The 61,378-nt window shown below is 42.4% G+C and overlaps 1 protein-coding gene across 2 annotated transcripts; it reads right to left on the reverse strand.

Annotated features, from left to right (window-relative positions):
* Positions 1 to 15,562: 15,562 nt before the first annotated feature.
* YTHDC2 (YTH N6-methyladenosine RNA binding protein C2) lies at positions 15,563 to 51,307 on the reverse strand. Of its 2 annotated transcripts, XM_081213538.1 has the most exons (31): positions 50,992 to 51,307; positions 48,383 to 48,473; positions 47,315 to 47,511; positions 45,774 to 45,973; positions 44,959 to 45,125; positions 43,332 to 43,434; positions 42,178 to 42,334; positions 41,388 to 41,495; positions 41,080 to 41,225; positions 40,189 to 40,324; positions 39,347 to 39,473; positions 37,587 to 37,652; positions 36,991 to 37,169; positions 36,286 to 36,382; positions 36,109 to 36,196; positions 35,941 to 36,021; positions 32,866 to 32,948; positions 32,275 to 32,380; positions 29,877 to 29,996; positions 29,220 to 29,492; positions 27,950 to 28,076; positions 27,085 to 27,290; positions 26,324 to 26,519; positions 25,364 to 25,473; positions 23,797 to 24,089; positions 22,521 to 22,583; positions 21,069 to 21,246; positions 19,306 to 19,509; positions 18,085 to 18,267; positions 17,677 to 17,780; positions 15,563 to 17,270 (listed from the first exon to the last, which is right to left on the reverse strand). In XM_081213538.1, the coding sequence occupies exons 1-30, from the start codon at positions 51,194 to 51,196 to the stop codon at positions 17,700 to 17,702; spliced, it is 4,371 nt and encodes a 1,456-aa protein (XP_081069664.1). In that variant the 5' UTR covers positions 51,197 to 51,307; the 3' UTR covers positions 15,563 to 17,270; positions 17,677 to 17,699. The 2 variants fall into 2 exon arrangements, with proteins under 2 accessions (XP_081069664.1, XP_081069665.1); XM_081213539.1 differs by lacking the exon at positions 22,521 to 22,583.
* Between the last annotated feature and the right edge of the window lie 10,071 nt (positions 51,308 to 61,378).

Consider the following 61,378-nt stretch of genomic DNA (forward strand, 5'->3'; position numbering starts at 1 on the left):
CACTAGATTCTAGCTACAGAAATGCCATACATAATTTTTTATAGATAAATATAGATAAAATATATCAAATATATTGTACCTTCTGAAGATGTTTGACAAAAAGACTATTGGGTTTTGATGTGGAAAACCTAGATTCAATTCCACCATCTACAGTTACGGACTTAGGGAAGATTTGGCTTTAGTTCATAGAATCATAGAGTTGGAAGAGACCACAAGGGCCATCGAGTCCAACCCCCTGCCAAGCAGGAAACAGTTGATGTACTTTATTGGGTTGATGTTCTTTATTGGGTTGTTCTTCAGGAAATACAAGAGAAAGGTTAGGAAAACGTCAGAAAAGGGCATGAGAAAAGGGCATGTAAAAGCCAAATGTTGGAAAATTCAGGGAAGACAAAAGGAAGTACTTATTCACACAGCAACAAATTAAAATATGGGATTTGCTCCCATAAGAGGTAGTGACAGAGACCAACTTGGATGAGGATTAGACAAATTCATAGGGAATAAGGCTATCCAGTCATGATGGCTATGTTTTACTCAACTGCCAGAATCTTAGAACTAAAGAGTTGGAAGGGATCATAAGGGTTATCTGGTCCAACCCCCTGCAAGGCAGGAATCTTTTCCCCTATTGTAGTAGATAGGTAGCCGTGTTGGTCTGCCATAGTCAAAATAAAAAAATTCCTTCCAGTAGCACCTTAAAGACCAACTAAGTTAGTTCTTGGTATGAGCTTTCGTGTGCATGCACACTTCTTCAGATACACTGAAACAGAAGTTGCCAGATCATTCTACATAGTGAGAAGGTGGGGAGGGGTATTACTCAGAAGGTTGGTGGGAATGGGAGATTGGCAGATAGCTGAGATGAGCCTGTTGACGACTCTTAACGACTGTAATAGGTCTTACAGGAAAAGGCAAGGGGTGAGAAGGTGAGAAATGGTTTAGTCATGTATAGTGAGATAAGAATCCAATGTCTTTGTTCAGCCCAGGTCTTTTCCCCTATGTGAGTCTCAAACACATGACCTTGAGATTAAGAACCTTATTCTCTACCAGCTGAGCTACCTGAATACCAGATGTTGGAAACCACAGGAGCTGTTGAGCTCAGGTCCTGCTTTTGCACTTTGCATAGGTATCTGGTCAGCCACTGTGAGAACAGGATGCTGGGCTAGGTGGGCCACTGGCCTGATCCAGCAGGCTCTTCTTATGTTCCTAAGATGCAAGCTACCTTGCACCTTAAAAGTTCTATAGAAATAGTTTTAAAAAGATTTCCATCATAGAAATAGTCACTACTAGAATCTGCTTTCTATCAATAGCACCATTGGTCAATGGATTATTTAATTGGCGGGTTGCTGGTTTATGTGGGAGAGCAGGCATTGATTATAACAAGATATAACAATAACCTGAATTCTGAAGCGACGTAGGCGGAAAATAATTACAAATATCATTCCTGGGCTTTAGAACACTTACTCACATTGTGGGATTTTTACAGAGGAGGAAATTGCCCAAGTTTTTGTTTGGTTCTTTTTAAAGCTATCATTTGTTAAAGTTTAAATTTGCAACACCTGGAATGTAACAGATGTGGTAGCATATAATTTCCTGCATGAGAGCAGATCAAATTCTTAATGCCCCAGCAGGAAGCCTTTTTAGTTATGCTTTTGGCCTCGGCTCCCACTGCAAAACGTCAAGCTGATGCAGCAAGATTAGCCAGATTGGAAAATACCAGGTCAAAGGAAACCAACACTGAAGAGTGAGAGGAAATAAATTGAAAAGGTGTCAGCAGAAGGCTATTGTGCAATGTTACTAAGCCAGGTCTTGAATAAATGGCAATGATATGGGCCAGCACTGAGCTCACATATATTCTCCATCACAAACAGTAACATTTCAGTTGCATTCAACAAGGAAAAATACATTGGATTCCTGTCACTTTAACTCATTTTGGTGAACCCTTTTTGGATGGTGGGAATTGTTATTAGTTATCTACTGATCTGAGTGATGATTAATCCCTAAGAATCCAATCCTGACCCCACTCAGCAGTGAGAGACCCAATGAATTCAGTAGGACTTATTTCTGAATAGAGATGGTTAGGATTGAACTGTGCATCTCCTTCAATTCCAGGGGCTGATAATTTTTTATGCTGCTCTAAGTTTTTAATTTTTTATGTTAACTTTTATTGTGGTTTTATTTTGGGGTGTGCCTAAAAATGTAAGCAATTGAAAAACTCTTTTTTAGATGTAAAATCATTTTAGAGAACTGCTATAATATTAATAAAATAAAATCTCTCTCTCTCTCTCTCTCCCACACACACACACACACACACACACACACACACACACACGGTTATTAATTCAGAGGCGCTAGACCTCTCTAAAATTTCTGGAACCAGTAAGGGTTATAATTTAATTAAACCTTGAGGTGCTAAACTGTGCACCAGATGCTTCTAATCCTTGGACCTAGCAAGTGTTAAAATATAAGCAAAGACTTCTAATTCCAAGAAGTAGCCAGGCTAGTCTCCTGATGGGCCATTAAGAGAACAAAGGATCAAAGAACTCTGTGCAAGACAACAAATGGGTAGGGGGGGCCCTCACTCAAGTCCCAGCACATTGGCTCCCAGTACATTTCCGAGCACAATTCAAAGTGCTATTGCTGACCTTTAAAGCCCTTAAACGGCCTCAGCCCAGAATACCTGAAGGAGCGTCTCCACCCCCATCATCCAGCCCGGACACTGAGGTCCAGCACCAAGGGCCTTCTGGCAGTTCCCTCACTGCGAAAAGTGAGGTTATAGGGAACCAGGCAGAGGGCCTTCTTGGTAGTGGCACCTGCCCTGTGGAACGCCTTCCCATCAGATGTCAAGGAAATAAACAACTATCTGACTTTTAGAAGACATCTGAAGGCAGCCCTCTTTAGGGAAGTTTTTAATGTTTGATGTGGTCACTTTTTTATTAATATTCTGTTGGGAGCTGCCCAGAGTGGGTGGGAAGACCCAGCCAGATGGGTGGGGTAAAAAGTTGTTGTTCTTGTTGTTGTTGATGATGATGATCAAGTCACAGTTTTGAGTCAATAGTTAGAAGCAATGTGAGCTAGAAGCTTAGAGTAGCGAGCAAGAGGTAAATCAAATAAACTGGAAATGAATATATGTGCCCCCACCCTCAATCAAATTTTTAGGTATATTTTATTTCTCAAGGATACTAAATAAAAGCATCTGGAATCACTTAACTGTAATAGGCTCAGTACTAGCTAATGGCTCAGTGAATACATTTCTGTCGTGACTTACACATCTGCTGCTCTGGTATCTGTCTACTTATATTGTTATTTTGCCACATTATTGTTCAAAAAGGCTGATTGGGTGCCTGAAGGGCATACTTTGGGCTTATGAAATCCCGTATTTGCCCAGGGATTGGACGTGAACCTGTTGGAATGCTATTAACTAAACTGAGCACACAATATGGTAATTCCCTGAAATCATCCATCGTTTATCATCCATCACAGGCTTCCAGAAGCCACATAATCCACATAATACTGAAGAAATTGAATTTGTTTTTATAGAAGCAATTGTAATTGCCACAGAATGCAAACTCCACTAATTTCCTAGCATATGTGTTTATTCTCATTTTCCATATTAAGGGCATTTAAAGCACATTTCTCCCTCCCCAAAGATTTCTGGGAGCTGTCATGTACCCCTCACGGAGCTACAATTCTCAGTGCCTTTAACAAACTACACTTTCCAGGATTGTTATTGAGGTTTGCTTTAAATGTATGGCATGAACACACTTGAAAAGTGATGCACAGTCCTTTGTTTTGAAACATCTTCCTCTTCAGGAGGGGGAAAAAGTGAACAGCAATGACAAAAAATCCTGTCATTAATTGAAGCAATGAAATCACCTATTCTTGTTTGCACCCCACACAAATCAAAGCACTTACAGTTACTGCTGCTTCAAAATGGAGATGGTAGGCAAGGGTACCTGAATCTGGACCTTTGCCACAGCATTTTGAGTTTCATGAAATATAAATCAGCTAGGAGAAAAGATGTTGACAAATTGGAAAGCATTCAGGAGGAACTATGTGAGAATAATAAGAAGTTTAGAAGACAAGTTACGCAAGGCAAAGCTGCAGGAACAGGGTTTATATTTGCTACAGAGAGAAGAAGGTGAAGGGGGCATATTGACAGTTTTCAAATATTTAAAAGGACATCAGATAAAGCGGAAGGGCAGTAAGGAGCAAGGAGTTGAGTCTGCAGAAAAGTAGATGTAGGTTAAATGCCAGGGAAAATATTCCTAACTACGTGAGCAATTCAGCATAAAACCAGCAGCCAGAGAGAGAGAGAGAGGTGTTTCTTTTGTTATTGGTAAAATTCATGGATTTTAGCAGCACCTAGTAAAGCAAATTTTCAATTTACTGCAATTGTAAAAATGCATGCTTTAAGAATTTCCAAAAGGGTAGCTGAAGTGTAGGTGGGTTCCCATGAGGCAAGATGCAGTGATAACAGCAAGAACCTTTATTGAACTACATAACTGGGAAACAGGGGCAAAGCAACTACTTATATACATTCCTGAGAGCCTGGGCCACTCCTACTCCCAAGTTGATTGGCTGTCTGAACTTCCAAGCTGAGAATCACGAGTTCAAGGGCCAATGGCAGAGGCCCAAATCCTGAAATGTTCTGTGATTGGACATCATTTATCTAATCAGAACACAGGAGCTCAGAATCCTTAGTCCAGACTCAAACTCAGGCAAACTCAGACCACTGAATACATAACAGCAGCCATGTTAGTCTTTAAGGTGCTACCAGACTCTTTGTCATTTTTTGTTGTAAAAGTCTATCAACTTTATTGTGGCATAAGCTTTCCTGGACTACAGTCCACTTCGTCAAATGCATGAAGTGTTGTCCTGACTTGCAGGTGTGTTTATAAATGTTCGGGGAACAGCTTATAGATGTTACAGTGATAGTTACTGACTTAACAGCTGTAGTTCACAAAACAGTTCATGAGAACACAGACATCCTGATGTTCTGATGAATCAGATTGTAATCCATGAAAATGTTTGCCATAACCAGCTTGTTAGTTTTTAAGGTGACACAAGGTTCTTTGATCTTTTGGCAGGATGAGTATGAAATATGTATCCCAGTTTTTAGCATTGCTTAGGAGTGGAACAATAATGTGTGCAAATAAGAGGTGTTCCTATTTGGAAACATTTAACATATTGCTGCTTCGGAATTTCCTTTACTTCTCTCCCCGCCCCCCGCCGCCCACCTGAAAATAAGTTCACAACATGGCAGGGCATTGCTAGTGGAATGGCATTTTGCCATTTTCAAACAGGCTTAGAGGAACATGGGAAGCACCCGACCTCTATGCCTTTCAAAAAGAACAGCCACAAGTATTGGTGACTATTGTGTTCCTAAACATATTTAACATGGCAATTACAGCAGTAACTGCTGTGCTGTGTGGGGGAAAGAACAATTTTCCAAAACACAGCTGTGCTTTGAATGTTCTGAATTGTAAATGGGAACAGAAAACTGCTCTGGGGGAGGATTTCTGGATCCAGCCCAACAAATAAGTCAGAACTTCGTGCATGTTCACGTTTTAAAACAGTATGCAAAGGTACTAGGAGTCCCTGACCCTTCAAAAGCGCTGGGTGAACTTCCTTGAATAATTATCTGCCAATTTCATTGGTGCAAAGTCTGCGCATTCTATTTGGAGCCTCTTTGTACTGCTGACAAAATTCAAGAAATGCACCCAGTTTCAAGCAACTAGGCAAGACGTTTACGGCCATATTAGATGTTGCACAACTCATGTGTCACCACATAGGTCGGATGTTTCATTATAAAGTGGGGAGGGGAGACACAAAGTTCTCCACTGCCTGCACTTGAACAGCTTCCTCTCAGCTGCTTTTCTCCCAGTGGGGCTCTAGAGGTAACGGCTGTTTGACAGAAAAACAGACCACCTCAGAAACTGGTGGACTCTCCTTCACTGGAGATTTTTAAACTCAGGTTGGATGGCCAACTGCCAGGGATTCTAGCTGTGATTCCTGCATTGCTGTGGCTGAACTATTTGATCCTTGGGGTCCTTTCCAATTATACAATTATATTATTCTAAGTAACCCCCTCCAGGAGAAGAAACTGCTTGAGTGTAGTGCTTTAGGAGATATAAGGGTTCATCAGCCCCATCTTACCCATCCAGGCAGCTTTGTGGTTCACAACACAAAGTTACAACACAAAAGCACAGCATACATAATTAAAATAATTAAAACAAAGAACTATACTAATATATACAAACTAATAAAAAGCACACTCCCCAACAAAAGCCCCTAAATAGTCCCCCAGCCAAGAAATACAAATTTAAAAATCCAAATTAACATATAACATTTAAACAATTTTTTTAAAGGAAGAACTGCCCCCCAGTTTTTGCAAAATCCTCCATCCTCATCTGTAGGGAATGTCTGCCTGCCAAAATAAGGAGGCTGCATTAGAGAGGCTACTTGGCTGATTTTGTAGAAGATAAATTGCATCAACACACAATGTTTTTCTAATGCAAGTATTCCTGCTACTATTTGGGCACAGTATTCTCAAGTCCCGTCGCTCCTTTCTATTTCTCCGTATGATTCCCATGGTTTTCACCTTGCCCATACTTACATCTGTCATTGATGTTGAGTGACCTGTACATTTGTCTGTCCTAACATACCTTCTGCCTAACTGAAAAGCCCACTGTGAGTCCCAGCTTAAGGCAATCTTGCAAAAAGAACAGACTATCAGCTGTACACTGGAGAGTTGATTTGCTAATAGCTGCTCTGCTGTGCTTGTCTAGGTCATTTGTAGATGGAGGAGAGCCACTCAAGTGTCAGTTACCGACCGTCCCCAAGGCTTTGTCCAACAGTCCTTTTCTCACACATGACTAGCAGATGTGAATGAGAAGGGAGACTTAAATGCTCAGCTGTACCAAAGAGTCTGCTATAAAGTGGAATGAAACATGATAGGCAATACAAGGGCAGGAATACTACTGAAAGCAGCAATGTGTCATTCACACACACACACACACACACACACACACACACTTAGGGATGTGGATACCTATAGGTAACTATAGGAAACATTTATCCATCCGGCATAGACTTATACATAGCTAATTCACAGAGGGCTGGGTGAAAACTGCAGGAGAGAATTTGCCAATTAAAAAAAAGACATTTACTCTTAATATTCTTCATCTCAACCATATCTTTGTTTCAACAGGTTTTCTGTCTCTTACAGGCTTATTTTTCCCCTTGAATTTGCCTATTCAAAACCACATTCTGGAACCACCTAGAATCTTGTGCACTGCTCAGCAAGGATTGGAGGTTGGCATGCCAACCTTTGTAATAATATTGTTTGACTGAGGACTACCTACAGCAGCTTGGTTTTATCCTGGGCGTCTGAACTGGGTAGGACATTGGACCTTCCATATTCTCTGCTAGATCTAACCTATTGCACTAGATATATGACAGCGGCATAACCCTCATCCAGAACAACAGAACAAAGAGAGGTGGAGGCGGCAGCATCATTTTCATCTACAACAGTCTGAGCTCATTTGGGCTGATTTTGCAACTCCATGCATTTCCTTAAAAGGATTGCGTAGCATAGTTCTCATAATAAGAAAAGTAAGAAAATGCTGCCTACTCCTTAAAGTTCCTTAAGGACAAGTGTCTATGAATCTCAGCAAAAAAAAAAGTTTACACCTGTCCTAATTGTTACAGGGGGTGTGGGAGAACACGATATTCTCCAGAACAACTAAACATGAGCAATGTACACAGAGAGGCTCGTTTAGCAGTATAATGATCCTGTTTTCCTACTTCGGAACTAGATTGCTGGTATTATTCAAATAATGAGTGTGATGTGGAAAAGCACTTCCTGATAACATGCTCTCAGCACTTAGTTGACCGGATGTGTATATATTTCTTTATTGTGACATTTACATGTGTGCAAGACACATTAAAGGCAAACTACAAGAGGGCAGTGAGGGTAAGTAGCAGTCACAGATGAGCTGCAGCCTTGGAGAAGAGAACTGTGGATTTCAGCATGAGACATCCCTTTTGCAAACAGAGATCTGAAGATCAAAATCTGTGCCCGTTGCATGAGGAGACTGGAATAATAAGAGCCAATCTGTGCATGACATTGAGGTAGAATTCTGGACTGTACCACTTCAGAATGAAGGAGGGAGAGCCACAGTAATTCTGAACTCTCCTTCAAGTGTTAAAACAAAATCATATTTTGTGTCTAGTCTGAAGTACGTTCCTGTTGAATTAAAGTAATTGCAGCCAAATTTATTAGAATTGTCATCAAAGTTATTAACATAGCCTTCCACCTGATTTGTATGCAGGTTGTCCTTTACAATAGAAGAGAGATCAAAACAATGAGTCTCACATTTGCAGCTGTATTCTGAAGTGGTACAGTCCAGAATTCAGCCATGTTCTCCTGCTTCGCAGTGGTCTGGTCCAAAATTAGGTAGAATGGAGTGCACCTTCATCAAACTGCAATGGAGAGGGTCACTGTGACATCCTCTTCAAACAACTCGTTGAAGAAAGAAAACAGGCTGCCATTTCAATTTCCCATCATCCTCTGGAGCACAGCTACAGCATTGTGGGTAATTAAAAAAAATGCTTTCCTCCAGAATTTTTTGGAATGCTGCTGTTGCTACTCACTGTTGCTGCTGCTGCTGCTGCCACAGCCAGGTAGGCCTGTAGGAGCCCATGAACATAGGAAGGGGTCCACCTGAAGGTACTCTGCTATTAGGAGCCAGCATCAAGCAAAGGTCAGCAATAAAAAACAGGGTGCCAGTGAACTTAACGCTTTATTCAAAGAAACCAAACCAGCGCAGGCCTAGTTATCTCAGCAACTCTTCCCTGTAGGTCTTGTTCCAATGAGAAAACTGCGAGGACTGGAGGTCTCTGCCTTCCTACCACAATCTATGCCTCTTCCTCTCCAGGGTCTTCCCCAAACAGTTGAAAACTGTGTCTGTGCACAACCAACATCTCTTCTGTTGTTTTCATTTCTCTAGGAGACCGGGGAGAGGGGAGCTGGTCGCAGCAGATGGAGAAGACTCCCTGGATTCTTCAGCAACCTGTCTCAACTCTGCCTCTTGGCCCCACTCCTCTCCACCCTCCGCTTCAGCCTTGGAGTCTGAACTGCTCTCTGCCATAGCCTCTTCCTGCTCACTCAACCCTGATCCTCTTCTGGTTCTGACACATCCTCCTCCCAGTCTGCTTCTTTCCCCCCCTCTGACCACTCATCATTGTCCCACCACCAATCCCCTGGCTCTGAGCCTTCTACTCCTGGGGATTCCCCAGCTGGTTCCCTCCTCTGCATCCATCCAGTCCTTGACATTTGCCAATGGCCTCCTAAAACATGAAGTCAGTCATTCTCACTGTATGGAAATGGGCAGACTTGCTCAGATTTATATGTAAAAGGGGCATGAAATGGGGGCACTTTATTCTGAGGCTGCCATCATGTGTTTTGGCTTCCACTTGTACTTCAGTTTCAGAATATCAAAGAAATGTGAGAGAAAGTGCCTCTCTCTGCTAGACCTCATAGTACCAACTACAACACCTTTCCAGAGTGACAGTCCCAAACCACAACTCATCAGCTGCAAAGCAAACCATACTTAACTCTCCAAATATATATCTGTGCCTTTCTGCAGCACTCAGACCTAACCCCCTTCGGTTCCAGAAGATTTCATGACACCACTTTTATTATTCTGCAGATGTCATGCCAGAGTCTTCCCCAGATGATAGCAATCACTATTCACTTTTTAAAAAGCACCCTTGTAAGAGAGTCGACTGCCTCTTTTCTCTGCAAAGACAGGGTGACAGATGGTGTCATTCTGAATATTCATCAAAGGCAAAAGAAAAAAGAAAACCCAAGTTCTCTTCCAGCAAGGTGCAGAAAAGGAGAGGATGAAATGCTAAAAGTCAAGACCACAGATTTCATAAGATGCAGAGGAACAGGGCAAGTCAATCTAAAAGCAAGACTTTGTTCTTGCCTTCTTTTTTTAAGCTGGCAGTAAAGAAAACATGAAATGGTGAAAAATGCCTTTTGTCTAATCAAACACTCCAAGCTTATATGGTTCCACTGCACAATAAGATACAATGCTGTTCTGATTGCATTTTCACAGGCGAATATAGAAAAGCAAGAGGCAAAAACTTGGGAGGGAGAGCTTAAAATGCAGGCTGACAAGAGAATTTCAATAGCACCAGGCTGCTATACCCATGCACTTGTTGGCTTTAACTGAAACAAATATGACATCACAGACAGCCAATCAGAAAGGTCCACTTTCATGCAATTAATAATGCTTAGGATAATGGATTCAATTTATTTGTGTCAGTTTCATACTAAACCTGCCACAAACACTGTTTTATATACACATACAGAAGACAGGGGAGGGGAACCCGATTAAAATTGCTGTATAAATGAATATGTATTTTTTTTTAAAAAAAGCAGACATGTTCCAATAGATCAGATACCTGACAAAAGCAGTTCATCTTTATGATTAGTGGACAATTTGTGCATTTCTAACTAGAACATATTTTCCATAAACAGTAGATCACGCTTTAATTCTCCCAGAATGCTGACACATTATTTTTGCCCTCGGATTTAGTGAAACTAGTTTGCATGCTGCTTTCTTCGGGGGTTTTGGCTCCTTCCCCTGACTTTTCTGCTTTTGGATTCCCAACAACAAGCACAGACAATGCGCTTTTTGTCCAAATAATTGACAGTAGATTGCCCCATTGAAATAGTAAATTTTCACATTGCTGATTTTCAGAGATAAATGGCCCTGTGAAGCCAAGGGGCTGCCTTTTGACTTTCAAACTATCTGCTGTCTCAGCTGAACTGTAAATTGAAGAGAATTTGCAGAGCAGAGCTTCTTTATTGATAAGGGTCTATTTTGGGGAGGATTAAGACTCTAACGTCACGGAGAAACAGAAACATGCCAAGAGTCTGAATGCTTCAAACCTAGATTGCATTTTCCTTCACTGTCTTCAGTTATTCCTGCACATTACAATACTGTCCATTTAAGGACTACTGCAATTTGAAAAACATTCCTTCACAGGGTATCCTGCCAGAAGAAAGGACTATCATATACTTTTATGGCTTGGGTGACCACTCTTTTATCAAACATCCATTAATCTCTTTGTGTGTGTATGTAGAGAGAGAGAATGGTTTGAACAAATAAACACCCTTTATAGAACACTACTGGCCTTTCCAGATAAGGAACAATGCACACACCTGCTAGAGCTGATAAATAAAGCTACTTTAGCAGTCTGAAGTTGCAGCTAAATATCTACCCCCCACCAATGGTTTGGGCATGTGCAGTTAACCATCTGTGATAACAGCTATGCTGCAAGGATGTAACTCAACAAGTTCTTTTGATTATATGCTATATTTATACTTTCTTGACTTCTGTGGTCAATTTTGTTGTTGTTGTGTATTCACCTCTTGCACATTAAAGCAATGCCTACCTTTATGCCAGTTTCAAATCCTTTGTTCAAACATGTCGTGTGATTCCATCTTATCAAGCTAATTTCCCAAGAGATAAGTACAGGGGAATGGATGGGAACATGAGCCGCTTGTAAGTGATATCATCATATACAGTGGTACCTCCAGTTGTGGACGGTCCAGTCGGATCCTGAGTTTTCCGCAACCTGAAGTAAAATACTTCTGGGTTTGCTGTTTTCGCATCCCGAAGTTTACGTAACCAGAGGGTTACATAACTGGAGGTACTACTGTAGTGTGTATTATATTGCAGGGAAAATGTAGTAGTAGTAGTAGTATTTCCACAACTTTTTGCATTTAAGCTTATATGAGCCCCCACCCACAACTGAGTGGGTAGCCACAACTGAGCACCTCTATGTCCCTCTGACTTCAATGGATGCAAATTAAGCAATGGGTGCAAATTTCTGTATTTACTCGAATCTAATGCGCCATCAAATCTAATACGCACCTCAATTTTCAAAACCTTGAAACCAAAAAAAGTATTTGCTGGTGAATGTAAATGCGCCATCAAATCTAATGCACACCCTAATTTTTATGACGCAATTTAGCCTAAAAAGGTGCACATTTCATACTCATAAATACGGTAAGCTGGAAATAACTGACATACTCAAGGCTGACTGTGTGGCAAAGACAGGTTGATTCTTTGCTGGACTCCCAAACGCTCCGCAGTTAGTGTGTTCCCAAAGGTCAGTGATAGGCCACATCCAGAACACTCCTGGTTCAATGTCTGCCACCTCCATAGGGATGGGAAAGTTTAAAAACCAGGAAAGCAGACAGATGAAACAATGGCATAAACTGGCACGAGGTCTTCAAACCTTTTGAGTTCCTGCAGAGCATTTGCACAGTTCAAACTACAATAGCCCTTTACGGATGTTAATACCCGGGTATCTATCATGGAGGCTGAAGGTGGTTTTCACAATGAAAACCCCTACCAACTATATAAAAAAACTAGTTGCCTTACCCTGTCAAAGTGGAATAACTGAATGAATGCCTTTCCTCGCAAGGCTTCTCATAAATTAAAATTCATCTCAGAGGACCTTTCTGAATCCCATCCGCACTGAAGCAAGGCAGGTGATGACCAGAGACAGATCTTCTTCATACATGTTGTACTAGCTAAGGACCTCCAAGAGGTTTGGAGTTTGCCAGACATCAAGTTTGACGACGTTTTGGTGGCAGGCAATCCCTTTTTTATTTCCCCAGGCCTTTTACATTTGTGATTTTCAGTTCTGCTTTTTGCTGGGTGTGCTGTTTTGTTGGGGTTTTGGTTTTTTATTGTTACACGTTTCAAATCTTGTTATAAGCCACTCCGAAGAATCCTCTGGATTAAAGAACAGGGAGGACCAATCAATAGGGCTAAAGTGGGAGCACAGAATGGAGCTTTGCTTATTATGGGAAGGGCAAGCCTCTGCGGAGAGGATTTGAGCTATGTTTAGAAACACTATCAAGGGAAGGGCAGAATCTGCGGCCTACCTTTGGCTCTGGGTGGCCCAGCCCTCACTGACAGGGATCCTGTGGGAGGATGCAATGTCTCCACAGATGTGCTACATCCTTCAGGGTTCCTTAAAGCATATAGGACCATATACAGGTTCACATTCACCTCACAATGGATGCTTTGCTTCTTATATATTTGTAGTCAGTGGACCATAAATAATGTTTCTCTTTGTACAAATATCATTTGTGTCAGGGAAGATACCAAATAACCAGCAAGGAGACTGAAGGAGGTAGTTCCTTTTTTTTCATGTGAAAAGGGCATTCCCTATTTTAAAAATTTATACAATAGCACCACCTAGCACAACACTAATATTTTCTGCACTACATCAAGGATGTAACCATGTTGCGGAGTTGAAACAAAGGTTCACAGATGCTTCTAGAACTTCAGAACATTACGAACTGGGGAATGTTTCTTTAAGTTTGTATCATATATGCACATCTTAATTTAGCAGAATATTGGTCTGAGTGGGTAAGCCCCTACTCATAAACACACACACAAGGAGGCAAGTCAGATTTGTGGCTTTACTGTGGAATACATTCTGTCCTTTAGCTTTGTCAACGGTAGTTTTCCAGTGTCAAAGACCGCAATCCTAAACACACTTTGCTGGGAGTTAATCCTATTTAACTTCATGGGTCTTGCTTTTGTACAAATATACATAATGCTGGCTCCACGCTGACTGAACAAAGTACAATGAAGAACACCACTAAAAGACAGAGACCCCAATGATCCTATTTCATCCAACTTCTGTATAACTAAGCAATTGCTTAATATCATACAGGTCCTCTCACCCCCAAATTATGCAGATTGCCTGGAGTGCGATATATTCCCAAATATTGGCATCCCAAGATGGAGTGAATGCTTCTGCTTTAGAAATGTGTCGGTATATTCTAGAAGCTTCCAAAGAATGCAAAGAGCAGGGAACAGATTCACTCAAAAAAGCAAACAGATACCAAGACTGGTTGCCAGTGCAATAGTACCATAAGAAGAGTATTTGTATTCCACATTACTGTACAAAAGTTTTTTTTTAATTTCTCCTCATAAACAGGGTCAGAAAAAGGGGGGGGGGCTTCAATTACTTCCAAGAGAAGATGCCAGCATTAAACCTAAGGGCATTTCCAGAATGGCTTGCAGGGACAAAAAAGCAAACATGCTTTCCTGTATAAGAAGTCTCAAGGGCTTGGGCTAGCCATGGAAGTATCACAGCTTGAAAAGTGCTTTTGGAGAAGGGTTTTTTAAATTTTCAAATCGGAAAGAGTAAAAACTGATTTTGAGAAAAAAGTTCCATGCACGTAAAGGAGGCTCCCTGGCAGTTGAAGCTGCCCAAAATCTCAGTCCTCTTTCCGAGAATTATAAAAGGCCAGATGCATTGTAGGCAAAAACCTTCTTCAACCAGGCCTTTGGCTGATTAACATCCAATACCCTTTTAAATGTGTTGAGGGAAGGGTTTGTTTTTCTTATTTTTCTTATATATTTTGTGTTTTTTATATTGCGTTTTTTATGTTGTGAGTTGTCCAAAGATCTATGGATGAAGAACGGTATACAAATTTAATTAAAAAAGGCTGTTGACAAGGCAAGGTTATTAAATGAGCAAAGCAGGATAGTCTGTTAACTGCCACACACCACCTAGATCAGGTATTTTTCACTGAAGTTCCCGCTTGTAATCCTTGGGACTCAGGTCTTGCCTCTTACCTCCTGCCGCAGCTCTTCAAAACAGATCATGCTTTTGCTGCTTTCATTGTCACTGGAGAGCTCTGCTAGCTCCACTACCTAAGCCTCAGCGCTTTTCAACTATGCATTTGTTATTATTAAACTGTTTGTTCTTCACAGTGGTACCTCAGGTTAAGAACTTTGCTTCAGGATGAGAACAGAAATTGCGTGGCGGCAGTGCAGCGGCAGTGGGAGGCCCCATTAGCTAAAGTGGTACCTCAGGTTAAGAACAGTTTCAGGTTAAGAACGGACCTCCAGAACAAATTAAGTTCTTAACCCGAGGTACCACTGTATATGGAGCTAGGGAAGAGAGAGCTTCATTGATACACTCATATTTTATCCATCTTTGTTGTGACCCGTTTTGACTGTAATGCATGCAGAGAAAGAGGACTGGCTGTGAAAGGAACCGCGAACTTTTGGATTTTGAGATTTAGATAGGCCAACCCATAAAAATACATATGGACAGTAAAATACATATAGCAACTTGATATGTACACTTAGGAAGAAATATCTTGATTTCCAAACACTTGGAAACAGCTTTGTCTTTATCTATCATACTCCCCTAGTTTTCAGCACTATAGCCACTTTATTTATGAGCACACACCTCTGTTCCAGAGCAGAGCAGACATCACAGGAACCAGATTATTCACTGGCTACTCACCTTTCGTTTTGATTAAAAGGCCCAGGTAGATAAGGAAAGACAAATGGACAGTGAACTATCAGTCCAGAACGTAATGACTGCTTAACCCTGTAGCAGTGACTAGGAAAGGAGGACCCTTTAAGCTTACGCAGAATTAAGTCGTACTATGAAAAAGATTATTCAGCTTTTTAGAAGTCGATGAAATTCACTAACAGGAATAATAGACCTGTGTGCATGTAAACTTTATTTAGGGGAGGAATGTACATACAACCCAACCATGCTGACACTATATTTTCATATAACTTATTATTATTTTGTGCTTTAGAAATATCTAGCCTATAGCAAAAAAGCATGGAACTGATCACATTTCCTTTGTACCCAAGAGTAGCTGCACCTGAATCCTGATCTTGAAGACATTTAGAAGAAACATGTAAGACAGCCTTCTTCCTAATTTCCTTTTTAAGCTATATTAGGTTACTGCAGCTTGTATATCAATGGTACCTGAAGAAGAACTAGAACAGAATCATTATTGTTGCTATATACAACCTGACAATGAATGCAATTTAACAATCAGATGTGAAGAACTAATTCTTGGTAGATATAGTGCTTTGATAACAGGTTACTCTCTGTGGTAGAAATTGCTCCAAAACACCAATCAGCTAAAAACAAAATGGCTTTATTCTAAATACATCTTATTTCCAACTTAAAACTGGTAAACTGGTAAATGACTGGCATTAGTTAGTAAAAATTAACAAGAAAATGCGACGAGATGTACAGAGGAACTCAATTACACATGCTCAAGAATCACAAATAAGTCAATCTATACATGAAAATGTAAAAAACCCTTAACAATGAAATGCAAAGCCAAGAAATTCAAATCCCAAATTCGTGTAAAAGCTACTCCACTGTAGTTTTATCCTTTTATTAGTGGTTTGTGGCAAATAATTGCCTTTTAAACATTCTTAACTTAGAAGACTGCTCAGCAATTAAACCATCCCTGTTCAAATGCTCTGCAGAAAAGCTGATTTGGCCACCGTGCTTTTAAAAAACGAAACTACAGGAAAGAGACTGAGTGGGGGGCTGTACAAGCAAAGTACAACAGATTATATATTTGCACAATGTAGGAGGGAGCTATTTAAACAAATCAAGTCAAAAGAAATATGGCAAGTGAAAAAGAAAATCAAAAGGGCACACTACAAGGAACTTGTAGGCAATTTTGGGAAGGAGAAAAAAGTTGCTGGTGATTGTTTTAAGAGGAAGGCTAATCAAAACAAAATGGTTCCTTAAAGATACCTTTCCTTCAAAAGTGAAGAGGCTGTTCCTGATGCACCCGCTACGAGCAAAGAATTAGGAAATCCATGCCCATTTCTGCAAGCACATAATGGACACAGAATAAAGTCAAAATTAAAACACCCCAAAGCCAGCTTTCTGACAAAAGGCACTCATCATTTAAATTGGATTTAATCTGAGGGGAGGAGGGCTCTTTTCACGGATATGTCTACTCAGTGTTTTAGTCCAGTAGCAGAAGGTGTTCACAACCCTTTCAACTTTGAAGCTGTACCTCCATTTATTTTCCCTTGAGCCTTGTCGGAACAGGATTCCATCAAGATGAATATTACTCATTGTTCCCAGAGCTACTGCTTTAAATTACAACACGGTTAAAATTTCAACAGCAGCTTTGGTCTGCTTTGGTGACCCACCATTTGGAGTTTGGGTGTCTTAACATTTGAAACTTCAAAGTGAATGAAAAAGAACAAACTTCTCAATGAAAATAAGAGCAGTCCACATTGTTTCCTTCAAACCAGAACACAGAATCAAATCTAGTCTGTGCTAGAGGAGTGCTGCTGAATGCCTGCAGCTCATTTCCCTCAGGCATTTCCTTCTTTAGGTGCACTGGTGATCTTAGCACATTATCTATTTCACAGGAGGTGGAACTGTGGAGGAGAACGACAAAGTTTTAAGTCTTTATTCGTCAGACAAAAACTTCTGCTTAATTTTGGCAAATGACAATGTGATTTTCTCAAGTGACCACTCTGTACATCAAGCTTGTTCTGGAAGAGCATTTTAAAACACAGGAAATTACTACGCTGGCCTTGCAATCTTCTGCTTCACTTGCCTGCTCTACTGACCTTCCGCTCTGCATCCTCCCTCCACAGCTGTCACCCTGGTGCAGTATTTTAGCTCCACTTCCCCCTCTCCTAGCCTTAAAATCTAGTGACGTGTGGATCTATCCAATATTACATCAATAACCACTTGAGAACAGCTACTACTTTCTCTAAGCTTCACCAACAGGGTTAGAAAACCTTCAAATTCATTCACATTCTCATCTGGAGAGTATACCTCAAAAGTTGCCCGTCGTATTTTCAATCAGCCGCATTTTTCTCTCCTAAAGGAATACGGTCCCAGAGCTGTAGCAACTGTTCACCAACCTGAGGTTCCAGTTCCTACACCAGGGAAGGGGGGAAAGTGATGGTGTTATAAGGCCCGGCTATAAAAAGGAGACCACTACATGGAAATGACAACTAGCCTCAGTAGAGGCTGCTTCAATTACAAAGCCGAAGTTACGTATTTCACTCTACAGGGAAATTTCTTACATCTTGATGTTATTTCAAATAGTGAGATAAAACTGGCCATTACCGGTTTAAAAAAATGAACTATGTCAAGACATTCTTGACAATGAAGACAGAGGGAATCAAGTAATCCATCCTTGAGCATATACTTGTACTCAGAGCTGTAAAATCAATATACCTGGCCATCTCGACTTATTTGTACTTTCTTGTTGTCGTTCCAAGGGTTGAGTAAGTGATGAGCAAACTGAAAAGGAAGACTTTCTTTCCGGATCCACTCCACCTTGAATACTCCTCCTAAGCCAGCAGAGCCCCAATCCTGACTCTTCTCACGTCCAATCTCTGAAGACATTCGAGCAAAGCCCTACGACACATTTAAAATGTTAGAATCTAAATAAAACCAGTTTTTACTCTGTATACACATCAGGTGGTATCCAAATCAGAGTAGGACCATTGAAATAAATTAACTGAAGTCCATCGATCTCAGTAGGTTTATTCCAAGTATGGCTTAGTTGGATAGCATCTATTCTCACTTAGTAGGGAAAAAAAACCTGATAGGTTTATGGGTTGTCTTTTTATCCCAAGCTGACTTCTAATATTTCTTGGGGGAGCAGGATATCCAAAATAAAACCATGTGTCAGGAGAAGAATATGTTAATATGCTTCTCTGACCAGTTTTTGCTTGAAAAAATGCACAGCATTCTTTTTTTTACCTCAATACATTAATTCATAAAACAGAAAGAGGGTTTTAGAAGTTGTTTTCCTATCTCAAGCCAAATTCAAATGCTTTGGTGTGGCAAAATGTCCCCCCATAACGCCACGTGTAGTGCTGCAGAAGGAGGCGACTTCGCTGCTTATCCGGGTTGTTTTTTGCTTGAAAAACCACACGAATCTTAGTACTGTCTGGGGTAAAGATTCATTTATAAGAGTCAGCTGTTTTTCTTCAGGCGCTTAGTTGCCGCGGGTGGTCTTTGTTTACAAAAAAGAAAATGTAATTGTTAAGTGGCTGAAGTTTGAGGATACTGTTTACTACCATGTTTGAGAATACTGTTTACTACCATGAAGATGAAAATAAGTTAGGAGGATTACATTGTGGATCTAGTTCTGTATAAATGTCACTCCCAGGGTGGATTTCAACCCCATTTTTCATGTGAGGTTGCCTGTTTCTAGTAGGTTTCAGAGCCTTATTAAATGCCAGTCCTTTTCAGAGCCTTATTAAATGCCAGATCACAACTTGAAAAATTAAGAAATTAACTCTACACACAAGTTGCCTATATTACATCACTGGAGGAAGGAAAAGGACAAATTATAGCAAGGTAAATGTTGTGAATGTAGCAGATGTTGTTATAGTCTGGTAACAATTTTGCAACATACTCATCAACTTCAGTGTATCAATTTCTCACCTGAAAGTGTCCCGATCCCTGAACAGAAAATACTAAGTAAACAACACTGCTCTCCCAAAAGGCTCGGTTCAGTTTTCGCTCATTACTTGGGGTTGTAGACCAAATCCCCTTCTGCTGTGAAATCTCAAGGTTTCTCAGGTTGCTGCTTTTCATAATGAAGTATCGAACTGGCATATTTGGTCTTGGAGAAGGAGACTTGGAGCCCTGCAAAAACAGATACCTTTTGTAATGTTTGGACACACTCAACCCACTATGTCCCAGCAATTAACAGTAAGACCACATAAAGAAGGCTGATCGCCAAAGAATTGATGCTTTTGAATTATGGTGCTGGAGGAGACTCTTGAGAGTCCCATGGACTGCAAGAAGATCAAACCTATCCATTCTGAAGGAAATCAGCCCTGAGTGCTCACTGGAAGGACAGATCCTGAAGCTGAGGCTCCAATACTTTGGCCACCTCATGAGAAGAGAAGACTCCCTGGAAAAGACCCTGATGCTGGGAAAGATGGAGGGCACAAGGAGAAGGGGACGACAGAGGACGAGATGGTTGGATAGTGTTCTCGAAGCTACCAGCATGAGTCTGACCAAACTGCGGGAGGCAGTGGAAGACAGGAGTGCCTGGCGTGCTCTGGTCCATGGGGTTATGAAGAGTTGGACACGACTAAACAACTAAACAACAACAACAAGACCACAGCTGCACTACCTGGGGATAGGCTATATTTTGGCTGGGTATTACATTCAAATTCAACAGTGAAACCTTAAAAGGGTAAACCAAGAACCATGGTACAACTTGTGGTTTTTCTGGAAAGAGATAAATCATGACCACAGATCCGAAGGTAACACTAAGGTTCAGCCCCGAGTACCATGGCAGAAGCATGACTGGAAGAGGAGCCTTGCAGCTGCAATCTTGTCTGCAGAAATCTACATGTTCATGCATTTGCACTAAGCCATGGTCTGTCTTAGAATTATATGAAAACCAGGTCAATGATTAGACATTTGTTGTTGTTTTTTAATGTATGACCTTTAAAGGTATTTTTAAAGGTATGACCATACCATTCTTGTGGAAAGCAGTTCAATAGTTGGTATCTTTGCTGTCAAAGGAATGCAAATACGAAACGTTGCAAATTAAGATAGTAATGCAATGTTGCAATACATCAAGTTGAATTTTGTTGGGATCTCTAGCTCTGCCCCTTCTGCCATCTGCTGTCAATAGGTCTCTAGAAGCAGCCTATACATTTAGGACCAGTTCTTGCTGAATGCCAAAAATCTTGTAGGATACACGTACAGGTCATATTTTACCAAATGAAGTCAGCTCTGGTATCTAAGCAGAGCTGTTTTTCTGGCTCTTAGGAGAATGAATCAAGTACCATAGTCAACCAAAACTGAATTGAGGAGAGAACAGGATTATACAAAAGTAGTCAGCTCTTTTAAAACTTTATGTTTTTAAACATTTCTACGGCTCTCGATTTAGCCTAAGATCTACCGATCCCTTAATTTTCTTCAATGATTCTCAAGGTATTTGTGTTTCTGCTCCACATATAGACACAAAAACCTCTGAGAGGGTACTCCTGGTTCAAGGTGGCAAAGAAATAAGCCATACAAATTTATCTGAAAGAGCTTGAACCATGTACTCCAGAAAAGGAAATCAAACCAGCAATATTTGCAAAATGTTGTCAGCTCCAGGGTACTATGTCGGGTTTTACTATTTCAGCAAGCAGTCAGCAGCTTCCAAAAATTTAAAACAGGATGAAGAACAGCTACTGTACCTTCCCAGATGACGGAGGAGAAGGACTGGCACAGGGGCTGGGGAAACTGCTGCTGTCTGTAGATTTCACAGACGACTGGTCTGACCTATCATCTGTGCTTCGTTTGGAATGCAAAACGCTTCTCTCTTTGTATTTCAGGGGTTGGTGAAATGCTGGAGATGCAGACTTCATTAGAACTCTGTTAAGTTGAAAGCAGAAAACCACGTTTAATGAGGATCAAGCAATTCTAGGGAATTGATAGGGAACCGTGGCCCTCCAGATGTTGGGACTGCAACTGCCATGATCCCTGACCATTGTCCATGTTGGCCTAGGTTTGATGGGAGTTGGAATCTGACAGCATCTTGAAGAGCCACAGGTTAGCCTCCCCTGCTCTAAGAGGTTTCCTGAAGACACCATCTGCTCACACTTATGGGGTTCCAAACTCTGGTCGACAGGCGGAAGCAGTTTTTCTGTATATACTAGCAACCCAATTCATAAAAAAGCGGCATAGGGACAAAGTCAGGCAAGCAAGGATAACAGGTTTCCAGACACATTATTCAGCAGCAGCAGCAGCAGCAGCGGAATGCACAGCAGCCGTTTGCCAGTTACCATTGAGATTTATCTCTGTGGAACTAGGCATGAGAAGGCAGACTGGTGTAATGGCTGCTAGAGTCAAACAGCACCAATGCCTTCTTATTTCCTTCCCCTGTAGTTCTAATAATAATAATAATAATAATAATAATAATAATAATAATAATAATAATAATAATAATAATTTTTATTTATACCCCGCCCTCCCCAGCCAAGGCCGGGCTCAAGGCGGCAAACAATCAATAATAAAAACAAGTTGAATGATTACAACTTAAAAACAAAATTAAAATACAACATTAAAATATTGAAACATTAAAATATTAAAATGTAGCATCATCGCAGGACGAGAAAGGAAAAGAAAAAAGAGAGGGAGGGAATCAAGTTGGCTCCAAGCCAAAGGCCAGGCGGAACAACTCTGTCTTACAGGCCCTGCGGAAAGAAATCAGATCCTGCAGGGCCCTGGTCTCATGAGGCAGAGCATTCCAGCCAGTGTTGAAAAGGTCCTGGCTCTGGTTGAAGCTAATCTAACTTCCTTAGGGCCCGGGACCACTAGGGTGTTGCTATTTATGGACCTTGAGGCTCTCCGTGGGGCATACTGGGAGAGGCGGTCCCTTAGGTACGAGGGTCCTAGGCCGTGAAGGGCTTTAAAGGTCAAAAGCAGCACCTTAAATCTGACCCTGTACTCCACCTGGAGCCAGTGCAGCTGGAAAAGCACTGGGTGAATATGCTCCCATGGCAGAAACTTTCTGGGGAAGGGACAGTGCAATTCACTATTTTTGTATTTCCTTAGTAAGCAATCTATTCTATTTATTTTTCTCTTGTCAAATTGCCTTGTACTCTTTGAAGTGTGCTTTTTACAAGCTTTAAAAATCGGAACGTTACCTTAATATTGTATTGTTCTGTTCTTTGTTTATATCATAGCTTAAAGTTGCTTTGGGGGGATTTCTGAAAGAGAAAACGGCTATATATTTTCAAATTGTTTTAGAGACATTTTACAAACATGTTGAAGACTAAGTTCATATTATGCTCAAGTCCTTCATAAATATTCCTTTGCTTTTCTATATATTTCTGGTTCTTGCTGATTGTTTTTAAATACTGCAAAGAAATGAATATTGTTGAATAAGCTTTTTTGTTAACGCTGTATATTTTTAAAACTACTCTGTTAGCCATCAATGTTGTGTGAAAACTAATTTCAAAATTATTAAAAATGGTCCTGAATATGTTCCAGTATTATTAGATTACCTTTTTAATGATGCTGAAATTACGTTAAGCTTAAACGGTGATTAAACGAAATTACACATGACAATTCTTATTTTTTAGCAGTATATTCTAAAGTTTAAAAAAATTCATGTACGTATGTGCACATATATATGTGAGAGAGAGAGAGAGAGAGAGAGGGAGTATGTGCATGCCCCCATAATAGAAAACTGGGATTCCATGAAGTATCTTTGCATATAAAGTTTTGTGTTTGTAAGTCTGCCCTCCTCCTCAATGGCTTTACCGGACCAGGCAGGAGGGGGACTCAATTAAACTTCGGTCCAGCTATCCCTATTTTGTCCTAATGCATTTTAGTAAAGCTTCAGATATTTTGGTCAGTGGAAGCAACAAGTCAACCAAAATGCAAGGAAGATGTAGGAAAGCATAGAACCTCAGATTTCACTTCTGTTTGAAAAAGACGCACAACCACAATATGACTTTCTATGGGCATGCACTGTCAGATTAGGTCAGGAGCCTAAACACCAGTCAAGAACAGAAAGGAACTCTCCCTCCATCAAGAAATACAATGTATTAGTTTGAGGTGACCCAACTGTGGGTTTGCAACTGCTGAGCGACAAGCAATGAGTGGACACAGAGAGGAGAGCTTATGCCACCTCTGGTGCTCTGGTGCTGGTGGGGGGAAAACTACAGCTTCATCCAGGGATGGCCAACCAACAGCCCTCTGTATGTTGCTGAACTACAATTCCCATCATCCCAGATCACTGGCCATCCTAGCTGAGGTTGATGGGAGTTGGGAGTCTCAAAAAATGTGGAGGGCCAAGGTGAGCTTTAAAGCATACAGACACCTCACGGGGTTAAACCCTTTGCACACTATGTGCTTCCTAGTCACGGCAGGCACAGAGCACAGTACTGTGGACAGTACTATCCACTAGATACTGACCTTTCAGCATTAAAAGCATCATCTGCGAATTCTGCTTCTGCTGAGCTTTTTCGGCTAGTGTTTGATCTCCATGAAGACGCCAGAGGAAGTTCTTCAGATGACATGGGTCTTGGTCTTTGCCCAATTCCCGAAGGCTGCTGTAGACCTGCAGACTGTTCTTCAGTGCTTAAAACAGCAATGATTGCTCGTATGGTTGCCTCATCAACTTGAGACCAGGGCTTTGAAGGAGCTCTCATGCGCCGTAAAAATAAACTATGCCATTTTTGCCTCAATTGCAGGAGTAGGCTAGCAGCCTGTAATAAACATAGTTTATAATTTTATATATATATGTCTTGGAGACCCTTCCAAGAATGCTTGGTGACCCTTTATTGAATATAAGTGTATTAAATAGTTTTGATAACTCCAATACTTTGAGGAAGTTTGATGTCAGCAACATGATTCCTGAAAACATCCTTTTGTTCCAAAATATTTGGAAGATTTTAAAAAAAAAGTATTTTAATTAATATTTCATTCCTCTGTTATATCTGTAACCATGCCCAATGGCAAAGAATTTCAAGTTTTTCAACTGGGATGATTATTCTCATAGTGATAGAGGATAGGTCCAGAATTAAACTGCCCCTGCATGGCTTTCTTGCAGCACCGTTTACATAGGTGAAAGGACATGAATGGCTAAGGAAGAGGGAGTTCAATCTAAATCAACATCAATAAATGGTTGAAACATCTGATTTTTCCACCCAGGCGAAGTGCACAGGTTTATGTGTCCCGTCCCTACCTCCAAACTCCATACATTGATCAAATCTGGAGCTTCCATTTAGCCAGTAGAGATAGTAGCCTCTATAATGGACACTTATAGAAGATCAATCTAACCACCTTCTAAAGTCATCTAAGTCAGTGGCCATCACCACATTTTAGGATAGCAAATACCATGTTAATTATGCAGTCTCTGAATCTAAAGCCAATAAATTTAATTTAACTGAGAGAGAGGGGAAAATACCTCCAACAACTTTCTTCACATCATGTATGATGTTAGAAAAACACACTAAGGTCCCCTTGCTGTTTATTTAAAATAAAATAATCATCATCATCATCATCATCATCATCATCATCATCATCATCATTATTATTTTTATTTGTACCCCACCCATCCAACTAGGTATTAATTCCACATATTGGTGAAGACCAAGCCCCAGCTCCCAGCTGATCTCTCCCAACTAAGTCCTCCAAACATTTTAACCTTTTCTCATATGGAAATGGTTCCAATCCCTTGTTTAATTTATTCTGACTCCCCTTTTTGTGCACCATTTCCTACTGTACAACAGTGGGGTTTTTGTTTGTTTAGATGCAGTATCTAGAACATATATTTTAATGTGGTCGCATCATAGATTTATAAAAAGTGATTACGATGCTGGGTGAAACGAGAGAGCAAAGAGTTCTGTTTCATTCAGAGGTCAGTTTTTGAGCCTGGAATCCTAATTTTAAGTCATTTTGAGGTCAAAATGCTGAAAGTAATTCTCAAGACTGAGCTTTTTCCTTTCAATTATTTTCAGATGAACCATGAAGTACGCACCTCTGGGTCTAATTTGAAATGAAGCCATTCATCCAGTTTCAAGGCAGCCAAGTTAGCAGTAGTTCTGTCTTCCATCTCACTATCACTGCTGTCATTAGGAACACCATCCACTATATTAGAGAAAGGCAGATCTCAGACATTAACATTTACTGTACTCCGTACTTAAACCGACAACAATTATGAAATGTATGCATTCTTAATATGCATCAAGATTAATCTGCTAACTTCCTACCTGGTGCCTGGTTCAGAAGCTGCAGCTAATGGAAAATGCAGCTGCTAGGTGACTTAGTGGGACACCCAGACTGACATGTTACACCAGTGTTGTAAGATCTGCACTCAAACCCTATTAGTTGTTGACATTTAAAGCGCTAAATAACCTGAGAACAGGATACCTAGCAACACAGAACTGGGCCTTCCCAACGAAAGCACTCACTCTCTGGAATGAGGTGATGACAGTCATGACATTTAAGATCTTACAGTTACCCAAGCTTTCCGGGACTCCAATTCATTTCTTTCTTTCTTTCTTTCTTTCTTTCTTTCTTTCTTTCTTTCTTTCTTTCTTTCTACTCTGCTTAGTTTTATTTGCAATATACAGCTGCATTTTGCTTTTATCTCATTTACTTAACAGGTTAGCTTATATGACAGTAACCACATTCATATTTATTTTAACAAAACGAACTGTTTGAAAGAGCTGCTAAAGTCAAGACAATCTACACTTTCTTCCCAACAGTGAGGCGCTTTCCCTGCAAGAAAACATAATGTATGTTTTGAATTTAAAAGGGAAAAATGAGAAGAGCAAGTGCCAATTTTTCATTCCCCATCCCATTATAAAAAAAATGTTTATTTTACTTTAGCGCAGGAAACAAACAGCTCTTAACAACTGCTAACACAAGTCAACAAGTGGATTAGATCTACCCACACATGCATATTAAAACCGTGTTTCTTATTCTAGCACTATACCTCTGAAGGAGGAAGGCTCCTGCAAAGCATTACTTGGCAACCTAGCTGATCCACAGAAGAGGGCCACAGTGACTGGCGTCACAGTTGAGCAGCACCTGATATTGGCTATGCGGTGGGCTCTTGTCATTTCATCGTATATGAGCCAGTCCGTGGGAAGTGCCTGAATAGCTGCCACTTGACCATTCGCTGGAGGAATCTGTTAGGCAGTAACGCAGAAGGAACAGAATTGCTTCTTTGGGTTCGATAAAAAGGGACAATTTAAAACATCTGTTTGCAAGCAAACTTTCCCTAGCCCTCTGAAGAAAACGGGCAGGGGGGACCCAATGCACAGCATTGCTGAATCTGAACCATTGTGAACCTCCTCATTGCTGTATGGGAGACTACGGGAGCTCCATATAAAACACACAAAAAGCTATGCAGAACAAAAATACACAGTCAGGTAGCCTGAAGAAGGGTAGAATCCTGCTGCCTGAGGTGGGATGCACAGTCCACATGAGGAATGCTGTACAAAGCCATTACAACACAGACGTCCTGAAACAAGATCAGGTAATACCATTTGTGCTAAAACAAGTTTAGCAAAGAAACTCAGCCAAGGCTTGTGCCACCTTATTTTATTAGTTCTCTGCTTCCTCGTTAAGAATAACAACTGGGTCGTTATTATTTAAAATACGTTTCTAAATAAACAAAGCATTCAAAGCTCACGGAAGAACTGAGGTTCTCATATCTCCCACACTAATATTTTAAACTTTATACCTTCTTACCTTTTTATACTGGGGCTGGCTAAGAACGGAGGTAGGATGAAATCTAACTTTTTTTTCTTTTGGCCCAGTCAAAACAATGTTCTCTCTGTCAACATGAACTATATTGGGGTACATTCCAGCTACTAAGGCACCTTTCACCACAGCCCAGTTCTCAGAGTTGGTGTTAACATCTCTTATGTCGCCACCACCTCTGGCTCTTACAAAACCTAGAAAGAAAAAAGAAAGAAATGTATGTCCTGCTAATTAAGAAAGCATTATTAACTTCAGAGACTCATGTCAGGGATAGCCTTTTTAGCTCCCACTCTGTCATTAACGGTATACCATTTTGAGCAGTGAAACTTGGGCATTCGGTTCCAAAGGATCTTGCCTTGGTTGCAGAACGGGAGAATAAAAGTTATTTTGCACGAGAACAAACAACACCCAAACACAGTATTTTCTCATTTAACTCAGGACACAATCTTTCCTGCTGAAACTTATGGAAACAACATTCCTGTCAGGGACTGGGCATAGGAGGAATGGTGGAGACTGCCTCCCCAGCCTGACCCTTCCAGAGAAGAAGACAGTTCAGAATTACTACAGGGGTTTGAGGAAGGTCACAGCTCAGAGGCAGATGAGGGGGAAAGCTGAGAAATAATGGAAGAGGAGGAAAAAGAAACACCAGAGGGGGGACAGCTGACAGACACAGTGTAAGTAAACCAAAGGTTTGGTTGTAGGATAACTGCTCCAAAATAAACCTCAAAAGATAGCAACTGTATCCCTGATCATATACATAGGAATCAATAGTACAGTGAAATCCAGGAAGAAAGCTTGAAGACTTTGTGGGGCAGATTTCAGGTTAACAAATATACAGATATATATGTATTACCTGATGCTCTGAGTTGCCCAAGCAGTTGTGTTCTCATTCCTATTATAATCTCCATTGTTGCCTGAGAAAGGAAATTCTTCTCACAAAAAGCTCGTTCCCAGCCATCGCTTCGCGCCTTTTGCCATGCCTGTAAAACAAGTTGATTTAAAAGAACTTTCAGAGTAGTTAATGTTTCTTCAGTAACCTTTTAAAATGCAACCCCTGACAAACACACATTTCAAGATGTTCAGATCATTAGTATAGAAAGCCTTGATTTCTAGAATAGCAATAATTTATCTATGGTGTTGCTATATCACACAATTCACAGGCAGATTGCCCTGCCCACCTGTCAAAATCTCTTGCTGTCCCTGCAATCTCATCTGACCACAGGAGAGGTGGGGAATGAGCTCTTTTTGCAACAGTCATGGCATAAGCCTGACATAGTATAAGCCCCAAGTACTCTGATCCAGTGAGAAAGAAACGGAACACATTTGGGGAATACCCAATTCCTGAAGGCTTCTCTCTACATTGTTCAACTACCAGAACATTGCTAGGAACAGCTATACCACTTTGCAAAGAAGAATCCAAGTGCAAGTCCATGGTTTTCCCCCCGCATCCATGGGCAGATGAGGAAATATGGGTAGTATGCTATTAGCATTTCTCCTTAGTGTCATGGATAAAAGTAACTTTAATTAATCCTTGCTTAATCATAATATTAGAGCAATCCACCTGGCTGCAAGGAGGGGATGGGGACATATTTTTCCCATAGCACAGCTTCCAACATTATCTGTGTACAATTATTCAACTTAAAAACAAAAGATTCATGGAAAAATGGAGATGAAGCAGGTGATTAAAGCCATGGCTCAATGGAAATTAGAAACTCATCTTTTCTGATTGTTAAAACAATGCTACCGCAATACAAAAGCTGGGCTTGCATATCTCCAAGCAGCCCACCCTCAGACTCAGTTTAGAGCAATAGCAGTCTTATAAAGCAAAGGCCAAAGGAAGACGATACACATACAATCAACATAGCACTGCTTTTCCAGCTGGTAGCAGTTTAAAAGGGGAACAAGTGGCAGGTGGCAAGCAGCAAGGGAGGGAGACAAGAAGCAGCAGCCATAGCAGACAAGGTGTACAAAGGCTTGGTAATTGGCCTCCGATAACATTAGTTTACTAGACTGAACTAGGTAGCATTTCAAGATGTGTTAATCTAGCTTAAGCGCCTCCTTGCTTTCTGACACATTTCACAAAGATCATAAGTGTTTTGGGGGGTTTTGTAGACTCGCAATACCTGGAAAGCCCGGAGAAGAGCCATATGGTCACTAAATGTTCCTGCAGTAAATCTTTTTCTACACAGCATGGCTGCACGCTTTTGAGAGGCCTGTGTAGGTAACACGAATGGGTCGCGGTATGCAAGGGTGCATGCTATTGTCAGAATAGGATCCAGGCACTTCAGAACAACGGCGCACAGCACCATTTTGCCGAGATGAGGTTCTACTGGTAAGTCAGCCAGATGATAGCCAAGTTCTGTCAGATCCTCCCAGGTATCCATAGCATCTATTGTCTATTTTTTAAAAGAACAAACAAAATCAGCGTACAAAGAAATGCACATTTCAAAAGCAGGTAACGACTAGACTCCAAATTTCAATTAGCTTAGCAACTATTTCTCTTGTCGTGGCTTCATCTGAAAATGCAAGTGAATTGTTTCATACAAACAATTCAAACACAGACTCATGTAAAGCCACTTTTGATCAGTTATTTCCAGGGCAAACTTCAGAGGAGAAGTATTAAGTAGGGCACTGATGAAATTGGGAAAGGTGCTTACAGATTTTTTTCAGAGCTAGTAATTTCAGTAGTTATGCAAAAAATTAGTGTTTTAGGAATCATTATAAAAGCTGGTAATAAATAAAAATACAGGGGCAAGAGTAGCTTTATTTATATTACTCACCTTAAGCATCTGTACAGCATTTCTTATTATTAAAGCAGGAGGTGGTTCTGGAGCTTTCATCAAGAAGTCAGCAATTGGACAGTTGATGGGAGCTAGCAATTTTGTATGCAAACAAAGCTCCTAGAAATTAAGACACGTTTCAGAAAAACCAAAATACACAATATAATGTCCTTACATTGAATGAATTTACTTTATTATGGTCACAGACCAGCATAAGCAAAACATCTAAATAAAAAGCATAACAGTACCTCTAAGCGGATAATTATTAAATTAATTGGGAGCAAGAACCAAACGTAGATTAAAACATATACATAGAATACTTGATTAAGGATAGATATATTAAACAATGTGCTTGCAGTGCAACTCTATACTTGTCTGTTCAGAAATGCCATGGATTCCAATGGGATTTCTATAAGTAAAGTGGGCATAGGTTTACAGGATTAATTAGTTACTTATTTTTCCCCCAAGTATTAGCTCAGTAAATGCATAGGAGAAAAACTGATTGCTCCCTAGTACTTAACAAACTCTTATGCCAGTCTGACATTTGAAAATGTGTGAACTAAAATACACAAAATTGAATATTCAGCTTTAATCACCCCTGATCCAAAACATGTGGTAAAGCTGTAACAAAAATAAAGAAACTAAGAATATTCACACTTTCAGTATAGCAAGTCTGCAGGAACTCTACTGAAAAGTGTTAGTTTATTCAGCTCCGGCCCATCTGGAGCTGATACGGCTCATCTTGTCTTGAGCCCAGCAAAGTGTAATCTCGTAGGCCGCAATGAAAGGATGAGGCCGGTATGGCTACATTGCTATTTTATTTCGCTATACCGAGAACACACAAATGTACATCTTGCCTCTGTGAGAGCAGAGAGCAACTCTCAACAAAGGAACGACAGAGCAAAGAAACAGGAAACCAGTGAACGTCACATCCAGTCTCCCTTTCCCGTGGGAACCCAACAGTAACTGAACTGTGGAATGAAAGCAGTCCCATGACTTGCAGCTGCTGCTCAGTGAGGGAAGCAGAAACCAACAAAAAACAAGTACCACCTTCAGTGGGATCAAGGAATCCTGCCTATGATTTCACCTTAAGGTGCAATCAATTGCTCATTTCTACTTAAGCCTTGATATATAAAAAGCAGCTAAAGAAAAATGTTTGCTTGTGACATTCTACAGACATTCTGTGCTAACTCATACAATGTTGTTCCTGCAAAGGAATGCAAATAGGCAAACAAACCAGGAACACCATCATCAGTGACTACCACCGGAGACAACACTGAAACATTGTCCAAGGCTGCTTTTTGGGATGATGTGAAGTAGAGATGCAGGACACTCTTAATACTGATCAGACTTCCACAAGTATTATATAGATGGACTACTGCAATGCGCTCTACGTGGGGCTACCTTTGAAGGTGACTCGGAAACTACAGCTAATCCAGAATGCGGCAGCTAGACTGGTGACTGGGGGCGGCCACCGAGACCACATAACACCGGTCTTGAAAGACCTACATTGGCTCCCAGTACGTTTCCGAGCACAATTCAAAGTGCTGGTGTTGACCTTTAAAGCCCTAAACGGCTTCGGCCCAGTATACCTGAAGGAGCGTCTCCACCCCCATCATTCTGCCCGGACACTGAGGTCCAGCGCCGAGGGCCTTCTGGCGGTTCCCTCATTGCGAGAAGCGAAGCTACAGGGAACCAGGCAGAGGGCCTTTTCGGTGGTGGCGCCCGCCCTGTGGAATGCCCTCCCATCGGATGTCAAGGTGATGGACAACTACCTGACATTCAGAAGACATCTTAAGGTGGCCCTATTCAGGGAAGCTTTTAATGTATGATATTTTAGTGTTCTTTGGTTTCTGTGGAAGCCGCCCAGAGTGGCTGGGGAAACCCAGCCAGATGGGCGGGGTACAAATAATAAATAATTATTATTATTATTATTATTATTATTATTATTATTATTATTATTATTATTATTATTATTATTATTATTATTATAAATACAATGGGTTATTTTAGATTCTTTTAAAATTGAGGTGTCCTGTGGTAAGTGCTTCAAACAGCAACCTTCCACATACTGGTCATGTTCACACATCCTGCTAAAGCATAGCTTAGCGTGACATGAATAAAGAAGAATTCTTGCATATTCTTCCCAACCAGCTGGGAAGCAAAGGTCAATAGTTTCCAATGCCATGAAGCCTGAACCATTTCTCAGTCTCCAGAGGCTTCAGCTCCAAGTAAACTGGTGGGAGGACAGAAATTAAAAAGGAAACAAACAATTCTAAACCATGGTTTGGAGTCTAAACTATGGTTAGCACAAGTCACGGTTTGGCTTGAAGGTTGAATGGGACCTTTGTGTTATAAAGACCTCTTTGGATTTAACAATACAAGAAAGATCACTAACCTGTAGTGGCATTCTTAGTAGTTCTGGGGTCTGAAATTCCAGCATATTTTGAAATCTGAGTCTACTAAAAAGTCGGAAACAAATTCCAGGTCGACAACGTCCTGCCCTTAGAAACAGTTAAGTATTATTTAAGGTAAGTCAATACATAGAAGAGTAGAATTTTAAAAATGAAAGCAGGAAAAAGAGATGTTGAAAGTAGAAAGTAGATTTCATAAATAAGCTCTTTCAGAAGTGTCATTCATTATAACTTTTGCCTGAAGGGCTCAAATTAATTGGAAATGTAACATGCGCTTCTTAAGAATACTACAATATAAATTTTAAACACAGGGCTGGTGTGTGATCCAAAGTGAATAGTGTGAAAAGCACAACCAGATGTCTCCAAAAAGATATTATTTCCAGAAATAGTCTAAGAAAGGTTTTGCTGAAAAATAAAAATAAAAGTACTAACATTTAAGCTTTTTTAAAAATCAAAATTAACCTGTTTCAAGTAATCTTATACCAGTAATTCTAAGAATTTTTTTTCTTGAAAAAATAAGAATAGTCTGTCTGTAATCTGTTCTTAGAAGAAAATATTCATGATATTTGCATTACCTGCCCTTTCTCTGAACGGCACTAGCTTTAGAAATCCATACCATCTTCAGCATGGTCACACAGTTCAATGCATCAAAGGACTTCTAAAATTTCAAGAAAACACTTTTATTAGAATGTAGATTTAGAATAGCAAGGTGAAATGAACACTTGAATGATAAAATAATCTAAATTAACAATAGTTTTGGGAAGTGATTTTGGCATACATTGGCCTGGATCCAGGCGTGCCCTTCCAAGAACAGAAGTTCTCTTTGCATTTATAGAAGGCACTGAGATTCATTTGAGGCTCCTGCTGGAGAGAAGGGAGGAGGTGAATTTCCCCGATTCCACTTTCCATGTTTCCATCTCCAAAGCAGCATTTCAGGGCCACAGAGAGCTGCTGGAGAACTGGCAAAAATCAAGTCCCACGCTTCCAACAGCATAGCATCATCTTGAGATCTGAATGCTGGAAATCCCTCCACTACAGACTCAGGTTGCATATATATGTGTGTAAAAACAAATCAGTCATAAAGACACTACTGCCTCCACTGTGCCTTATTTCTGAGGAAAACATGAACCCTGGGTGAAAGCCAAGACCCCTGGAATCTCAAACTAGCTGGAAATTGGGGTGGCATGTAACAATATTTTACACATTGTACAGTGGTACCTCGGGTTACATACACTTCAGGTTACAGACGCTTCAGGTTACAGACTCCGCTAACCCAGAAATATTACCTCGGGTTAAGAACTTTGCTTCAGGATGAGCAGGACCGGGGCGGGAGAGTGCTAGAGTTCTGTCTAGTCAAGTTGAGTGGGATCAATTCCAATCTGTTACCTCCGAGGATGTGGACAGGCTGCTTGGACAAGTGAAACCAACCACCTGTCTCCTGGATCCTTGATCATCCTGGCTTATAAAAGCTAGCTGGGAAGGACTGGGCGATGGGCTTCGTGGGGTGGTGAATGCTTCCCTCCATGAGGGAGCCTTCCCAGACCCGCTGAAAGAAGCGGTTATTAAACCGCTTCTTAAAAAACCATCTTTAGATGCGGCCACGATGGCCAACTATCGCCCAGTCTCAAATCTTCCATTCCTGGGCAAGGTGATTGAGCGAGCGGTTGCTGAACAACTCCAGGCACGCCTGGAAGAAGCGGACCATTTGGATCCCTTCCAGTCGGGATTCAGGCCTCATCATGGGACTGAAACTGCCTTGGTCGCACTGGTTGATGATCTCCGGCGGGCTAGGGACAAAGGTGAGAGCTGTTTCCTAGTTCTGCTGGATCTCTCAGCGGCGTTTGATACCATCGACCATAGCATCCTTCTGGACCGTCTTGAGGGGCTGGGAGCTGGGGGCACTGTTATACAGTGATTCAGCTCCTTTCTCCTGGGCCGTGTTCAGAAAGTGATGGTGGGGGATGAGTGTTCAGACCCCTGGCTCTCACTTGTGGGGTGCCTCAGGGTTCTGTCCTCTCCCCCATGCTTTTCAACATTTATATGCAGCCGCTGGGAGAGATCATCAGGAGGTTTGGGCTGGGTGTTCAATAGTATGCGGATGATACCCAGCTCTACCTCTCTTTTAAATCAGAACCAGTGAAGGTGGTGAAGGTCCTGCGTGAGTGTCTGGAGGCAGTTGGAGGATGGATGGCGGCTAACAGATTGAGGTTGAATCCTGACAAGACAGAAGTACTGTTTTTGGGGGACAGGAGGCGGGCAGGTGTGGAGGATTCCCTGGTCCTGAATGGGGTAACTGTGCCCCTGAAGGACCAGGTGCGCAGCCTGGGAGTCATTTTGGACTCACAGCTGTCCATGGAGGCACAGGTCAAATCTGTGTCCAGGGCAGCTGTTTACCAGCTCCATCTGGTACGTAGGCTGAGACCCTATCTGCCTGCGGACTGTCTCGCCAGAGTGGTGCATGCTCTGGTTATCTCCCGCTTGGACTACTGCAATGCACTCTACGTGGGGCTACCTTTGAAGGTGACTCGGAAACTACAACTAATCCAGAATGCGGCAGCTAGACTGGTGACTGGGGGCGGCCGCCGAGACCATATAACACCGGTCTTGAAAGACCTACATTGGCTCCCAGTACGTTTCCGAGCACAATTCAAAGTGTTGGTGCTGACCTTTAAAGCCCTAAACGGCCTCGGTCCAGTATACCTGAAGGAGCGTCTCCACCCCCATAATTCTGCCCGGACGCTGAGGTCCAGCGCCGAGGGCCTTCTGACGGTTCCCTCATTGCGAGAAGCAAAGCTACAGGGAACCAGGCAGAGGGCCTTCTCGGTAGTGGCGCCCGCCCTGTGGAACGCCCTTCCAGCAGATGTCAAAGCGATAAACAACTACCTGACATTCAGAAGACATCTTAAGGCAGCCCTGTTCAGGGACGTTTTTAACGTGTGATATTTTACTGTATTTTTGGTTTCTATGGAAGCCGCCCAGAGTGGCTGGGGAGGCCCAGCCAGATGGGCGGGGTATAAATAATAAATTATTATTATTATCAGGATGAGAACAGAAATAGTTCTCCGGCGGATTTTCGGCAGCAGGAGGCCCTATTAGCTAAAGTGGTGCTTCAGGTTAAGAACAGTTTCAGGTTAAGAACAGACCTCCGGAATGAATTAAGTACATAACCCAAGGTGCCACTGTACTAAAACCCTTCTTTAAATGTTTTGTTTACAATACAGCACACTTTTAGTTTATGGTAAACTAAAATTAAATGTGAGTCTAAGATAAATTTGAGGGGTTTTTTGCAATATACAGTTGTGTTTTATTTTTACCTCATTTTTAGCAACTGCTAAACTTTATTTTATGTAAACCACTTAGAGACTACAGTGGTTGCGAACGGGATCCATTCCGGAGGCCCGTTCCCAACATGAAAAGAGCGCAACCCGCAGTGGCGCATCTGCGGACGTGCGGGTTGCAATTTGCCACTTCTGAGCATGATGTCATTTTGTGCTTCTGCGCATGCGCGAGCAGTGAAACCCAGAAGTAACCCTTTCCGGTACTTCCGGGTCGCCGTAGGACGTAACCTGAAGCAAACGTAACATGAGTTATGACTGTATTATATTAAGCAGTATCTTAAAAAAAAATAGATAAACAGGCAGATGGCATACCTCCTTCATTTTTCCAGAGTCAATCACAAAGACAACATCATTAACTGTGATGCTGGTTTCGGCAATATTTGTAGAAAGAATCTGAAACAACACATTATGCTGTAATAACAGTTGATGTGAAAAGAATGTGGATTGATAGAAATGGTTAAAAAGTAATTTGATACTTGCTATTTTGCGGATGCCTGGGGGAGAGGTCTTTAGAACCTTCTTCTGATCTGAGGTCTGCATATTTGAATGCAGCATAAAAACTTGGAACCTAAAGGCAAAGAAGTATGAACTGAATGAAATGCAGTCTTCTAAGAGTAAAACCGATATACCAAAATAAAAGTTGCAGATTTTTTTTACCTGTGAGCATTATCAGCAAACCTCTTGTCATCAAACAGGATGCGGTCCCTCAAGCCAACAATCTCATCATATCCAGGAAGGAAAATTAAAACCGCTCCTTTAAGACAAAGTTCCAAAGTGAAAGGAAATAGAGTAAGAGAAAGCTATGCTTAGCATCTGGTCTTTCATTATGAGCTCGGTGGTAGAGCAGAAGACCCATGGGGTCTTGGGTTCGAGTCCCATATTTTGCAAAAGATTCCCACATTGCATGGGGTTGGACTAGATAATTCTCATGGCCCTTTCCAATTCTACAATTCTATGATTCTAAACATAGACAGGAATGGGCTACATATGATCGGAGGGCACAAAGTACAAGTTTGAGGCTTGTGCCCACTAATGTAGTCTGTGCTAGTGTGAAGCAAAACCTGCCCATCTCCATTCATACACATGGGGGCCCTGTTTATAAGAACCATCCATAGGAAAAGAGGAGTGGGGCATAATCACAGTCAAATGCATTTGTAAGATAAGAGCAGTCTTGCTGATCAGACAAAAAAAGTCAATTTACTGCAGGACTCTACTTCTAACAAGCTCACATGTGGAATATGACAGCCTTTGGCTTCCAACAAATGTTTTATGTGCATAGTAGTCTAGGTGCCAGAGCACAGACTAAAGGATGTGCATGTAAAAGATGCTTAAAATGAAAATAAGCACTACATCTGCATTTACCTGCATCACAGCTGTGACAGATGTTGTATAGCAGGTGCATGATCAGGTCAAGATCCACTTTTTCATCATCAAAGCTGTGATGATAAGCCTTTAGGAGTTCTCTGTCTTCTGCACTGAGTTCACTAGCATTCGCATGGACCAAAGAACTTTCATCGAGATTACCTGACTCTAGTGAGGCACTAAAATACAAGCATCAAAAAATACACGTCAAACAATTGGCAATACTTGCAGAACATGGAAACAGATTTAGAAAAATATAATTTCTGAAGCTGTTGGTTCCTAGATCTACTTCCACTATTATCTGAAAACCACAAAGGAGTCTTCCCACGAACCCAAGGGCCTTTGAATCAGCTGGCCAGATCCAGTTCCCTATCCATGCTTTAGAAAGTACAGGCAGTTCTCTGCCATGTATTCAAGCACAATAGGATAGCTTAGTCGGTAGCGCATGGGACTCTTAATCTCAGCAATATGGGTTCAAGCCCCACATTGGGCAAAAGATTCCTGCACTGCAGGGGATTAAACTAGATGACCCTTGTGGTCACTTCCAGCTTTACAGTTCTATGATTCTATGATTCCAGAGTTAATAAACACATTACCAATAGGACTCCAACAGATCAACCACTTCTGTCTGTCCGAAGTGCTTAGCCCAATCTAAAGCTGTCCTGTAATAATTATAAAAAAATAAAACAAGCATTTTGCTTAAGTATAAAAATGTAACCTATGAACAAAGAACATTTTCAATCATTGTTAGTTACATTCAGGACGGCATTTTTAATCTTATTTTATTAGCCTGCATATGACTAGAGGCAAGAATCCTACTAAGTACTTACAAAAAACCTTTGCCTAGGACTATAATACATTTTTTCCAGTACTAAAAAAAAAAGTCAAAAATTAAAGTAGAGCCAAGAGGACGGGACTTGATCAAAAGCTCTATTTTTAAAAAAAACCAAGGAGCTCTAATTGATATGTGGAGATATAATTAAGACTTTTTTGATTATATAGATTTACTAAGATAATGTTTGGGAAGTGCTTCCAGCTAATAGGAAAAGTGCTAAATGACTACTATTATTTATTGAAGTCATCAGAAGATTCTTCCGCCTCAATTTACTGTGCAGAGAAACATACCCAATTCTGAACTTCGGCTATGTCTACATTGCACATAATTTCTCCCCAATTCTCCTTGAAGCAGGGAGAAAGAGATTCTTGCAAACAATTTCTGCTTACGGCCGAGTGTCAAATTAAATTGGAACAAAGACCAAAACAGATCTTAAATTAGAGGTCAGAGAGCATAGGCCAAATTCATGCACTGCTTCTCAAAGACAGGGCAGTAATCATCATGAGCATCTACCCTGCATGCATGAGCCATGTTTTAACATGACATCTACCATGTGGATACTGAAGGCATGGTGGGGGTGGGAGAAGTAGGTACATACTCAGTCCTCCACCCTCATTAGAGGCATGTCTGAATAGGGTTCCACTAATCAGAAAAAGCAGAACTAACAAGATTCTAAACAACTTGTATTTATTAGTTGAACTCATAGCACTATAAACTACCAAACCCAACCAAATTAATTGTGGAAATAAAAAAATCTTCACATGGGAGACTTTTAAACTTTTGGACAAAAATCATGTGGCACATTACATCAAGGCTGAGCGAACCTGCAGCTCTCAGGCAAACCCTCGGCCTACTTCCAGGCAAGTGGCAAGGAGGGGGGAAATGGAGGAGCAGGCAGAAAGAGAAAGTAGGGAGAAAAAAGGGATGTTCTGCCCACTGTCTGCTCTGGCCCCACTCACTTATGCCACCAGTTATGTCCACTACTGGCACCTGGGCCTCCACAGATTACCCTTGTGGGAAGGCAGCAGTAAACAGTAAAAGTATCCCACTCGTTTTAGAGTTGAGTTTGTTGAGGTTTTGCTCTTCAGGGGTGGAGAAGTCGCAGACTAGTAGACAGGAGCTAGTTGCTTTAGTAATGCAACAGACTGTGATGGTCTTGTCTTGTAGGGTAAAAGAAGGACAGTTCTATAATCTCCCACTTCCCTCTGTATTAGCTATAAATTGTTGAAATTTCTTCTATCTACTTCAGCATAATCACACAAATATTTGAGCAAACACTGAAATCTATTACAACAGACTGGATCTCTGACAATTAGGTCTGCCAGATCTCAGGCAATACAGGGTATAGCACCAGCAATGTGGAGTAGATAGTGTGGGAACTAACAAAATAATCTTGTTGTTGTTTAAAAAACAGCTTATAATTTACCCTCAACATTTCCAATAATCCACGATTTCTCTCTACATACACACGCACATACACAACGAAATGAACAGGGAAAAGTTGCAATGAGATTGTTTTACCAGCCATTGGATGATTTGATGTGAATGTTTGCTCCCATACCAATCAGCTGTTCTACTTGACTCAAGAAACCTCTTCCAGAAGCTACCATTAAAGTTGTTGCGCTTGTCTCACTGTGCCTGTAGTCAACTAGGACAAGGAGAAGGGAAAAGTTAGTGTTTAACAAATGCTCAACTCTCCAAACTATTTTGGCAAAATCTTTTCAGAACATTCTGGGTTGGATCCATACCAACTTAGCTGCACTTAGTTCCCACTGAAATCAATGGGAAATCCATTTAAATTATGGCAAATGCACTCCACTGATTTCAACTAACCCAGGGTGCACAACTTTAAAGAGTAGCTTGCATGGATTCTTATTACTTTGGGTTTAAACCTATGTACATTTAACTGGAACTCGCTCCAGAGGAAATATACAGAAGATTAAGCTGCATGTTTACGGAAAAGGAATTGCTCAGTGGTACAGTATCTGTTTTGCAAGCAGAAGGTTGCGGGTTCGATCACTGACAGTCAGTGTGGATAAACTGAGCTAGATGAACCAATGATCTGATTCAGTATAGGGCAGCTATACTTTTCCATGGGAAAATACTTGCCATTCTCTCTCCCTCCCGCCGCAGCCACCCTATCCTCTGCCGCAGAGGGTTGGATCTTGCCTATAGTGATTGCTCATGAGTCCCAGTCCACTTATTCAAAAATAATTTTAAAGAGTACCATAAAACGCCTAACTCCAAGAAAACACATATTATTTTTAAAAGGTATGGACCAGATTATTATTTTTTAGGGCAAATAAGGTATTTATGGCTTAGGTGCACAGTTCAGCAAGGGAAAGTTAAGAATGCAAACTTACCACTGACATTTTCAGTTAAAATAAGGTGGAACACCTGTGCAAAGGCATCAATGTCTTTGTGTAGCCAAATATCAGAGAGACAAGCATCCATTTCTTTAATTAACCAAGGTTCAAGGCAGTTGACATCTTTTTCAGCCTGAAAACAAGGAAAAAACATTACCTTTTTATCTGAATGCTATCTAAGAGCAACAGACGATCTCCATTTGCTCTTTCCTCACCCTGAAACTGACAGAATAAGAGGCTTCAATGTTTCAAAACTTGCATGCTAGGTGCATGCTTCATTGGCCTTTCTTTGACTTTACAGAAAGGATTTCTTCCAGGTTGATTGTCATGAATAATATACAATATGGGAAGTAACACTCTTAAGTTAAAGAAAAGGCCAAGATCTATATACATAGTGGAGCTTTTTGCTGTCTTAACTTTCTATTCTTAATGGCAGCCCCTCCCTCTCAAGTTTAAAAGTAGCTTTTACTGTGGCAAAGTAAGAGAAAGTCCTCTGCAGAAGGCAAGGCATCCCAAACTCATGCTACTCCCCCATTTAAAAACAACACAGAATTACACATAGGTGTTAAAAAAATTTTTTTTAAAAGAGCCCCACCATGCACAAACACAAAAATAGGCATAATCACTGTAACATACTGTATGAAAACAGTAATGCGTCTCTTGGAAAGGTGAAGCAGAAGCCTGACTTTACAGAAATCCTGGAGAGTAGGAAAAGTCAGGAGGACCTCTATGAATGCACATCTGTTGTGTATGCAGAGGAGACTATGCTGACTATGAGCTCCATACGCAAATGAACGTTGGTGGAAATTTGAACCTAGATCATACCGTTCTGGTTTCATAACAATTCCTATCAACATGAAATATTAGAATCCTTAAACATATTCATACCAACTGACTGAACACTGTGTCACCACCATCATCCAGCAGATCATATTCTTCAGCCACATTTGGTATTGCTCTCTGGCGCTGCAATTCTGGCTTGCTGTTGTCTTGTGCAGAATACCATTCAGTCAGAGTTGTCTGTTGTTTTTCCTCTGGAGAACATTTTTAAATGTTTTACACAAAGAAAAGGAGTAAAGATGAAAATGCATATTTACTTACTAGTGTTTCACAATATATTGGGGGTGGGGGGTTTGCAATGTTTGCTTATCTCTAGATACATCTCCCTTCTAACACCTGCATATATAAATACCAACCTCGCTGTTTTTCCTTTTTGTATTTGATCATCTCTTTATTTGTGTAGCCTGTACTTCTTAGTAGGTCTTCAAGGAACATCTCTTTTACTTCAAATGGTCTTCCTGGTACTGAAGACATCAATATAAATAATCAAGTTTATGCTAAATCATCAATATCATACTTAAACCTGTAGCTTACAGGTTTCAAACTGCTAAATCTCTTTCTCTCTATACAGTGGTACCTCCGGTTGTGGACGGGATCCGTTCTGGAGCTCCGGTCAGATCCCAAGGTTTCCGCAACCAGAGGGACTGCTTCTGTGCATGCACGCATGGCAAAAACCCAGAAATATACTTCCAGGTTTGCCACTTACGTATCCCAAAGTTTAAGTAAGGGGAGGTACGACTGTATATAGATATACATATGTCATGTAAAAATAGTAAATATGTACCAAAAAAAGCAGTTCAAGACTTATAGAAATGCAGCTTTAATATTAGCATATTGGATGAAGGAAATTGTATACTAATTGTTACAAGCTTTCTCAGCCAGATGAATAGGTCTCTGCCATGGATGTCTATTTTGTATTGTTTTAAAGTATATCTGCTCTCAATTTCTGTGTGACTTTTACCTGTTTTTTGTTGCATTTTGCACATTGCCTTGAGACATGTATGTGAAAGGCAGTAGTAGCAGTAGTAATAGTAACAAAAATAATACATTGATTTGTTTCCAAGGTTTGACATGTACTACACCAAGCTAAGGAAAATGCATTCAACTTAATTTAGTAGACTGATTCCTACTAGCATTTGAACTTACTATATATCACTGGACAGCCTGCAAAATATCTGAGAAACAGGTTCACATCCAGGGCAGCACTAGAAAGTATGAGTTTCAACGATGAGTGTTTTTGTAGTGTATCTCTTAACTTCGTTAACAAGAAGTCGCTGAACCGATCTCTCTCATGGACTTCATCCTGCAATATAGACAAGAAAGAGAGCCCTCTTTAGAACAGAGCTTAAGAAGTTTGCCACAGTGTACTACGTAACTTCTGCATCACAAATTTTGTCATTTGACAATAGTTTTATATTTTTGCAAATACACCTGCTAGGCATTTATCGTGATCTATATAGAATTAACACAGCAATCATCCAAAAGCAGTAATCTTTCTCATATTAGCAGAAGTGCTGAATTAAGCTTATTTGACTAACATTTTACTAGATTATTCAGCGTGTTAGGTATTATGTTCTACCCAACTCCTACTGAGCCATTCTTGCAGACATGCCACCCTATTCTCTTATCCCTTTCATGCTTTCTCTTGTGAGCATGTTCTTTGCTTCAGGGTTTCACCATGTCCTCAGTCTAGCAGCACATGTGATGTTGTGGGATACATGTTAACACCTGTGTACTCTTATAGTTCGTTTGTACACACATCATTCCACAGTTCTCTGCCGGTGACAAGTTTACACCATAGCAGACATGACAGTTAAGCTCTCCTTCAGTTTTTAATCAGCTATTCACTGTCCACTAAAGACAAATTTATTGAATAAAAATTGGGCCTGTTTTATTATTTATTATTATTATTATTATTATTATTATTATTATTATGTTAAATTTCTATACCGCATCCTGAGCCATTTAAGGCTTTAGTATTCTGTTGACTAAGGTAGACACAACTCAAGTTCAGAATTGTAGTTATCAAGCTTTATGTGCCTACCATAAGCTATTTGTAGCCTCTTGGTTATCTGAATAAACATATCTGACAGCAAGTGGCTGAAAGTCATGCTTTCAACTACAAGTTCCTTCGTATGTCAGCCAACTCCAAAACTATAAAGTTGATCATGGTGCTCCTTGTGTCAATTTATGCATAAATAATAATAATAAAGAACCAACAAGAAGAACTTTAAGTCAAGTTTCGCAACTTCAAAAATTTGGCATAGTTATTTTCGTGAGAAATAATTAGTCAACCTTACCACAATGACATGAGTTACAGTTGACAGTGCACTATCTCCTGCCATTAATGTACGAAGTAATACACCATTAGTGCAAAATGTTAAAAGTGTCTTTGGAGAGACCCTGTTAAAAATACAAAACAGCTTATGAAGAAGTATTTGCACACAACAAGGATATGAAGTCATTGCAAATATATGCACTTTTAGCACCAATTTATCACATCCAGACCTGCATAAGATTGTTGACTATGCATAAATACTATCTGACCTACAACTTTTAGTGACACAAGATTGCAAATAACCACTTGCCTGAGAGACAACAGTCCCCCTTCCTATCCTCAGGTCAAAACCATGTTTTATATAGTAGTACAGTGGTACCTCAGGTTACATACGCTTCAGGTTACAGACTCCGCGAACCCAGAAATAGTGCTTCAGGTTAAGAACTTTGCTACAGGTTGAGAACAGAAATCGTGCTCCTGTGGCGCGGCAGCAGCAGCTAAAGTGGTGCTTCAGGTTAAGAACAGTTTCAGGTTAAGTACGGAACTCCAGAATGAATTAAGTAGTTAACCCGAGATACCACTGTATGTTCAGAAAGGGAGCAAAAACACCCTGTCTGTCTGTCTGTCTCTCACTCTCTCTGATGCATGCACCCTCGTCTCCGCTATCAGAATGTATGGAACAGATCAACATACTGACTTCTGAAAACTGCTCATTAGAGTGCCTTTTTTCGAGCCTTCCACCTATGGACTTTTACAATGCTATACCGTTGATATATTCTGAGCTGGAGAGCTCTTTTGCTTCCATTTCTTAGGTTCCACAGTGCAGCCCTGTTTAATAGTGTCATGGAAGCGTTATGCAATACACATTTATTTTTATTTTTTTAAATACCTCACTCCTTCAACTTCACAAGTCTCAACATGGCTTTCAATTAAAACAATCAAGAATAGAAAAAGCGGGAAATGTTACTAAAACAGCAGAGCAAAGGGAGGAGCATAAAAGACCTTGACAAAGAGGTCTTCACCAAATGCAGATAAAAAATTACACCAGGCAAGCATTCCTGTGGTCAGCATTTGATAAATGGGGCACTGTACTGGGGGGCGTGGGGCCCACTTAACTTTGAAAGGCAGAGACTCAGCAGATGGCTTTGACTTTTGAGGAGGTTCATAAAGGAATTGCAGGTGCCATCAGAGGTGAGCTGTGCAAAACAGCATAGCAGCCACATTTGGAACCCCTCGTGGCTACCTGCCTTACCTCTGAAAGGAAGAGCCCCAGAGGCTAAAAGAACAGGGGGAGCAGGTAATTACCCTGTTAAATTTTTATTTGCAAGTACAGTCGTATCTTGGCTCCTGAACGCCTTGGGAGTCGAATGTTCCAGCTCCCGAACGATCAAAAAACCGGAAGCGAATGTTCCGGTTTTCAAATGTCCTTTTGGAAGTTGAATGTCCGACAAGGCTTCTGCAGCTTCCTGCAGCCAATCAGAAACTGCACTTTGGTTTCCGAACATTTCAAAAGTCAAACGGACTTCCGGAATGGATTCTGTTCAACTTCTGAGGTACGACTGTAATACATTTCTGCTCCATTGTCTCACATTTTTATAAATATTTCTAAAACACTTTCTATCCAAAACTACAAGCAACATTGGCAGGACCTGCTTTCCAGTCGGATTTGATAGCCAATCGTCTGCCCAATCTTCTCTCTTCTCTCAGCGGCAACCCTTTCAGCCACAGCAATTGCTGCTAAACGTCTTGGCTGAGTGCAAAATATGCGACATGGTATTCCGTTTTTGTAGCAGTCATCAAGTAGAAACTGGGGAATCTGAACACAAAGATTTTAGATTAGCGTTGAAAAAGTTGTAATCTGCACCCTCCTCACAAGAGACCCAGTTCACACATAATACTGAGCCAATCTGTGCAGGCTACTGGAGAAGATGTTCTTTATGCCGCTATGCCATGCCAATCAAAGCCAAAGGATGACTCAGTATCTTCTACAAACCAGGACCTTTGGTTACAGCTCCTGGTGGGTGAAGAGAGAACTTAACCACAAGCACCTGTTCAAACGACATACTAGGCCAAACCTTGGACCAGGCAAGAGCGAAGCAGCTCAAGGTCTTCTCTGGAAGCTCACATGCTCAAGCAGTCCTGCTAAGCAATATTTTAACTTAGGATGACATGTGAACCAGGACACAATTTATTACGACCAACTGAGAATGTGGTCCAGCCAAACCCACTCCAAGTGTCCTGAGGAGATATTAGTTTTCTGCAAAAAAAATGCTTCGATAGTAAAATGCATAAGAAATCAAAGTTGTTGAAACTTTATAAGTAACCAGAAAAAAATAAGTCATCAAAATGAAAGTGTATTTCCATTAGTAGACAAAACTAAACACTTGAGATTTAAACTATTTTGGAATTTGTAAATAAGCAATTCAAAAGATCTTTCCGTTTCAAATTCTGATAGCATACATACCTGAGTAGTTTTTCCTGATCCAGTTTCCCCCACAATCAAAATAACTTTATTTTCTTTAATAATTCTAACAATTTCATCCTGCTTTTCATAAACTGGTAGAGACTGCCGAAACGAATCAAATTCAGATTCTCCCCGTTTCACTGGGATTTGAGGGATGCCATTGTTAAGTCGCCCACTTGTTTTGCTCATTTCTCTATTCTCTAAGAAAAGACAAAAGTGATGACTGCACCAAACTTGCTATTAATCTAAACAGATGTCTTTAAATATGTAAAATTGAATACTTCCTAGCAAACTAATCAAGATTACATTTTTTCCCCCAGGGGAGGGGGAAGTAAACAACTGTGCTAACAGCACATAATTATATCACTACACAGGGGTTGGGGAGTGCTCAGCCCTAAGCACAAACAAGGCTTTTATCTTTAGAAATGGTATGCTTCACTTACACATTTAGCTTTGCCCATGTTTACAGCCAAATGTGAGGTTGCAGCTTAGCAGCTGCACAACTATTAGTGCTGCTGTGGCTGCTAAAAACACCCGCGACATACCATGTCACAAACTTTGGTCCTTACTGAAAGCTGTTAATGACCGTTCTTGTTAGTCTTGTAAAAGGCTATTTCTTCATTGGCCACTGAACCACACAATCTCCCAATCTTTTTGCATGCATAGGGTTTGGTGGGGTTGAAATGGCTTTAGCACAGCATCCCACAGTGCTCCATAACACAGCAAAACTGTAGATCATACCATTGAGCTTCAGTCTACCGTAAGAAGAAATGCATGTTTTCTAGTGAGAAAATGATTTTTTTACACAGCTAGGCAAGTATAAAAATGCTTTGGAAGCATCACAGGAAAAGCCCTGTATTTGTCTCTTAGTTTACATTTTCTCACTGTCCACCCGATATCCATATCTGCTTACAGAATACTCCTGGCTTACAGACAGGAAAGGTAGAATGTTCACCTCAAATTCCTTCCTCAAAATCTGCTTGGTAGGGCTGGGGGACTTGCCAGAAACGGTGTGGAAAATAACACAAGAGGCTGCCTGGGAATACTGAACTGGCAAAAATGGCATGTCCTCCCATGAATGGGAGCCTCCGGCTCTATTACACTGCTTTCTGTTAATAGAGGGGACATAGGGGAACCAAGTCATGGTGTCCTTTGGTTTGATGTGCCACAATTTTTGTGCGTTTTAATTTGAAAAGATAGTGCATGATTGTGCACATTTAGGTGTATCTCATATTATCAGAATGCACAGCTTGCAGGGTGAAGAGCTTTCATTCTCCACCTAGCAATGCTTTCCAAAAATAAAATGGCAACAAGGTAGTGCCATAAATGCCAAGTCTCTTGCAGCACCATCAAAATGCAATGAATGCACCAGCACTTATATGGCAACCACATTTGCAAAAACATAATGCAGTTGTAACTGTGTCATTATACACACATAAGCTATAGACCTCCAAGAGTTTCCAAGCATAGCTTGGGGTATGCAATAAATTTTCCCTTCACAATTCACCATTATATTTCTTAACAGAATATACTCAACGCACCAGCTTCAACAGCAAAAACATTTCCTCTCTCTGTCTTTGGTAGAAGCTCGGTGCGCTCTTTATTGGTGACAGGAAATCGCTGTACGAGGCTTCTGATAGCATGTTTTGTGTTGGGAATCAAATTACATGTCATTACTGTATGTGCCAACTCTGAGCCATCTTTTTTCTTCACAGTTAGATATCTGCCTGCACCTTTCCTAAAAAATAAAAAAGGAAGGAAGAATCATTTCATATTCAGCACCGGGAGTAACCTTTACAAACACAGATGAATTATAAGACCCACAGTGAAGCAGTTTTCTCAAAACATTAAGATATGCTAGGACTTCCCAAATACGTGAATTAAACTCTAAACACATTGCTGTGCTTTTTGAGTTAGTGTCAGCTACACTAACTCAGAAATATTTTTTCAGATGCTACATGCCGTAGATTTTTGATCCTGGATTAAGTACCTGCATAAAGACAAAGTATCAATGTGGCTTAATGTTCGGCATAGTAAACATCTAACTTCAAATCTGGTTTGATTGCGTCTTGTTTTCCAGTAGGTATGCTTCAAATCTCTTCACTGCCTGACACAATAGTCTCATTAGGGACAATCATATCTCAGTTTAGTAGCCCAATATATAAGAACCCTAACCTCTCAGAGCAAGACACAGCCTTCCTCAACCTGGTGTGCTCTAAATACTTTGGTATAGCAGTGGCATTATAGCTCCAGCAGCCAATCTCTGCTGCCTTACAAAGCAGGTAGCATGCAGAAGGAAAAATTATTGCAGAAATGGGTACACAGTCCAAACTTGGGAGCCATATATGGTCACCTGAAAGGAACAACTACTTATCACAGGTAATTGGGCAAAGGCCAAATTATGAATCTGCCTCAACAGTGTCAACAGATATCTCACCCCACCCTGGCAGTACTTGTACACAGAACTTTTTGAAACAACAGAACACAGAGACTCTCAGAAAGAATTCCACCTCAAGACACTACTCAAAACTGAAAAACAAAACTTTGCCAGAAAGATGCATATTTTCCCATTCACATGGGTAAGTATTTTTAGCAAGGTACTTACTTACCCTTTACTTTTAGAAATTAGACCAAGCGATTGACTCAGTCGATGAATGAAGGCTCTTTCAGTACTAGTCAAGGAGGAAGGAAATTCCATTTCTGAAAGAGAAAGAATACATGTATGTGCCTACATACAACTATGTCTAAATAGTAGAAATACATCACCCCTGAATAAACAAGCAATGACTTTTTAAGGACAATAAACTAAGAACTGCACTCACGTGGAACTCAGTCCCATTGAATTCAATAATAATAATAAAAAAATTGTACCCCGCCCTCCCCGGCCAGAGCCAGGCTCAGAGCAGCTAACATCATATAAATAATTCAATATGCACAAAAACAAGCAATCAATTGATTAAAATGCATCCCAAAATTAATTCAAATAAATTAAAATTAAAGTTAAAACTGGACAAATGACAATCCAATGACAATGAAAGCAGTTAATACTCGCCAGGACCAACTGTTTCCACTGATATTATAAGGACCTGTGAGCAGGCTGGGAAACCTCCTTCATGCTTGTTCTTATACAAAGAGAAAATGAGTCAGACTGGACCCTGACCAAAGGCCTGGCAGAACAGCTCCGTCTTGCAGGCCCTGTGGAAGAATGTCAAATCTCGCAGGGCCCTGGTCTCTTGTGAGAGAATGTTCCACCAGGCCGGAGCCACGGCCGAAAAGGCCCTGGCTCTGGTTGAGGACAGTCTAATCTCCCTGGGACCCAGAATCTTCAGGGTGTTGTTATTTGCAGACCGTAAGGGACATACCAGGAGAGGCGGTCCTGGTAGGTACGAGGGTCCTAGGCCATATAGGGCTTTAAACCAGCACCTTAAACCTGTACTCCACCGTGAGCCAGTGCAGCTGGTATAGCACTGGGTGAATGTGATCCCATGGCAAAGACCCCATAAGGAGTCTCGCCGCGGCATTCTGCACCCACGGAAGTTTCTGATTCAGTTTCAAGGACAGCCCCATGTAGAGTGAGTTACAATAATCAAGCCTGGAGGTGACCGTCACATGGATCACAGTGGCGAGGTCAGGGCGAGAGAGGTAAGGGCAATAAGGCTTACTTCAGGGTAGATATGAATAGGATCATACTATATATTGAATTTGATCAGCAAGAAAGATGAAGAAGGAACAAAGGAGATATTTCACACAATGCATAGTTTAAAACAATTAGTGTGTGAAAGTTACTGCCACAAACTATGGTAATTGCCACAACTATTAGCTGCTGTTCCAGTATGTCCAGAGGTAGAGAACAAACTATGAGCTAGCCATCACTTTGCTAGTGATCTTTCTACAGTATAAAGCTTGCTGCTGCTGGAAACATAGTGTAGCAACTTAGTTTGATCCGGCATGACCATTTTTTATGCTCCATTCATTTTGCTATATAAGTGCATGAAAAGCAAATATGCATGCCGTATTATTATTTTATTTATACTCTGTCTTTTTCCCCTGATGGGGTTCAAGTCAGCTTACAAATAAAAATTGTATATGCCATACTTAAATATAGAAGGGCCTCTTCTACATAAGTGATACAACTCCTGCATTGCATGCCCATGATCCCCGGTTCAATCCCTATCATCTCCAGTGAAAGGATCTCAAACAGCAGCGCTGGACTAAAGAGACCAATGGGGTAAACTGCACCCTATAGTAGACAATGAGGACCTGTAGTTCTGCATCAACCCAATCCAGTATGACCAGTTGGTCAGGGACGATGAATTGAACTCCAGCAACATCTGAGGGGAAAGGGCCATATATGAGCTGAAGCTGGGTGCCAAACTGGAAAAGGACAAAGATTAGTTCCCTAGCCCACAGTGTTGCTGCCAGCCACTGAGACAGCACTGAAAACGAGGGAACGGTGATCTGATCCCGTGGCAAGACAGCTCACTATGGATGCATACAGCCACGCCACCACATCTATAGCAGAGGTGCCAACTAGAATAAAATAGGGGGTGGCACGTAAGCCGTACCCCACATAATCACATGATATGGTGCACGTCATAGCAATGCCCAACAACTTTTTTGGAGGGACGGCCCCCTCAAATATTTCATTTGGGGGGGCCAAAACCCCATAGCCTCTAGGAGTTGGCAGGTACATACAAAAGCGGGATCAAGACTAATAAAGTGGTACCTCGGGTTAAGTACTTAATTCGTTCCGGAGGTCCGTACTTAACCTGAAACTGTTCTTAACCTGAAGCGCCACTTTAGCTAATGGGGCCTCCTGCTGCTGCTGTGCCGCCGGAGCACAATTTCCGTTCTCATCCTGAAGCAAAGTTCTTAACCCGAGGTACTATTTCTGGGTTAGCGGAGTCTGTAAGCTGAAGTTTATGTAACCTGAAGCGTATGTAACCCGAGGTACCACTGTATTCATGCAGCAGAGCTAGTACTGGCAGGTGATGCTCAGCGCAGGGCTGCAAAAAAAAAATAATAATAATTCGGTTTTAATAGGCTTACTGAAAAAACAACCCTGTTCTGGTTGCCTGGACTCCTTCGGCGCCCTGATGAACTAACGAGGCGCTGACCCGCGAAGACCCACCATAACAAACCCGCCTCTTTCGACTGGGGCCGCTTTCAGGTCCACCCCCTCCCTCCATCCTCGGGGGAAGGGAAGGGGAACCATTACCTCGCTGGTCCCCATAGCGGAACCTCTCCAGAGCGATGTTCACGGCGATCTTCACCTCCTCGTCGATGCGAATGTCCTTCAGCCCTTTGGACCGGCCGCTGCCGGAGCAGGAGGACGCGGCGGCGGCGGCGGTGGACGGGCCCCCGCTGGGAGGGCCGCCGCCCCCTCCGGGAGGCCGCGGGGAGACGCTGCTCGGGCGCGACATCCCCCGAAAGCTGAGGAGGTGTTCGGGCTCAGAGGCACCGCTAGAGGGGGCCGGGCTAGGCCGGAGGCGCCCCGTACGCGAGAGGGAAAGCGGAAGGAGGACGCGCCTCCTCTGAGGGGCGGGGGGAGGGGCGAAGCGAGGGGCAGGGCCTGAGGCGGGCCGCGGTGACGTCACGGACTCCTGGGCGGGGAAAACAGGCGGCGAAAGGGCGAGCGGACGGGCGCGCTCAAACGCAAGTTGCGCGTCTGGGTGATTGGGACGCCGAGCCTAGATTTGAGTTTATCGTAGGAGGCAATAATGTTAGGACAACCCGGGCGGCTTGATTTCTCTTTATACGCCTTGCAGCCGTCCTGAATGCACCAACATTCCTAGCTGGGGGAACCCAGAAAACAAGGGCGTGGCCAGAATGTATGGGGCGGGGGGAGCAGAAAGATACTCATCTGCCTCTACCCCCTTAAATGCAGGAATCTTTTGCCCACTGTGGGGCTCGTACCTGCAACCCTGAGATTTAAGAGTCTCATGCTCTGCCAACCGAGCTATATGGTCAAAATTAGATCTCTTCTCCTCCACGTGTTCTTTAATTATATCCAGAAAGGGCCTCCAGTAATCTCCCAACTGCAATATATTTTCAGAGCACCTGCTTATTGACAGTGATCACACCCACACCATATATTTAAAGAAGTGATTTTGAACCAGTTGCCATGGCACCCTGGGGTGCCTTGAAGGATAGTAAGGAGTGTCGCAGGCAACACTGACCTCTGTCCCTTTTCAGGGGCGCCGACTTATAAAAAATATTGGGGGGGCCCATACCGGGGTCCTGCCGCTGGTTCGCTCGGGTAGCCGGGAGAACGCAGTTCGAGGTGGCGGTGTTGGGGAGAGACCCTCGCTCAGGGCGCCACTAGACTTGGCGGCCAGCGGCCTATCTGGGGGGTTTTGGAGCGTATTTCGGCAGAGCGATTGGGGAGGAGGGGGCTTGTTGCCGGATTCTTCAGCTGAGCCGGAGATCCGCTGCTGGGGGTCCCTGGGCCGAGTTGTGAGCACGGCCTGCTGAAGGGAGATCCAGCCGATTGCGCGACGGGGACGGCCGGGGCTCTCCGGCTAGGGCGCGTGGCTGGCTGGCTGGCGAGGGAGCAGGTGGGGAGGAGGCGGGGGTCCTCACTCTCTTAGGAAATGCACCCGCGCGCCCGATTGCCACGAAGTCCGAAGGGTGCGTGTGTGGAATTAAAAAGCAAAAACGAGATACGGGCAGGGCAGGCAAAGAGTTTTCTGCAAGAGGATGGAGGGCAGGTTGAAGAGAAAATCACTCAGGATGAGACAGTCAAATCAGCCATGATAAAATGGGCTCAGGATATTGGGTATAACATCATGTTTGAGGACTGGGAAAGGTTATGGACCACCGGAATGAAATTCACGGCATGTAATGCCTTGAAGGAAAATATTATGAAAATGATTTATAGGTGGTACATGACCCCAGTCAAGCTTGCAAAAATATATCACCTGTCTGATAATAAATGTTGGAAATGTAAGGAGGCTGAAGGGACATTCTTTCACCTCTGGTGGACTTGTCCAAAAGTGAAGACCTTCTGGGAAATGATCTATAATGAGTTAAAAAAGGTATTTAAGTATACCTTTCCCAAGAAACCAGAGGCCTTCCTCTTGGGCATTGTTGGCCAGAAAGTGTTAAAGAAGGATAGAACTTTCTTTATGTATGCAACTACAGCAGCAAGAATACTTATCGCAAAGTATTGGAAGACACAAGATTTGCCCACACTGGAAGAGTGGCAGACGCAATTGATGGACTACATGGAACTGGCTGAAATGACTGGCAGAATCCGAGATTTGGGAGAAGAAACAACGGAAGAGGACTGGAAAAAATTTAAGGACTATTTACAAAAACAATATAAGTTGTATGAATGTTAAAAATTTACACGATTCGGAAACTATATCTTCAGCAATTAGATTTGGGAAACAGGAAATTAATTTTAAGTAAGAAAAGGTCAAAATCTAAGGTAATACTATGTTTAATTTAAGATATAAGTAACTGATGAAAAGTATGTTAAATTTAGAGGTATAGTATTTGAAAAGTACAAAATAAGGTACGAAACAAGGTAATAATTTGCTGATATCTTTATTATAAAGAATGCAGGGTAAGGGAGATGCGAGGAAGTCCAGTTAGTTATATAAAAAATGTGTTGAATGGTTGGTTTTCTTTTCTTCTTTTTCTTTTTTTCTTTTTCTTGTTCTTTTACTTTTTTCTTCAGTGTATGTTTCTAACTTTGTATTTGAAAACTTAATAAAATATTCATATATATAAAAAAGAGAGAAAATCCTTTCGCTTTTCTGGGGCGCAGGGAAGTCTCAGAGCCGGAGGTTGGGGAAGGGACCCCCTTTGCTCTGCCCTCTTCTCCCGTCTTAGATTCGCATGGGGGTCCCCGCCCGAGCTTGCCTGGCCACCGGGCCACACAAGGGCCGCGCTCTACGCGGCACACCTTGCTAGCCGCGCAGCTGTCCTCCGCGGCTGCGGAGCGGCCCTGCGCCGGTGCCCAGCCCCTCTGGGCGCCCGCTGCGCTGCCAATGACAAGCGGGCGACGTCGCGGGCGGGGAAGGCGTCGCTTTCTTTCCCGATCCTTCATCCTCCCAGTCTTCCAGCCCTTTTTTGGGTTGGAAGCTCGTCTCGTTCGCCCTTCTCCTTTCTTCACCCTGCGCGCAATTTTCCTCCCTCGTCTCCCTCCTCATTTCTCCTTCCTTCCTTCCTTCCTTCCTGACTGACTGACGGGCTTGGGCTCGGGCTCGGGCTCGGGCTCGGGCTCGGGCTGCGGGTCGGGCTCAGGCTCAGGCTCAGGCTCGGGCTCGGGCAGCCACAGCGTCGGCGGTGTTGGCGATCGGCGGCGCGGGGGGATGGCCCTCCCGGGGGAGCCGGCGCTGCTCAATGGGGTTGCCAAGGAGACAGGCCGGCCGCCCTCCTCCCCCGGCCCGGCGCCCCCCGCCGCGCCGGTGCCCGTTATCGAGCTGGTGCGCGCCGGGCGCCCTATAAAAGCCGCGGACGCGCCCACGGCCGCCCGAGATTATTGGGGGGGCTGAGCCCCCCAAAACGAATTTTTGAGGGGGCTCGGGCCCCCTCAAGCCCCATGGAGTCGGCGCCTATGTCCCTTTTTCCTTCCCTCCCTCTTCTGATGCCCTCTCGGATCTCTGCCTCCCAAAGGCTTGCATGGCTGTTTGTTGCAGTAGCCCTGGCTACAATGTGCTCCCCAAGTGAATGGTGCCTTTGGGGCTGGCTGGCCAGGGGGTTCTGGTTGCCAGGAGCTAAGACTGCCTCAGAGTAAGCAAGCAAGCAGGCAGGCAGGCAAGCGAGCCCAGCCAGCCAGTCCATCAGCCCTTACTGTTGAGGAATGGACAGACAAGTGAGAGGTTAGGCAGGCAGGCACTGTGCTGGCCTTCCTTGTGCTTGCTGTGGGCAAGGCCTCCCTGTGAGCTGCATGCCTTTCCGCCATGCAGGGCTGGCAGTGCCCACTGCTGCCTCCCAAGGTAAGGTGCTAGCCTCATGTTCACCTTTGGCCAGTCTCCATTGGGCCAGTAAGGCTGGGAGCATCCTCTTCCCATACCCTTGTGGGTCAGTGTGAGGAGGCCTCTCTTTTGGGGGCAGGTGGGGGGCAGCTCAGAGACCAGGGGCGGCAGCTGCAGCTGCCCAGAGGACTCTCAAGGAGAGGGGACAGGAGAGGAGGCTGAGGGAACACTCCACAAGGGAGGGTGTTTGAAAAAGGGTGAGAGGCTGCCAGCTTTGCAGGAAAGGGGTGACACAACACAGGGGTGGCTCAGAAAGAATCTAGTTGGTCAAGGGAGCTGTGGACTCAAAAAGGTTGAAAACCTCTGGTCTAGCAATTTTTGAATGAAATGTCTCAACAACAGTTGTTAAATTGCTTTCTTTGGACCCCGAGCGCTCAGAAAAAAATCTGTCAAAATCTTCCTACAATTTCTAATTTTAGTTAAGTTTTTTTTATTTACAGTGGTACCTCGGGTTACATACGCTTCAGGTTACAGGCGCTTCAGGTTACAGACTCCACTGATCCAGAAATAGTACCTTGGGTTAAGAACTATGCTTCAGGATGAGAACAGAAATCATGCTCTGGTGGCGCAGTGGTCGCGGGAGGCCCCATTAGCTAAAGTGGTGCTTCAGGTTAAGAACAGTTTCAGGTTAAGAACGGACCTCCGGAACGAATTAAGTACTTAACCCGATGTACCACTGTATTTACTTAACTAAATCTATTTACCATGCTTTTTTTACACACACAGCCCGATCCCATCTGCGGCTGTTTGGAAATGGCCCCCTGTGTGCGCAGTGTGAGATTTTCCCCTGCTCAATTTACAGCGTCGGAACTAAACTGCAGCTCCTGCCTGCAGGTAACCAATAGGACATATGAAAATGTGTGTTCACTGCTGGGAGCAATACTGCTGTCGCATGCAACAGAACCACCTCTGGTTCTGTGAGCGCTGCACAAGGGATTTGAGGCTATCTGTTTGGCTGTATAGTATACATTTGCCACACGGTGGTGCCAGTCTAGCAACTGTGGGGCCGAATCAGCATTGTACATTCAAAACACTCTTAAACCGTCACAGTTTAACTCCCCAAATTCCTGGGAACTGAAATTTAAAGGGGAGCCATAGGAGCCAATTCTGATGGGGGTGTGTGCACTGCACCACATGATCAATTATGAGAGGTTATACATGCCCCCCCTCATTTTATTTAAGTTGGCACCCTGAAGGGGTGCCGAAACTTGTTAAGAGACGCCCGTTTCCCTCACAAAGCTACTGTTTCCAGAATGGTTTTAACAGTCAGACCCTCCTCACAGGGAATTGTAGCTCTGTGAGGGAAATAAGTGTCTCCTAACAATTCCCCGGGACACGGGTGGCGCTGTGGGTTAAACCACGGAGCCTAGGACTTGCTGATCAGAAGGTCGGCAGTTCAAATCCCCGTTGCTCGGTCCCTGCTTCTGCCAACCTAGCAGTTCGAAAGCACATCAAAGTGCAAGTAGATAAATAGGTACTGCTCCAGCGGGAAGGTAAACGGCGTTTCCGTGCGCTGCTCTGGTTCGCCAGAAGCGGCTTAGACATGCTGGCCACATGACCCAGAAGCTGTACGCCGGCTCCCTCGGCCAGTAAAGTGAGATGAGCGCCGCAACCCCAGAGTCTGCCACGACTGGACCTAATGGTCAGGGGTCCCTTTACCTTTACCTAACAATTCCCCACCCACCCCAATGGCCTTTTATTGTGAGCAGAAGTGAGAGTCAAACATGAGTCTTTGTGGCTCATCATAGTTCTCACACTGAATCTTGCTCTTCTAAACATCTACAACTACCCTAGCTTTCCCTTAGCCTCTTTCTTCTGAGCTTCTTCCATTTGTTCCCCATCCCAGTAATAATTGCCTTTTCCCATGCAGCCACCGTGTCATTTTTTATATCACAGGTAGTCAAAAGCAACAGCTGGGGGTGCATCAGCACAACCTCCCCAGTTTTGAGTGAATCGGACAGCATCAGGTTTTTGGTGATCCTGTGACCCCGCAGGTTAGGGTTTGTGGTCCGATGCAGAACGTGGAATTTTGGCCACGAAAGGCTGTTGCAGGACTTCTGCCAATGTTTTGGTGCCAGTTTAGAAAATCGGACATTGGGTTTTTGGTGACCCCCTACGTTTGAATGTCAATTACTCTGTTTGTGTGCGGGGTGCTGCAAAACGCAGGCCTTTTGGTGTGAAACACCACAAAATGATTGCAAAACTTTGGCACCAGTTTTGAGGGGATCCCAGGTTTTGTGGTTTGTAGTTAATGAAGCCGAAATGCATTAACAACATTTCTTGGCACCTACTTTCTTCTTTAAATCTATGCCACTTACTTCTTAGGAAATTTCACTTGTATGGAATAAAGTACGATAAGAGAAACAAACACACTGTTAACCGTAAGCATCTCACACCAATGCTCATTAATAACAGAAGTTTCCTTTGCACTGTGTCTTGAAAGGCTTTATAGATAAACCACCTAGTGCCAGAGCAGTTTTGAAACCTATAAACATGTTAACTATAAACTCCAGCTCAATAAAAAAATGAATCCATGTCTGTAACCGAAGCTTTGAAAGATGTTAAAAAGTCTTTGATCTTTTTTTCGCAATTTGGAAACCTGAAGCATTTTTCAAGTGCTCACATGCTGTGTTCATTGTATCATCTCTTTTCATCCATATTCTCCCTTGATTGAAACAGACCAAGAGCACAATCCTATGTCTACTCTGAAGTAAGCTGTTGAATTCAATGGGGCTTATACCCTGGAAAGAGAGATTTTTAGGATTCATCCTTAACTTTCTGTATGCTTTTGGATTCCACACTATAAAGTATTTTTTACTTTTTATAATAAAATACTGAAACTAGGGGTCCAAGTTTAAAGCATATGTTATAAATCCCCTATTAAACCCTTTTCTTGGTGTCACTACTAAGGACCAATTTTGTCTGCAGGCAACTAAGGAATACCCTTTATAAATCTTGTTTTCCTCAGGTAAATATTACTTACACATGGGAAATATTGTACAACCACATGTAGATCATTGCCTGTCACAACTGCACACAGCCTGGGAAGTAGCTACTAGTCATGACTTCACAAAAACACATCACAGTAAAATGCACACAAAGGTAGTTGTCACATGTGAATCTACATGAAGGCTACAGTTTCTTTTTTTTGCCTCCACAGCAGACCTCTTTGCCCATGGATGAACCTCCCTCACTGCCCATAGAGTGAGAGGTTTAACCCTCTCTAGTTTGTCATTTTTTCACTTAACTCATCCATCCCCAAATCTGTTTTCTTCCCACAGGAGAAAACACAGGAACGACTTTCTTTTCTCCCAGGTGAAAAAGCAGCTGGGATAGTGGAGGGGAAATGGCAGGTTTGAAAAGCAGCCTCATCCCCCACTGTTTCTCTCCTTAAACTGAAAGCCCTATAAGACTCCATGTGAGCATCTTGTTTATACTTCTCCTTTATGCCTACAAAGCAATAGTGCTTAGTACAGTGTGACAGCCAGTACTTTAAGGAACTGGCTTCACCACTTTTACTTCCTGTTCCATTTTATAACATCCTGATTTTTACTGTGCAGACAAATTAGGACAATATAAATGTTGGGATTAAGCAGGTTTCAAAACACTTAGTAGAGATGAAAGTTGCACACAAATCCAATACAAACTTACAGGCGTCTCCCATAACTGGTTCTAGTTCCATCAGATCCATCATTGCAAGCAACATGGGTATGAACATCCTTTGAGAATCTGCTTATGGTGTAATGTCTGAAATGCTGTGGGTACAAAACTTGAATACTGCCATTGATCAGACCAAGTGGAGTGCTGATTGGGACAAGATGCCATGCTCCTCAAACTAAGCCTGATTAAAAGAGAATGCTTATGATAATACAAAGGTGGTAACTATCTCTCTACACTCCAATAAAACAACTAAACCCCATTAGTCCAAAATGTAGGAGAGATGTAGGGACATATTTCCATATGTGGTGGCCTAGTCCCATCATTTGGGCTTTCTGAGACTGTGCCTTCCAAACAGTTAGCCTCATTATTTCTCAATTTCTTTGCACGCTGTGGGAGAGGATGTCATACACAAGGAACTTCTCAGATTCCTATTTGCAGCAGCACGTTTAACCATTGTGAGATGTAGGAAGGTGATGGACAATGTTAACATTATGGGATATTGGTACCAATAAATGTGGAATATTGCCTTAACTAAGAAATTTCCAAAGCAAATACAAGAATAACTAAAGGCAATTTCCATATGATGTGTCTTATACCACTTTGGGATTTTCCCAAGGCATCCGGCGACCTATTGTTTGTTAAGGGTTTGTAAGTGCCAAAAATTTAGGGGAAGCCAAGGCTGTTAAAGTTATACAATAATGCTTTAAATCAGAGGTTTTCAACCATTTTGAGCCCACAGCTCCCTTGGCCAACTACATTCTTTCTGAGGCACTCCCCCACCCCGCTGTCCAAAAGAGAGGTGCCTCTTCACACTGACCCACAAGGAAGAGGATGCCCCCAGCCTTAGTGGCCCAAAGGTGACTGGCCAGAGGTGAACATGGGGCTAGCTAGCACCTTACCTCAGGAGGCAGTAGCAAGCGCTGCCAGCCCTGTATGGTGGAAAGGCTCCCCTTCAGCACTGGGCACTCAGCTCCCAGGAAAGCCTTGCACACAGCAGACACAAGAAGGCCAGCACAGAGCCTGCCTGCCCAGTCTCCCACTTGTAGAAGAAGAAGAAGAAGAAGAGTTTGGATTTGATATCCCGCCTTTCACACCCATTAAGGAGTCTCAAAGCGGCTAACATTCTCCTTTTCCTTCCTCCCCCACAACAAACACTCTGTGAGGTGAGTGGGGCTGAGAGACTTCAGAGAAGTGTGACTGTATGTCCATTCCCAACAGCAGGGGCTGACGGACTGGCTGACTAGGCTCCCTTGCCTACTTGCTTGCTTACTGCAAGGCCACCTCAGCTCCTGGCAACCAGCACCCCCTGGCCAGGCCCAGAAGCACCATTCACCTGGGGAGCTTGTAGCCAGGGCTGCTGCAACAAAAAGCCATGCAAGCCTTTGGGAGGTAGAGGTCCAAGAGGGCATCAGAGGAGGGAGGGAAGGAAAGAGGGACAGAGGCCAGTGTTGCCTGCGGCACCCCAGCCATCCTTCATGGCACCCTAGGGTGCCACGGAACACTGCTTTAAATATATGGTGTGGGTGTGATCACTGTCAGGAAGCAGGTGCTCTGAAAATATATTGCAATCAGGAGATTACTGGAGGCCCTTTCTGGATGTAATTAAAGAACACATGCAGGAGAAGAGATCTGATTTTGATCATATAGCTCAGTTGGTGGAGCATGAGACTCTTAATCTCAGGGTTGTGGTTTCGAGCTCCACGTTAGGCAACAGATTCCTGCATTTCAGGGGGTTGGACTAGAGACCCTTTCGGTCTCTTCTAACTCTACAGTTCTGTGTTTCTATGCAGTGAAGCACAGCAACCAAGGATTAAAAAAATATGATGCCATGTCAGTAGTAGCGAAACTGTTTCAGTGCCAGGATAACCTGTTTGCTGTTACACACAGTCTAATTATTATCTCTAAAACTTACTGGGAAATAGCCTGTAGCTTAATGAAAGGTGTTTCAGGTGACTGGATTGCTGCCCAGTGGGGATGTGACTATTGGATGCAGTGCAGGCCATGCTTGTGATTGGGGACCTCTTTGCTGCTGCCATCACTGCCACTGTCACTAGTATAGACAGAGGTCCCTGGTGTCTGTTGTGGTTCTGGCTTTGTTACCACATGAGGGGTGGTCCCACATTGAGTGTGTGTGTGGTGGGTAGTGGAGCAGGCTGCTGCTGTCGCTGCACACTACTGTTAATGGGTGGCCTGGGTGTGTGCCCACTTCCCTGCTTGCATTAAAGCTTTCTTTCTCATGGACCCATGTCTGGTGGCATGGTTCATTGGTGTGTAGATGCTGCCTGTGAGCTCAAGGTATGTAGGGTGGTTGCAATTGCCATGCATTTGGGCGGAGAAGGTATATCCATGTGTGTTTGTTTGTAGGAACCCAAAAGTTTCATTCACAGTCTCAGCTTTAGTCCAAAGTGCAGGACACAAGATTTAGAAGTCTGTAAACAAAGTTATATAAACGGGTTATATAAAAGTTATATAAAAGGGACGCGGGTGGCTCTGTGGGTTAAACCACAGAGCCTAGGACTTGCCGATCAGAAGGTCGGCGGTTCGAATCCCCGTGATGTGGTGAGCTCCCGTTGTTCAGTCCCAGCTCCTGCCAACCTAGCAGTTCGAAAGCACCTCAAAGTGCAAGTAGATAAATAGGTACCACTCCGGCAGGAAGGTAAACGGCGTTTCCGTGCACTGCTCTGGTTCGCCAGAAGCGGCTTAGTCATGCTGGCCATGTGACCCGGAAGCTGTACGCCGGTTCCCTCGGCCAATAAAGCGAGATGAGCACCGCAACCCCAGAGTCGGCCATGACTGGACCTAATGGTCAGGGGTCCCTTTAACTTTACCTTTAAGCAAAGTTATAAGATGCATAGCTAGGCAGTAGCTAATACGTTATTCCAAGACTTGATACACCCCTCTTAATTGACATTTTAAAAGCTGGATGTGGCCATTCTGGTACTCGCCCCAGGCAAGAAA

This window comes from Podarcis bocagei (assembly GCF_964188305.1).
Source record: "Podarcis bocagei genome assembly, chromosome: 11".
NCBI classification, from domain to species: Eukaryota; Metazoa; Chordata; class Lepidosauria; order Squamata; family Lacertidae; genus Podarcis; species Podarcis bocagei.

Excerpts from the sequence above, each read along its gene's own strand:
- YTHDC2 (XM_081213538.1), bottom strand. The coding sequence starts at position 51,196 with ATGTCGCGCCCGAGCAGCGTCTCCCCGCGGCCTCCCGGAGGGGGCGGC. Across the intron at positions 40,325-41,079 it reads ACACAGTGTTCAGTCAGTTG|GCTGAAAAAGATGTCAACTG; the intron begins GTATGAATATGT and ends CCTTGTTTTCAG. Across the intron at positions 37,653-39,346 it reads ATCAAATCATCCAATGGCTG|GACAGCTTTAGATTGGGCTA; the intron begins GTAAAACAATCT and ends TAATTATTACAG.